This window comes from Bidens hawaiensis, unplaced genomic scaffold (assembly GCF_021521415.1).
Source record: "Bidens hawaiensis isolate Kalapana, Puna unplaced genomic scaffold, B.hawaiensis_p1.1 tig00002977_1, whole genome shotgun sequence".
NCBI lineage: Eukaryota > Viridiplantae > Streptophyta > Magnoliopsida > Asterales > Asteraceae > Bidens > Bidens hawaiensis.
This window is the reverse complement of record NW_027491160.1, coordinates 2,340,673-2,412,761: the sequence shown is the minus strand read 5'-3', so window position 1 is coordinate 2,412,761 and position 72,089 is coordinate 2,340,673. Positions and strand designations below refer to the sequence as shown.

General features: G+C 37.7%; 2 long non-coding RNA genes and 1 pseudogene across 2 annotated transcripts; all 3 read right to left on the bottom strand.

Moving 5' to 3' along the window:
• Positions 1-54,638: 54,638 nt before the first annotated feature.
• LOC143621844 (uncharacterized) lies at positions 54,639-55,295 on the bottom strand. The gene is made up of 3 exons (XR_013151606.1): positions 55,227-55,295; positions 55,054-55,134; positions 54,639-54,953 (listed from the first exon to the last, which is right to left on the bottom strand). It is a non-coding gene; the product is annotated as an uncharacterized LOC143621844 (long non-coding RNA).
• Positions 55,296-65,901: 10,606 nt separating this feature from the next.
• Positions 65,902-66,309, bottom strand: LOC143621843 (uncharacterized). The gene is made up of 3 exons (XR_013151605.1): positions 66,169-66,309; positions 66,011-66,085; positions 65,902-65,925 (listed from the first exon to the last, which is right to left on the bottom strand). It is a non-coding gene; the product is annotated as an uncharacterized LOC143621843 (long non-coding RNA).
• Positions 66,310-66,418: 109 nt separating this feature from the next.
• LOC143621915 (ATP-dependent zinc metalloprotease FTSH 12, chloroplastic pseudogene) lies at positions 66,419-67,002 on the bottom strand (annotated as a pseudogene).
• Positions 67,003-72,089: the final 5,087 nt, after the last annotated feature.

Genomic DNA, 72,089 nt, shown 5'->3' with positions numbered 1-72,089 from the left:
TTTATTTGCTTGAAAGAGAGAAAATGAGAGAAGTGGATGAGAGAAAGAAACTTCTTTATTTCCAAGAGTTGTTTCTCTTTAATGAGAAAAGGTTGGAGTTGGTTGGATAAATGGGTTAACTGACCCTTTTATAGGGTCCCCATTTATCCAAAACTTACAAAATAAACGTACAAACTAAACGTACCGAGTACCACTACACCGACTAAAAGCAAACTAAAACGACATATACAATCCTAAAAATAATATAGAATATTGGCCCTACATCGTTGAATAGAACAGAATTGAAAAGAAAATTATTTGATTGTGAATGCTGCAATGTGCCTTCCCGCGTGCCACTCGGCATGATTGAAACCGTGAAAGCAAAGATATTTCTTTTTCGTGAAAAAGAAAACATTTTGTGTGGCGTTTAAAATTTTAATCATGGCAGACAAAGCGGGGGGGTCTACTAGTACTATGCTACCAACATCCATTTTTTTTTTCTTTTTTTATATACTCTATGCACTTATGTAGTGGTTGGTATGTTGAAATTAGGAGCTGAATGAAATGGAGCATCGTGAGAAAATGATGAAAAAGGTGTTTGGTTGATCCGTAACATGAAATCATTTAATACATAAAGAATCTTATTCTCTCCAAACTCAAAATCATTCATCCGCTACCTTACCTTGTGTTTTTTGGTTTTCTTTATTCCGTCCTTCACAGGGGCGGGCCTAAGTATATGAGTTTGGGTTTGCCCAAACCTAATCTATTTTTAATTTTATATATACGTATAGTTCCGTATCAACGAACAATGATGGAATCATATAGTTCATTTTCAAATTAAAGTATTTTGCCTTCACATGGACAGGCCTAAATATATGAGTTTGGTTTCGGGTTCGCCCGGACCTAAGTATATATTATGATGGAATCACATATTTCATTTTCAAATTAAAGTATTTCACCTCACACAAAACCAAGATAAGACATAAACTTTGACTTTGAGGGTTCTTTTCTATTTCAGGCCAAATGATTTCCATATATAGGTAGGTTAGCAAGCGCAATGAACCACCACAACTCTTCTTGAAACATCATGACATTTAGCGGTGCCATTTTACAACATCTTTCGTAATGAGGAACATAATGAATTTTGATCCACTTTGGTACTTATGACAAAAGTTGATTCTAATCGACGACTTCGTTTTTCTGAAAACCAAAGTTAGTTATGATTATCAACTTTGTCCTTCAAACTTTTACCTCTGAAGTTTCACAAATTAATATTTTTGGCAAAAAACTTTTAGGCTTTCGAATTTGCCCATAAAGCTTTTACACTTTTATGAATTGCACGTTCTCAATTTTGGCTCCAAAACTTTTAGACGCAAAAACTTTTCCACTTTTAACCCCAACGATTTTCAACTTTCAAATTTGGCCACAAATATTTTTTAACAGTGTCGTAATGAACTAAACTGATACCAACAGAGTTACTGCCACAGCGTGGCAGTTTAAAGCAACTATAGAGAGAGGGTTTTGATTGTTTTGGGTTTCCATGCGAGGTACCGACGAAGACGTTAGGGTTCCTTCTCGAATCAATTTCGAGTTACCGCAAGGTGCAAGGTCTCTAACTTGTTTAATATGACCTCATTACTTTATTATTAAAAAAAAAAAACCCCCCCTTTTGTAACCATAATATATAAAAGTGGGTGTGAAAGGTTGAACTTCTCTTGCCTACATCATGGTTATTTGGCTACGATATATTACCACCTTACACGTGACCATTTCACATAACCTTAGTAAAATGGTTAAATGTGACACTATTTTTTTTTTGAACGGTAATATAATCTACACCTGGTAATACTACACCTGTTGTTCACTAGAATCATTACGGAACTTGATCCCTCATACTCAAAGAAAGAAAACACCTTAACACATAAAGATATTAATGGGCCAAACGTATTCACTATTTATAAATGAAGGTCATGGGCGCGCCATCCATGGCCATGTAAGAACCTTCCGGGGCACCAAATGGCGTTGAACACCATTACCCAGGGGTGTTAAGGGCGCCATGGAGGGGGGGGGGGGGGGTTAACAGGTTGGTGGGCACTAAAGAGGTGAAGAAGTTGAGACCAATAAAAATGAGTCAAATGATCATGCATCTTCATAACCTTCCACAACTAAACGTGATGGCATATATTTTAGTTAGTAATTCACTTTACTCTTCGACCTAAACATATTACCCTTTGAATTAGGTCTTAATTTTAGTTCCAAGTTTCACGAGTAAAACAATCAACGAATATAATTTACACTCTAACTATTGAACTACAATAAACTAAAAGGCTGATGATATTAACAATATGTGGCTCCAGTTTATCGACACTGCTTTATGTGGTGTGGTGTCCTTCCAACTGTGTAAAGGTCACTTGACTCTTGGTACTTTGGTAGGCATCATTCTTAATGCTTGATTTTTTTTGAACGGCCAACAAACATAGAATGACTAGGTATTTCGTACGAGGTGACTCATTGGTAAAATACCATCATCAGCTAGCCCAACCCAGCCGCACCGGAGCCCTTAAGCGCCTCCAAGTTATCTCCAGTTCCGGAGAAAACCCACCGCCCGAAGGCCCACTAGTGGTAAAACCCGGATGCCCTCAGTATTGAATTGAAAATCACAAAGATCTCAGTCTTCCTTCATTGAGCCACCAATATCCCTCCAAAGTGTTGTAAGGGGGAATTGAACTTGAGTCTCCATTGAGAAACCCAAGCTCCCTACCACTACACCACATTGGATGGATAACTCAATGCGCGATTTAATCATTGGAAATCAAGACCGCTCAATCTCATGTACGGTCGTACGGTACTTGTGGATCATTGGCTTCTTTCCGATCAAAGTATTTTTAGTTGACTTTTTCTTAAGGCTATCCGCTACGGTGGGGGGCTTCAAAGCCCCTCTACGGTGCCACGTCATCGCTTTGTAGAAAACGTGGCTTCGAAGCCCGCCTCGCTATGGTTTAATACCCCTTGGGCTAGAGGTGCACAAATCGGGTTCAAATGGAAAACCCGAACCGGTTCCAAACCGGTTTTTTCACACCGGGTTGTAAAATGGCACCGGTTCCAATCAAGAAACGGTTCGGTTCCCGACCCGAACCGATGCCCAGATATGCGAACTTTTAAGAACCGGGTAGGGTATGAACCGGAACCGGTTTTTACGTAAAAACCGGTTCCACCGGTTTTTTTTGAAATTTTAAATATTAGAGCCGTTAGGAACCGGTTCCAACGGCTATATAGCCGTTTTTGACCGTTGGAACCGGTTTTTTAACTATAAATAGGTTATTTTCTTACTATAAATAGCAAGGTTTGTTTGTTTACTTGTTAAACCACTTCCAAAACTATAAAACACACTCCAAACCACAATTAACCTTAAACCGACAACAAATGGCAACCAATGATGACGTTGTTATGGTGATCGAAACAACAAGATGCCCCGATGTTTGGGTTCATTACGATTTGTGTCTCATGACCGACTCACATGAGTTGGCACGTTGCAAATATTGCTCGAAGTTTCTTAAAGCAGGGTCCAACTCGACATTACGAAAACATACGAATAAGTATTGTCGAGAGAAAAGAAGATTGGAAGCTAAAAAAACGGAAGTGGGAGAGTCGTCCGGCTCTACAACCCAAAAATAAGTATTCCCGGATTAAAACGACAGACTTTGTTTTTTATGTTTTAGTTGTTATGTTTAGTTGGATGGTCGGGTAAAGGAACGGGTTTGCTAAAGGAGTAGTATTTTAGTTTGTTTTTGAGTTTGGTGGTGAAACAAGTAATGGAAACAAGTTATATATAGGTTTAGGCATCAAAAACCGGTTCCAACGGCTATATTACCGTTGGAACCGGTTCCAACGGATCTATTGTCTCAAAAACCGGTTCCAACGGCTATATTACCGTTAGAACCGGTTCCAACGGCTAATTGGTGTCTAAAAAACCGGTTCCAACGGCTATATTACCGTTGGAACCGGTTCCAACGACTAGTTTGACTTTTGTTTGACCCTTCAAAAAAAACCCGTCGGAACCGGTTTTTCCGGGTACGAACCGAACCGGTTCCAATTAAGAACCGGGTAGGAACCGGGTTGGAACTGGTACTGACATACAAATAGGAGAACCGGGTACGATTTTCGGGTACAAAAATACCCAAACCGGGTATTGTTCCAACCGGGTTGGAACTGGAACCGGTTCCGGTTCGGTTCCACCAGTTAGGTTCCGGAACCGGTTTTTTTGTGCACGTCTACCTTGGGCGCCCCCAATATATATATATATACACACACATATATACTAGCTTTAGAATACGTGTAACGTACGGGATACTTCAAATAATTACAATTCAATATTTTTTATTTTATTTTATTTTTTTATGTTGTAAAGAGGATAAAACTAAGAATTTATAAACTTAGAAAAAATATTTGGGTTCATACACTACCTAGTTGTAATTTCCAACAATACCCTCAATGTTATGATTATAAAATCTAGTGTAACCCTATACATCATGAAAAATTACCAAGAACCCAAGTCAATGTATGTGTTTGTAGCTTTCATCAAACTAGAACAGCAAAGTTGTATTTAACTATTTATTATAGCAATTTCATAATCTGCATTGATAACCACTGTCCTATGATTCTTATCTTCATGACTAACTTTCAAATCTTTCCTCATTTCCAACATAAACCAGCATTTGCTCTTGATTTCTATTTTTTATTGTTTAATATACACAGCTCCTGTAGAAAAAAAAATCAGTGTATAAGAACCTTACAAGACCTGTCACAAAGATCAAATGTAGCCGTCACAATACAAGTGTTAACTAAAATTGGGAGCAGTCAATCAAGTTGAAAGTAGTCATCAAAAGCTTGATGCATACAACATTAAAACCAACGAAATTGTTTTTACTTCAAGATTAGAACTCATAATTGTAAAAATATTCATAATCATAAGTAGCACATTATTAATTTATAAAGAACTAAAAAATATGTACAAAAAAGTGTTTGCAACTCCCTTTACTGACATGTTCTGGCCCACAGTAAAAATGACCCATTTTTAACACATTACCCAGCTTGCTCAACCCCTCATATTGACACCTCCTATGGAGTATTGAAGTAATATGATCTAACAAACTAAATTGAATTATTTATTTAGCAAGAAGAGTGAAAAGCTTACTTCTGGAGTTCCAACCATCAATTGGGCAGGGATTAACACCTCAGCAAACTCATGAAATTAGTACCAAACTTCACAGCCAACTGCACGCACAGAACCTTAAAACTTGTTCCCTTCAAGATCCAACGAAGAATATCATTAGAGTAAAAGAAGAAAAGAAAATGATCCAACACACACCTTCCCAAATTACCCAAACTATAAATGACCCGTTTCAAACATAATCCATTTGACTCGCTTATCTTTTCACCTTTAGGCGTTTTGTATAATAGTTAATGATGATTATAATTACATGTAAATATATTAAATAATGTACATTACATTGCTTTTGTAATCAATTTTTTATTGGATCAATTATTTACAAAACAAACTTGGAAAATGGACAAAAAGGTGTTTGCATGTCAATCCTTTTGAATCAAAATAAATGAGTGTGACTCATTTTAACTCAAATTTGTTTTAAGCCATTAATCAATCTGTTTGAACCGCCTATCTTGCCACATTTAATTTTTCTACAAATTATGATTATTGTCATAAAATGCAAAACAAAAATATAGCTGCAAACTTTAAAGCATACTTTGGCTTCTTTCAATACTTCGGACTTCTCTAAATATTATCCAAATTTCCACACTCATTTTATGAAGCATAATTAAGATCACTTATGCAATATGTAATGCAAACTAACCTTTAATAAAATAATATGTATGTCACTTAAGCCACATTCGGTGTCAACAGAGGAGTTTCAAAGTCCTCACTTTAATATTCAAAAGAGGCAAAGGTCAACGATTTACACAATTTATCACATACCTTTCAAGTTAATTCATTATAGAATAACTTGATACCAAAAAGAGCCACATAAATTAAAATCGATCAAATAAATATTATACAAAATCTAAACAGCCCATGTTAACAAAATAAAAATAAAAAAAATTAGGGCATCAGGCTAACGGAATTTTGGTTAGAAACAAAGTCATAAAAACACACTCAAAATCATGAAAATAATAGATTTGGTACCTGAATACTTTGAATATATTAAGAACTGAGAAGCCCTTTGTGAGAACTGAACCGATTAGAAACACATAATCAATCGATTAGAAAATAAAAGTAGGAAAACAAAATGGATTAGGGTTTGTTCTAAGAATCTAGTAACACCTGATAATGATAATCAACTGACAGAGATGCAATTAGGTTTAGAGAAACGTTTTAGGTGATTGATTAATATTCAAATAGAATGCATAATCGAATGGTTCATCATTATAAACTGGAATATCAAGAAATCCTAACGGCGGCGATTAAAGTATTGCGGTATCAAAACACGATTGAGATAATTAGGTTGTTAGATTATAAAGATCCAACAATCAAGGTTGTGGATCAAGTCGGGTTATTGAACCCGCCAGAGATTGTTGTCTTGCCATGTGTCCTCAACTATTTTACTTTATTATAATAGTTATAATAGGTAGATATATGTATGTGTGTGTGAGTGATGAAGAAAGAGATGGCCCACCATAACTCCTTCCGCGCTGGTCTTCCTTTTGTCTCTTCTCCCCTCCGTTCCCCCACCGACGGCGCTCCGCGACGGTGCTCCCGCCCTCCGCGCCCTCTGAATAGCGCCCATAGCGGGCAGTCTAAGAAATTCTTCTCTAATTAGACCAGACCAACTACCACTCTTAGGGATGTAATTGAGCCAAACGCTCAGCGAATAGTTTGTGAAACGTGTGGCAGAAAGTCATTTACGTTCACTCGTTTAATAAATGAATGAACACGAACATGAAATTTTGTTCGTTTAGTTAAATGAACGAAAATGAACAAAGATTGCGTTCGTTAATTTGTGATCGTGAATGTTCGTATGTTTTCATTTGTGTTGTTTATGTTCGGTAGTTTATATTAGCAGTTAAATGTTTGTTTCATATTTTTATATTTTATCTGTAATATTTAACATAACATTTAAATTTTATAATTTTATTGTTTATGTTCAGTTCGTTTCGTTAATGGTTTGTTTATAAAGTCCTCCTTCAACTAGCAAATCTAACTTGTGCTTCGTTGGCATTACTAGAATAAAACCGTCGATTGGGGGATAATTATGATTTTGATTATTTTTATCTCAAGCACTTTACATTATATTTAACTAGGTTATAAACCCGTGTACCACACGGGCTGTGTACAAAAAAGCTGAACTTAATAGCATTAGTTATGTTTAACACATATTGGCAAAAGTAAATCATCAAATAATAGGATTGAATAATACGCATTTAAATATTTGGATATATAGATAAAAACTGTTTGATAACACGGGAAGTGAACTCGCTGATGACTTATGAGAGCTACAACCAATTCTCTTAGTAATTTAAGAATTCTTTTGCAAACATTATACACACCACAATATCAAAATGAAAAACCAAAGTCAAAAGTGGTGACTTAGTTGGTGTTTGTTTTTTCTGAGAAGCTCTTCCTGTCCTCTTTTGTCTGCGCCGTGCAGACCACGCGCACACGTTTAGGCTTGTAGACTGTTTGTTTTTCGGAAGACATTTCATTAAAAAATGTATGTGCACCCTCTTCTTCGCGTACATGGACCAACCACTTCTTACATCATCTGGCCTCTTCTCATCTTTTATTTCATTCATCCCCTTCTCAAAACCTAGAAACATACAGCCCCTTCTTCCACCTCCGATTCCGCTGGCCAACACACAGCTCCACGCCGCCGCCGCCGCAGAACACCTAAGCCGACCACTGCTGCTCCTCCGCCTCCCCTGCTCGATGGCGGACCAGGGAGAGGGTGGCCAAATGTAATACTCAGCAGTGCACGTTAGTGTATAATGGTCAATACTCAGCCAGTGCCCATCGCGGGTAATTAATAGGTAGAATAGTTTAGATGGAGAGAAGAGAGTTGTGAAAGTGGTCAAATGAAGAAGATGAGTCTATTGATAATGTAAAACCTAATATTTTATTATTTTGTTGTTTCCTCGTGAATTGTTACCGCTTTACTAATTTTTTTGGTAGTTTGGTAATAGTATGCTGACTTTATTAAAGGGCTAAGTCCAAAACTATTTGATATTTGACAAGAGATAACAGCGTACATCAAACTCAATTTATCAATTTAATATTTTATATTAGATACTTTATACTAAATTAACAAATGTTTGGGTTATTATTTACATTTTGATGTTTGAGGAGTTTTTTATTTAAATTTCAGCTTGTTTAAAAATTTTAGTTTATTTTAGCAGCTGCAGACGTTAAAAAACAAATAGTCTTTTTCTTACAGACTGCAGAGGTTTGGTCCACCTCTTCTGCTATAGATGCCTGCAGATGTGGTCCACAAACTGCAGACATTTTACCTCTTAAAAAACAAACAACACCTTACACGTAGTAAACGATGAATCTATCCACCTTGAAATACTTGAGCAATAAAATGAGTGATTGCACATGATTGTCAAAATTCCACTTATATTTTCAATCTTTATAAACAAAATAAAACGAAAAGAATATAAATTAATTCATTAAACTTCATAGAAATACACACACACACATATATATATATATATATATATATATATATATATATATATATATATATATCGTGGATAGATCTCAACGCATATGTTTTTTATTAATGCATAAAGTAATTCGTTAAATTTGGCAAAAGGAAAGCAATTCCTTATCATTCTGAAATATTTCCATGTCTTGTGGTTTTAAAGTCACCCGCATCCGAAATTGATTTTGTAACGAGGGAATCCACACATGCTCGTACACCAAAAGTTTCTGTTCAGAAATGCATCTAAATCTTCCTTCCCTAAACTTGACAGAAATGAGTTATAGTTTTGAGAAGCCTATTGCAGACACGGGACTTGTTCAAGTTCCATCTTCACTTTCTGTAACACTGAAACCACCGTACTTAATGAAGTTTCACTTTTATGTCGGGTCATGAACGACATAACAAGAATAGAATGATTTGGAAAAGATGATAAACAGTCACAATATTAGAAGAAGAGTATAATCAAACACATTTTGTCTATTACAATAAGACATATATATACAAGAACTGAAAGCTAATTCTAGGAATACATTTAATTATAAATATATGCAAGACATAACTTACGGAGAGAATTTTTCCATCTTTGACTAGACATGATTCTTGGTTGGATTGACTCTTGGGATTATATTGACTACTAATCTGCCTAATCAAAGATGGAGAAATTCTCTCCATAAATTCCGTCTTGCATATATTTGTAATTAAATGTATTCCTAGAATTAGCTTTCAGTTCTTCTATATATATATGTCTTATTGTAATATACAAAGTGTGTTTCATTATACTCTTCTTCTAATATTGTGATTGTTTATCATCTTTTCTAAATCATTCTATTCTTGTCATGACATAGGTGTGACAAAATTTCCAAAGGTAGTTTGGGGTAGCTTTGGAACAAATTTATTATGTAAATCCACTTGAATAGAAACTGCTTAAAAGATCTAGAAATGGCTGCCGCCACTGTGGTTTTGTAAATCAGAGAAGTCAATACTTGGAACCGTAGCTTCAGCCATCGTGAGGACCTTGTTTTTGAAGTCACTTAACTTTGAGTTGGGGAACACGAATTTTCGGGTGACATGACTAGCAATCCCTGGATTCAAAACATTGACTAAAATGAGGGTTAAGTGCCATTACTTCTTTGTGATCACTGGAACCATAACATGTAACTGAAGCCCCATGTCTTGCAAATGAGCCAAGAGTGCATGCATCACCATTTCTGCATGACATAGACAGTGCCACACCTATTCCACCACAGGCAAAGTGATTAAGTTGAACCCCTACAAGACTGGTGTTTTTAGGAGTTGTTCCACACCATGCCATCAACACAAAGTTGGCGAATAGTGTCGTCTTCTTTACAATCAACGTAAGGTGTTGCCAGTGTGGTGGTCTGCCTGAAAGCGGACAATATTTTGTTAAGCTCTTTGACAATGATTTCTTCATCTCTCGGGCTTTATCATTAGGCGTTAAACTACAACTTTTGTTTTTAGGTAGAAAAGAATTAGCGGCATATATAGGTGTGTGGGAGACATTGATCAAGCTGGGAAAGATTATACTTCCGATGATGAGATGGGGTTGGAGATGAGTGCTTGATTATTTTTTGTGAAATGAGGGTGTGGAGTTGCCTTCTTTCGAGTTGTAGGATCTTCCCGATCATCGTCATTAATTTTTAGGGAAATGATTATGATGTTTTTAATCTTGAAGCTGCAAATGATATGCACATATACACATAAATAAATGTATGGACCATACCCTAAAAAGTTGGATAATATTAAAAGTGGCCATCTTTGGATAATATTAAAAGTAGCCATCTTTGCGGTCACAAACGGAAAACGTCATAATAGTAACCAAGCTTTTTCTCTATTCCATTATAGTTGCCCAAACTTTTTCGTCCATCTAAATTCACTCAACTTTGATATACGATTCTAATGTTGTGCAATTACAAGGTTAACATGTTACGTTAATGACAAGCTTTTTCTTTAACTCTTAGTACATATATTGAAATGCCATGGCCATTTCGGTTACGATTTTACACTTATAATATGCAAGTATTAAGTTAATATATACAACTATAAACTATAAAACCTATTTGATAAAAAATAAACAAAAAAAACGAATTCAACCTTATACTACAGCAATAGTCACTTCAATATTAGACAAATTAACAATGCCTAAATTATATAAATTTTAACTATAAACAAAATTACACACACCTTTCCTCACCCTAAGAAATTTAGATGATGTTTCAGTAATTGCTATCTGTTCGTCTTCAGCTTTCGATTTTGATTTCCATTACAGATGTTCTTCTAGGGTTTTTCTTCCTTTTTATAACTCGGATTCGCAATTGGCGGTTTCTGGATGAGTAATAAACGATCAACTATAGTGGATGGACAGAGAAAAGGGACCTCTGTGCATGGCTTGTTTACTTATTATTTTGGTGACAGTTTGCTATAAGAGAAAAAGGATTCCCGAAAATGTAGAGGTCCACCAGAGTAAGGGAACCACAAGTGTGAAAAATAAAGCGTGCATTGATGCCGTAATGTCCTGTGGATTGTAATTCGCACCTCTGATATTCAATAAAATTTACATCATAATGCCAACAAAATAAACATGTTGCAACAATACGTTTGGAATTTTTTAAAACAAAGATTTTAAAAGTTGAGGATAACAAAAAAAATGATAAAGTTGACAAATATACGCATAAAGATAAGGGGGGCAAAACTAAGAAATATTATTTAGGTGTTGTATGTTTTTTAAGAGGTAAAATGCCTGTAGTTTACGGACCATATCTGCAGGCATCTGCAGCAGAAGAGGTAGACCGAACCTCTGCAGTCTGCAACAAGAAGACTGTTTGTTTTTTAACGTCTGCAGACTGCTACAATAAACGGAAAATTAAATAAACTGATTTTTTTAAACTTTATTCAACAACAAAGTAGTAATAATTGTACAATTTTAACAATAATCAAACAACAAACATTCATAAACTTTCTACAAACTTTAATCAACAACAAACTAGTAATAATTGTACAATTTTAATAAAATATCAAACAACACATTCATAAATCTAAACATTCTACAAACTTTATTCAACAACAAACTAGTAATAACAGAACAATTACAATAACGGTGAATAGACTATCAAATCTTGAAGAAATAAATATGCCAAGGTAGATGGTGGTGGAGGTGGCAGCTAGGGCTGGAGTTGGCGGAGCAGCATGCGATGGCGGTGATGTGGGGAGAAAGGAAGGCAACGGCGGTCGGCTGGGGTAGGTGGAGGAGCAGTGGTTGTCGACTGGGTTAGTTGGAGGAGCAGCGGTGGCGACGGCTAGGGAGGTGGCAGAGGATTAGCGGCGGCTAGGGGAGGTGGCTGGGTTTGGTGGAGGAGAGGAGAGGAGATGAGATTGGGGTTTGAGGAGAGGAGAGGATAGGAGTCTGATGAATAATATGTTTGAGAAGAGGTTAAAGAGGCAAGAAGTGGTTGGACCATGTCTGCCCCAAGAAGTGGGTGCGCAGACGTTTTTTTAATGAAACGTCTTCGGAAAAACAAACAGTCTGTAGAGGACATTTTCTGCACGTGGTCTGCACGGCGCATACAAAAGATGTTAGGAAGATCTTTTTAGAAAAAACAAACACCACCGTAGATAACCAAAGGTTGAGAAGACAAATGTGTAAATATTCCTTAATTAGGTGGATGATGTTACATAAAAGACAATTTTCCTCACTACATTTACATTATGTATTGTACCATAGACATTACAATTTGTAATAACTTAACTTTTGCAGCATCTTAAAATACCCGTCTGAAAATGTTTATATATATATATATATATATATATATATATATATATCGGGAAAGGATCAAGAGAGAGCACCTTCTTAGAGAGAATTGGAGAGCTAATAAAGAAATAATTTTAATTTAATTAAAAAAATATTTGTAAATTGTTTTTTCATTCATCCTTCTTATGTTGTTATTCTTTGCCATAAAAAATCTAAAATAAAAAAATATAAAAAAAATTCATTGTGGTGCACATAAGCAACACATCGATTTTTTATTAATGCATATGTGCAATAGTGTGTATTTTGATATACAAAAAAGTATTGAATAACATATATACAATTGTTTGTATTGTGTATGTGCAATAGTGTTATATTATAAATAAAAATAAAAAAATTAATATAGTGCATATGTGCATTAGTATTGTATCACATACATGCGATAGTGTGTATTGCATATAATTATTAATGTGGTATTTGCATTAGCATATATTCAATAGTGTGTATTGTATAATGCAATTGTGTTGTATTTTATGCAATAAAACACTATTGTATATATGCAATACACATTAGTGCACATATACACTGCATCGACAGTTTTTTTTGGAACACTATCATCTTTTTAGAATGAGGAAAGAAAAAAAATCTCAAAATATTGTTAAAAAAAAAAAAATAATCCTTATTAGTTCTCTAGGTCTTTTTTTAAGAGGAGTTCTCTCTAGATACTACCCATATAATATATATAGCATAGATTAGGGATTAGCTTGGTAACAGTACCAAATATACCGATACCGGAAATCACCAAAATGGCTATTGGGTAGCGGTACCGAAAGTGCTCAATACGGTCCGATACCGAAAACAAATTTCCGTAAAAAATGGTACTCCTGAAACCTCAAAATGTTTGCACCGAATTGGTTCCGACGATACTTGATTTGGTATGTATCAGTACTTGATACCATTTTCTCATCCCTAGTATATAGATGATTATAGGTTTTGGTTGCATAATTAGTCATAAAATTATAAATCACTATAATGTTTTGTTTGTAATTCAGGCTTCAAACTAAAAATAAAGTCAACATGATAACCCCGTGTACCGTGACTAAGACCATCACCGATAAAAGGTGTTTTGGATGCCCACATGACATATTGCCCATCAAAATCTCTTCTCTATCCTCTCTGACTTTTGATCCAATAAGTGAGCCATTTAGTTCTAATAGTACTTCATCTAGTTCAGTAGGTGGTGTAGAAGAAAGTAGGTTGTTGGAGAATGACATGAGTTGTGATAAAAATGGTGTTTTAGATTCACTTTTTGAGTGTGGTGTGAATTCAAAACAATCCAATGCCAACTCTGCTTGTTATGATAATAATTATGTTTCCATGCAAAATACATTAAACTCATGTGTGAATGTTGATGTTGATTTTGGCTATGTTGATGTTGGCATCGTTCACGATATTTTGGATGAAAATGTTGATATTATTTTAGATGATGATCGTGTTAATTTGTCAAATGATTCTTATGTTCAAAATAGTGTAAATTTGAGTGAGCCTGTTGATATGAACGCACCAAGTTGTTCATCATCAAGTTGTGAGACTAAGGAAGATACATTTAAAAACAAAATATTTGAAAATGATGTAACGTCCGTTAATTTGCGATAAAAAGGTTTAACCTTGTAGTGTTGTGTACGCCTTCCGGGCTTGACCCGGCAATCTCCCGAGAGCTCCTTGCCACCCTCGTAAATGTATCTTACTTAACTTTCTTACAAGTTCACCCATTGTTAAAGTAGAGGGACTAGGATGTATTATCGTTATTATATTATACAAAAAAAAAAATAAACCTAAACCCTAACCCAACCCCTTACATCGATCGGCGCCCCCTCCCCTTCTCTTCTCGATTTCCGTGCAAGACCAGCCCGTTTTCGGCCATCCAAACTTCAATTCCAGGTCGGTTCTATCTTAGTATAACTTTTTTTCACCATTAAACCCTTTGTTGAACACGTTAGGTTGAGTTTTGATTATAACAATTTCTGACAGATTCGTACTCGTTTATTGCTCGGTCTGTAACTCGATGAAAATATATTGTTTTTGATCGATTCTTGTTTCTATGATGTTCTAATTTGAGTCTAGTTTCCAAAAAGGTATAATACGTAATTTTTGGACGAGATTTGAATACTTTTTATGATTTTATAAGATTGAGTGTCAAAGCTGATGCGGGATGACGGATTCTGGTCTGTCTTCCCGACAAGTCTAAATTGGTTGGTTCCACTTCTGGAAGTTAATATTTTGAGTTAGGAACCAAACCAATTGGAATTGTTTAATTTGGCTAGGTAATGAATTTTATAAAAATAAAACCATTTTGTTGCGCACTGAAATAGCTACACATACCTTTCTGTGTTGGAGGAATTTTTATGATTTTTGTGTCCACTAGAAAAAATATAATAAAAATATTTTTATAAACTTAAGATATTTATGCAACTCTGGTAAAAATTTAATAATTTAATTCCATGGTTTTCCTATGTAATAAAATACATCTTTGCATGCTAAAATCTGCATGTTATATTCGTTATTGATTGATAAGTTCGCTTTAGGCTCAACCGGTGGCTGCCCTTTCTTGCATCTTTCGGGGCTATTATAATTGAAGTTCGTGCTCCGTCATCTTCTTAGGTATGTCTAGTGTAATATACTCTAGTATCATGAGTTTTGGCATTCGTTAGATTGGTCAACTGTTGATGAAGTGAAAACTAGGTTTCGGTTGTCTAGTTTGTCAATTGTTGCGTCTAGCGCATTGTTTGAGGGAATTAACAACCAATTCGGATGTTGTAGCCTCGGTATGATTTGTTGGCTGTGAAAAACTATATTTTTTATGTTATTGGGGCTGAATTGGTTGTCGGTTACTCAAACGGGTCGGTACGGCGCAAATTCGCGTTTATTGGTAATTTGTGCATCGTGCTTGCGAATTACCGACCCACCCAACTCGTGTAGCGTCGTGTGGACTTGTTAGCTGTGATTTTACTAAATTTGGTCCACATGGGGCTGAGTCGGTATCTAAGTGCATAAACAACCCGTTAACGCGCGTATTCGATAAAGTCAACAACTTTCGGGGATAAATTGGGAACCCTTTGTCCCCGGGATTAACTAAGGGTGGTTTTGGTAAATACATGGCCTCGGGGGCTGATGTAATTGAATTTGGTAATGTCAAGGCTTTAGGTCAATCAAATCATGTTTGAACGTCTCGTAGGATAAACGAGTCGGTACGTTTAGTTAGTAATCTTTGTGTGCAATCCGACAGGCTTGTAAACTGTGGACTGGCTTTGAAGTTCTCAAACTCTTTGGTGTTTGTGTGGCTCGTTTCAGGTGAGTTCATGATGCCCCTTTTAAATCTTTTTTACGTTTTGGGCTAGCGTACACACTGTAATACAATTTTACACGATTTTACTCATTACAACTATTTGGATGGTATTACATAGCTTTACTTGTATTTGTGCATTTATAAAACTATGAGTGGACTATATTCTATGCCTTAGGATATTTTAGATTCGTTATGGTCATATATTCCTTAAGGTTATATACCTGATTATGGTCTAGACTCGATGATGTTAATAGGCTTGATAGTAATTGAATACGAGTAGACCTATTTACTTAGTTCATATATTGGACTGATTATTATATATTACCTTATGGCCCATAGGCTTACTTGTAATTTGGAATGTCTTGGGATGATATATATATATATATATGTATGTATGTATGTATGTATGTATGTATGTATGTATGTATGTATGTATGGAGGTATGTATGTATGTATGTATGAGTATGTGTTACTTTATAGCCTACGGTTGTGTGATGATATTTAGTTCCTCGTGACTAAGAATGATGTGAGTAGACTTATTGATGTGTGTGTGCATGGTGATCACGGCCGGGTCAAATATATTACTCGGGTTTTCAAATCCCGTGGTGGAGAGGCCCGTGTGGCGTGATCATCATTTTGGCGGGTCAAATATATTACTCGGGTTTTAAAATCCCATGGTGAAGAGGCCCGTTGTATGTTGAGCCGTGATTGGGTCAAATATATTACTCGGGTTGTACCCGTGGTGGAGAGGCCCGTATCACGTGTTTGGATGTGTAAGCTGTGACCGAGTCAAATATATTACTCGGGTTTGACCCGTGGTGGAGAGGCTCGTGTCGCATGCTTAGGTCTTACTGTGTCCGGGTCAAATATATACTCGAGTCTTGACTCGTGGTGGAGAGGCCCATGTACTTGTGTTCGACGATGAATGTATTATTTGGTGAATTATATTAATTATTTTGTTATTATCCTCTCTATTGTTTAGAATTATAAGTTTTGAAATAAAGTATGAAATATTATTTATGAAAACCTGATATCACTCAGTTCTAGTTGACTTTGTGTGTATGTTAGTTTGACTTTCAGGTTAAGGATTGGAGGTTATCGCTTGGACGTGCTGGAGACTACTCGGAAGGTTGAAGGAATTTCTGGTCGAGGATTTCAAATAAAACGGATATTTTATTTACATTTGATTTTGGACACTTGTACCCGTGTTTGGGATTTTTAATACTTAAACTTTTTCCGCTGTTATTTACTCTGATCTGGTTTTAAATACAAAGAATTGTTTGGTTTTAAATTTTTGTGAAATTGTGGATGTGATGACCAACTGTAGGATTCCCGGATCTCGGGCTCTTACAAATGAAAATCAGACTAGTACTTCTAGTAAGTATGTTCCTTCACGTTGCAAAAATTCATTTTCTCAAACAACTAATCAAAGAAAGAATCCCCAGTCTTACAACTTTGCTGATGGTAACTACTACGGTCATAGAAAGCAACCAAACATTGAGTCTTATTACACATATGCTTTTGATGATAGTGGTAAAAAATTTAATGCAAATCACAATCATTATTCATTCTTCCACAGATCACCCATGCTATCCACATTCTTATAGTTATGATGAGTATTATGGGCGTTATGGAAATATTGAAACATATTATGCAAATGTTTTTGATGACATAGGTTTCAATTCAGACAAGAGATATGACACTGGGTATCACTTCTCAAATCCATTTTCTTCTCCACAGTTCAGTAAGTCATACAATGCTGATAACTATTGCAGTTATTGCAAGAGAAAGTGTTGTTTTGTTTGTGGTCATGTTTCTCACCTTGCACGACATTTCAAGCATTGGTCCAAGCAACAAATTGGTATTCAAAGGCGGCTTAGTCAGTCCCCAAAAGGAGCTTTAAGTAGCCTAGATTCAAGGACTGATCAAGCTGATAGTGAACCTAGTGAAGTGGATGTGAGAGCCAAAGTTAATAAAGTTAAACGTAAAAAGAAACCTTTTTGGAAAACTAAGAATGATAAAATCAAAAGGGATCCTAAGACTGTAAAGTCTGAGGATTTACCAAAAACAGTTTTTTAAAACAAGAAAAGAAAAGTTCAAAATTGCTAAAACCAAGGAACAAGTTTTTGCTTGGATTCCTAAGGAATAATATTCATTAAGTGAGGCTTCACCAAGAAATAAGTTGTTTTCAGGAAATAAAATCAAGTTTGGTTAGTTAATGGTTGACCTTCCCGGGACAAAATTGTCCCGGGAACCCATGTCTAACTAAGCGCTTAGTGCATGCAAGGTCAATCAAGGAAGACTATCATAGTATTTAGTACTTAGATAGTGGTTGCACCATGCATATGATGGGAGATGAAACCTTGCTATTTGACGCTAAACCATTCGATGGCGGATTCAAGTCTTTCATAAGCCACACGGGAGGACAAACTTCAAGGAAGGGAAATGTTTCATATGATACTTTATGCTTCAGCAATGCCAGCCTTGTTCAAATGGCTTAACCATAACTTGTTGAGCCTTTCTCAAACTCACCACGACCAGCTAATTCTCTCAAGTGATGGATCCAACATTAGCTGATGGGTTTCGGTTTGAATCTCTTTAACTTTGTTAAACAATGTGATAAGGCATACTTAAGATAGTCCACTTGACAACAGGTTTGCTGACCTTTTCACTAAAGCCAACGATCATGCTCGATTCGAATTTCTGGTCGAATCGCTCGGCATGATCAATTTTGATTAAAACAAATGATTATATCTTTTTTTTATGTAAAATTTGTAAATACTCTCATATATGTCACAAATTTAGAGGGAGAAAATGAGTTTCTAGAACTCTCTAAGGATTTTATTTTATCTTTTTAAGAAAATAAAAAATTGCCTCAAAAAGAGGGTTCTCCTGTTAAGGGGGAGTTTGTAAATCTAAAATTTTTGAGATATTTATCCGACCTTTGGAAAATAATAAAAAATTGCCCCTTATGTTCCTAGCACATGAAACAGTAGATCAAAAGCCAACAAGATCATTGATTGATATGTAGATAGGCTTGACAAATGAGTAAGTGTCAGTATGATATAAACTAAAACACCCGCCTATGCTAGTGGTTTTACGTTTTTGAAGCGGTTGCAGTCACCAATCAAAGTCATATCAATGAAGGCAAAAATTTCATTAATCAGTCATACACGAGCCCGCTTGTAACATCTCGAATGTTTTGCATTTGTATTCGTTTATGTTTAACCCGATCCAAGATTCTATTTGGATCTTTCGTTATCATTAAAACATGCGTATAGTTAGTAATTATTAGTGGTAAATTCATTTTATATTAATATTTCTCTAAACATGTCAAACAACTTTTAAAATCGCTTAAAACGGCTAAAAATCGCGTTTATGGAAGTATAGGGACTAATTTTGTCAAATCCTTCATATTTTTGACTAAATTAACGAAACTTAAGCTCCAATAAATGTTATAATAAACCCCAATTTGTTTTCTTGTTGTCCAAGCCGAATTTGTTTAGTTATTATACCCGATTTTCTCATTTATAGCTTATTTCATTTCATAACAGAGTGGATTACTTCATAAACAAGTTATAATCCATTATACTTAATAAAAACATATCTCTAAGCCCTAAAAACTACTGATTTCCAGCCATCCTCCCCATATCTCACTAAGTTCCCCTTCTCCTATCAATATAATAAAGATTGTTCAAGTTCTTTCATCCATGGTTTGACTTTGGTGTTCAAGACTCGTTGACTCGTCTTTTCCTATCTCTCCTTTATGTTCCAGGGTAAGTTGTCTTCATGAAAAATGTTGGTTTTTATCTAACTAACAAAATCCCTCAACAAGTTTTACTAATTGGTGGGGTTTTGTCGGTCAATTGCTTTCCGACCCGTTTAAGGGCATAAAAATCAATTTTAATAGTTTTTCAATTATTATACCTTTTGGTCAGAATTAGCTTTCGGGTCAGAAGACTTTTATGTTTATTTTTAAGATTTTGAGTGTACTGATTAAAACCCAACTCCCGACTCACAGTTCAGATTCTGGTCAGTACCAATTCGCTTATTTACTGAAAATCTCATAACCAAGGGCATGCTTTGAAAAAGAAAATTCTTCTTTGACCCTCGAGAGGGTCTGTGAATGAATCTTATTCGTTCTAAGTTTTCTGCTGTTGTACATCAATATGTAGATCAAGATCAAGTCTGCTTGGATGTAGAAACTGAAGTTGCAGATGCTGTAGTGTTTAAAAGAAAAGGAGAACGTGAAAGTTGGTGGTTGAACCTAAAAATGAACTGATCGTGTCTAAAGATCGGTTGAAGAAAAAGGAAATAAATCCGCCAGCTCAAGAAAGTCAACAAAATAAAATTAGATGTCGAGCCTCCCGCATTTATGCTTCCAAAATTTGTTGTTACCGATCGTTCCCAGAAAACAAGATTGAAATTCAAGTCTACAAGAATGGAAAATAAAGAATTGTCCAAAATCCAATCTCGTTCAAGCTCTTGGATCAAGAAAAATACTAAATTTCAAGAAATAAAGACAAAGCAAAGAAATTGATGAAGGGAACTCGACATACTCAATCCTAGAGGGAGATTGTAGGACTAATATTCTATGTTATTATTAGGATTAGGTATGTCTTTCAGTTTGCTTATAGTCGGTTTATTACGTATTTAGTACGCTTATTTTGTATGGTAAAAGCCAATTGGGTAAGCCCACTTGGGCCCATGAAATGAAAACCTAGGAGAAATGAGGACCCTATAAAAGGGTCACTCTCACCCATTTCTCCTAACAATTTCTTATAAAAACTTCATCTTTTTCTCTCTTTGTGTGTTTGCAAACTAAGATCCAAGATCCGAGTGTTGTTAGTGATTTCTGCTAACTAACAACACGGATTGATCCGAGTAAGTTGTGAGATCTATTATATGGTACCTACACCATAGGCTTTCCCTATCCCTAATCTATTTTATAATAAGGGAACCCACAAAAGCTCGTACACCAAATGGATTTGTTTAGGAATGTTTCTAAATCTTCCTTCCCTAAACTTGGCAGAAACAAATTATTGTTTTGAGAAGCCTTTTGCAGAATCAAGACTTGTTCAAGTTCCATATTTGCTTTTTGTATCGCTGACACCAACGTACTTAACGAAGTTTCACTTTTATGTCGGTTCATAACCAACATACAAAAGAGCAAATTTCCCACCATAGTTTGGGGCAGCCTCGGGTCAAATTTATTACGCAGATCCACCGGACTAAATAATAAAGATTATTGAAAAGAAGACGATCTTGAAGTCATTACCTCCACTGTGGCTTTGTAAATTAGATAAATTCATGCTTGGGCCAGTGTAAGATTCTTTATCAACATTGCGTGATTTCGAGGACCTTATTCTTGAGATCATTTAACTTCGAGTTGGGGAACACGAATTTTTGGGTGACAAGATTGGCAAGCATTTGAGTTAAAATTGACGTTTCAGGCAGAAGAGAATCTATAGATGGGGATTGAATAAAATGTAGGTTAATGGGCAGTACTTCTTTGAGATCAATGGAACCATAATGTGCGATTGAAGCCCAATGATTAGCGAACGAGACAAGAGTGCAACCATCACCAATTCTATGTGAAATAGACGGGGCCACTCCTATTCCACCGCATGAATAGTGATTACGTTGAACCCTTACAATACTAGTGCTGTGAGGAGAGTTTTGTCACAGCATGCCATCAGCAAAGAGTTGCTCAATAACAACATCTTCTTCACTTATTTGTTGGCCTTTTGCCAGATGGCAATCGTGTTTAGCTTTCACAAACACAACTCCTTCATCATTACAGTCAATATACGGCGTTGTTGGGGTGTTCTGTGTGCCGCAAACGGATAGTAGCGTGTTACGCACTCTAACAATGATTTATTTATCTCCCCGACCTTTTCATCTATGGATAAACCACAATGTTCGTTGTTTGGGTAGCAAGAATTAGCGGCATATAGATGTGTGGGATGCATTGATCAAGATGGGAAAGATTATAAGTCTGGAGATGAGATGGTGTTGGATATATAATGGTGTGAAGTTGCCTTATTCCGAAACTTAGGATCCCCCCTATCATCATCATTAACTTTTAACGGGGCAATTTTTTTTCCTTTTAATCTTGTTGCTTAAAATGATAAGCATGTATGTGTGTGTCTATATATATAGGTGAGTTTCACGAGTTTCAAGAAAACAGTAACGAGTATTCACCAGTCAACACTTGTAATCATGAAAAACGTATGTATGTATGTAAATGATGTATGTGATGTAATTATGCTAAGCTACAGTGAAGCCTGGACTGTTTGTGCTGCGTGCCTCCATTTCCCACGCTCAATCAACCAATGTGGCCCCTTTCCGCCCACAACATGCCCCGGTAGCTATGTCTAACACTACATAGCTGGTTTGTAAAAATATGGACATGTGCAAACGGGATAATGTCTCAGCAACCGTGCTGGCCCCGCCTGGGTTTGTCAAACCAATAGTACTATTCACAAGCCACCGGCTCGAAGTTAATCACTGTGTTAGTGGGGACTTTCATGTGTTAGCACTTAGATAATTCACATCGTCGCATGTTTCAGGTATGTATATAGATATAAGTAAACATGCTTTTCACCCCAAAAGTTCGTAAAACAGTTTAAAAGTGGGGTCATGAAACTCACAGTTTAGTAGATAATCAGTACTGTATCAGCTCGTGATTTGTTCGGTCTGCTATCAGTAGTTCCTATAATCAATATTATAATAATATTAATATTTTAATATTATTATAATCTCAATGCTAAACTGGGCTGTATAACTAATCTGAGTGTAGCTGGAACGCCCAGAAAGTGGCAATAGGCTTAGGTTGTGATGTTGTTCAATGTCTAATACTTAAAACCGAACTTGGCTCAGATTCCCGTTTTCCCAGCTGGGCCAAGTTGTTCGTTTACGCGTTCAGAAAACAGTTATGGGGAAATAAGCTTGGGTAAATGTATTGGTTAACAAAATGATTAAGTTATAAAGAAGGATCACCTATTAGGGTCCCGGATTAGCCACGGGGCCCGTTTCCGTTTATTCAGTTTGATTTGAGAAGAAACGCGCACAATCCACCCGGATTGTCCAGGTTTCTCGTAGAAAAGTTTATTTTCACTTAATTAGTCCAAAATATGATTTTTGATCACTCTTGGTGTTTTGATATTCCCGCAGATTCGCTAGTCGCAAACTTGCCGATTTTTATAAAAACTGAATTTGTTTAATATTCAGATTAGCATAATTAATTAACCGTTAATCATTAAATTATGAAAATTTAGCCACTTATCAATTATAAAAACATACTATATGTTTGTAAAAATCAAAAATATTTTCACGGATCGCTTAAAAAATTTCAAATAAGTGTTTGGTAAGTCTTTTTCGGCTTAACGGATGATACAATGCTTGGTTTGTAACTATCTTTCGCGTTTAAATCTATAGCGGGTAGTTAAACGAGCATGTTTTCGTTTAACTTGTTTGCTATCAAACTAAGACCATATTTCTAATATTTTAGCTTGTATAGATCGTATATCACTTATAGATGCCCCCCCCCCTGAGATATCTGGGTCATAACCCGACCCGTTCGGTTAATCGTTCGTTTGTTACGCAAAAGGCGTTTATTTGCTTAATCGGTAAATACGTACTGAGGTGCACCTTGTTTTGGCTCAAATGTCACATTCTCCCCCATTAGAAAATTTCGTCCCCGAAATTTGATTATTCAACTTTGTCTTTGTTTGGAAACAGGTGTGGATATTTCTTTTTGAATTCGGATTTCCGTTCCTACGTGAATTCGGGTCCCCTTTGTGAATTCCACCGAACTTTTACTAGAGAAATTTTGTTGTGTCTTAATTGTTTATTTTTCCCTCTAATATTTCCACCGGTTCTTCAACAAAATTTAGTTTTTCGTTCATGTTTAAGTCTTTTAATGGCACGCTTTCGGTTTCGTCAGTAAGACACTTTTTCAGGTTCGAAACATGAAAGACATCGTGAATAGAACTCAACTCCACAGGAAGTTTCAGTCGGTAAGCTACTGGACCTATCTTAGAAATGATTTCATATGGCCCAATGTATCGCGGGGCTAGTTTACCGGTTTTTCCGAATCGAATGACGCCTTTCCACGGGGATACTTTCAGAAAAACTTTGTCGCCTATTTCAAAGGATAACGGCTTTCTACGAACATCAGCGTAGCTTTTCTGTCGATCTCGGGCGATTTTCAATTTGCTTGTGATTTTACGGATTTTGTCAGTGGTTTGGGTATCTCCAACCTCAGTCCAGCACAAGGGTGATCTACATTTCCGTCCGTACAGCGCTTCATACGGTGCCGCTTGAATGCTACTGTGATAGCTGTTATTGTATGAAAATTCAACCAGTGGAAGATGTTGATCCCAGTTTCCACCGAAGTCTAGTACACAAGCGCGAAGTAAATCTTCTAAGGTTTGAATGGTTCGCTCAGATTGACCGTCGGTTTGGGGATGGTAGGCGGTACTTAGGTCAATTCGGGTTCCCAAAGCTTTTTGTACGGCTTGCCAAAAATGAGAGGTAAAATGGCTATCACGATCAGAGATGATTGAAACGGGTACGCCGTGTCGGGATACGATTTCATTGAAGTAGATGTGAGCAAGTTTTTCGGTTGTGTAAGTGGTTCGGATTGGAAGGAAGTGTACGGATTTTGTTAATCGGTCAACTATTACCCATATTGCATCATTTCCTCGGGAAGTTTTAGGGAGGTGTGTTACAAAATCCATGGTAATTTGTTCCCATTTCCATTGTGGTATTTCCGGTTGGTGCAACATTCCCGAAGGTTTTTGATATTCAGCCTTAACCCTCGCACAAGTTAAACATTTACTGACATACGTGGCTATATCCTTCATACCGGGCCACCAATAATACTCCTTCAAGTCCTTGTACATCTTATCTGTTCCTGGGTGAATGGAGTATTTGGACTTATGGGCTTCGTCCATGATCAAGTCACGCAGATTGCTGAAAGTGGGAATCCAAACTCGATTTTTGTAGTATAGAATTTTGTAAGTTCTTTCTTCAAAGTTTTGTTCTGTTCCATGCAAGTTTTCATCTTCCAGGTGATCTCCTTTCAGAGCTTCGTTTTGAGCAATACGAATTTGCTCGATGAGACTGGTTTGGACGATCATTCCAAGTGCTCGGACCCGTAGTGGTTTGATCCTGTCTTTTCTACTCAAAGCATCTGCCACTACATTAGCCTTGCCCGGGTGGTATCGAATCTCACAGTCATAATCGTTCAACAGTTCCATCCATCTTCTTTGCCTCATGTTTAACTCTTTTTGGTCAAAAATATGCTGTAGGCTTTTGTGGTCGGTGTATACTGTACACTTGGTGCCATACAAATAGTGCCTCCAGATCTTGAGCGCAAAAATAACCGCGCCCAGTTCCAAATCATGGGTGGTATAATTCTTCTCGTGCACCTTTAATTGTCGAGAAGCGTATGCTATGACTTTGTTTCTTTGCATAAGTACACATCCCAACCCTTTCCGGGATGCGTCGCAATAAACAACCAGATCATCAGTTCCCTCTGGAAGACTCAGTATCGGGGCTTGGCATAGTTTCTGTTTCAGCAATTGAAAGACAGTTTCTTGATCTTCTCCCAAAACATAAGCACGATCTTTTTGAGTCAAAAGAGTTAAGGGTTGCGCTATGCTGGAAAAATTAGCAATAAAACGCCGATAATACCCAGCTAAACCCAAAAATTGGCGAATTTCTTTTGGTGACTTTGGGGCCTGCCAATTATTGATGGCTTCAATCTTGCTCGGGTCTACATGGATACCATGTCGGTTAACAACGTGCCCTAGAAATTGTACTTCTTGTAGCCAAAATTCACACTTTGACAGCTTGGCATACAACTTTTCCTGCCTCAACAGCTCCAAAATAGTTCGTAAATGCTGCTCGTGGTCCTCCTTGGTTTTCGAATATATCAAAACGTCATCTATAAACACGATAACGAATTTGTTGAGGTACGGTTTACAAACTCGATTCATAAGGTCCATGAAAACTGTTGAAGCATTAGTCAGTCCGAACGACATAACTAAGAATTCGTAGTGGCCATAACGAGTTCGGAACGCCGTTTTAGACACATCTTCCTCTTGAATCTTAACTTGATGGTGACCGGATCGAAGGTCAATTTTCGAGAAATAGTTTGCCCCTTGAAGTTGGTCAAACAAGTCATTTATTCATGGAAGAGGGTATCGGTTTTTGATGGTAACTTTGTTTAATTCCCGGTAATCAATGCACATTCTAAAGCTTCCATCTTTCTTCTTCACAAATAATACTGGTGCTCCCCAAGGAGAATAACTGGGACGAATGAGACCCTTATCTAACAACTCCTGCAATTGGTTGGATAATTCTTGCATTTCAGAGGGTGCTAGCCGGTAAGGTGCCTTAGCAATGGGGGCTGATCCTGGGATTAAGTCAATACGGAATTCAACCTGTCGGTTAGGTGGTAATCCAGGTAAATCATCAGGAAAGACATCGGGGTATTCACGTACAACGGGAATGTCTTCTATGCGTTTCTCATCAGGATTCTTTATAGTCACGTTTGCCAAGAATGCCATACAACCTTGGCGTAAACATTTCAACACTTTAAGATGAGACACAAGAGGTAAAATCGAACCAGACTTCTCTCTTTGTACCAAAATCATTTCACCATTCGAAAAGGGAATTTTAACCGTCTTGTCGTTACACATTATCTCTGCCTTATTCTTGGTTAACCAGTCCATGCCGACAATAACATCAAAACTTCCTAACTCTACCGGGAGTAGGTGAATAAGGAATGGGTGGTCATTAAGAATAATGGAACAGTTTTGGACTATTTGGTTGACAGTCATAGAGTTACCGTTAGCGAGTTCTATAGTATAGGGATTTGTTAGTTCACTAACTGGCATGTTACCCAGGGACACAAAACTAGAGGAAACAAAGCTTCTATCGGCACCAGTATCAAATAACACAGAAGCATATTGATCAGAAACAGCAAATGTACCTGCTACTACGTTCGGGTCTTGTCGTGCTTCTCCAGACCCGATAACAAACGCGCGTCTCCGAGACGCACTTGAAATCGATGCTTGGTTTCGACCGGTGACTGCTCCTCGATTCAGCTTGGGGCAGTCCCTTCTAAAGTGTTCCGTGCTCCCACATTCAAAACAAGCACAGCGATTCACTACAGTTGAGTTTTGCTGAGCTGGTTGCTGACGAATTGGTTGTGGTCTCGGTAGTTGGGGACGACGAGGTTGAGTTGTCTGGGCTGGTCGGTTAACAATCTCCATACCGATTTGGCAATTGGGACCACCATTGTGTCCAGTTCTTCCACACCTTTGACATATTATCGGTCTACACTCGCCCACATGATGAACACTACATTTATCACATTTTGGCCACGGTCCCTTGTACCTGTCTCGTTTCACCTCAGAACTACTCATGACATAATTTTGTATTGTTGGGCGTGCACGTTTATTTGCTGGTCTTCCTTGTGATCCTGATCCATAATTGGTTCGCTTCATACCTGATGATTCCCCGGCCATTCTCAATACTCCGCTTCTTACCAAGTCGAAAGTTACGATGCCGGCTTGAGTCACGGCATTCTCGAACAATGTGTGACCCACAGAGTTCATCAAACTCCTCACTTCTGGGGCTAAACCCCTAATATAACGTTCAACTCGTTTATCTTCAAGAGTTACTAACCATGGTACTAAACGGGCCAATTCATTGAAGCGGTTCGTATATCCCTAATGATCCGCTCCTTTCATCTCCAAACTCCAAAGTTCGTGTTCTAATCTTTGAATTTCGTTCTTTGGGCAGAAATGTTCCAGCATCAGTGTTTTGAGTTCAGCCCATGTCATGCGATTCACCGTGTCTTGACCTTTTATCTGTACCGTAGTGTTCCACCACATTAATGCGTGATCAGTAAAAGTAGAAGCAATATACTTGACAATGTTTTCGGGTGGACAATTACTGATATTGAGGATAGATTCAGTCTTTTCGATCCATTTGATTAACCCGTTTGGCCCTTCAGTGCCCTTGAAATCAATCGGTTTACAGGCCATAAAGTTTTTGATCGAATATTCCCTTCGAAGGGGATTAGGGTTGTTATTGTTATTGTTTGGGTTCGGTGGGGGATTATTTGCATTGGTAGGGGCATTTTTAGGTGGGGGATTGTTATTTGTAACTGTTTCATTGTTGGTTGGGGGAGCATTATTGTTTTGTTGTTGGTTTGTTTGCATATTTGCGTTTACACCGGCAGTTACTTGTGTTACAATTAGCGGAATTACTGCCTGCATTTGCCGAGCAATCATCTCGGCTATTTCTGCCTCAGTCATAGGGTTTGCTTTCTTTGGGGCCAATCTATAATGATAAACAAATATAAGCCAATTAGTACTAATTCCAGTCTACGGCACTGTGTAATAATAATCACAATAAATGTTGTACAGGTAAATCAGATAACATACTGACATTTCACAAATTGTTCTGTACATTGATATCAAAAAGTACATAGGCTTAGCCTGATAAAGGCCAGTGCTTGCATGTATATATTAAAATCTGTCACTAAGTGACAGTTAGACTTAACCCTATAAGGGTCAACGCTTTTAATAATGTACAAAATTGTGCTCCACGTTAACATAACACACTACTATATACATACATGGAGTATCAAAAGATCATGTACACATAATTGTAATATTCCGCATCTATCCATACAGACGATAGGCTAGCCACAAACATAAAAATAACAGCACCGTAATCACCCAGTAACAGTTCCACAGCCGAACTGTCACCCTATCCAAACACCAGTGGTGGTAGGCATCTGACTGCTGCAAGTTTAGTACTATCTGATGTAACGTCGATAAGTACTGGGTCACGTCCCTCCTCTCCTGGTTAATGTTAGCTATGGCTATTGAGTGGTTTATCACACGGTCAGTTAGGACAGCCATCCAAGAGTTGTTTCCTGCGTTTGGGAGGTCAGTGCGAGGGGTAGGTATACTCAATGAACGGGAAGATGAAGTATCTACCCTAGGGGGTGAAGGTCCTCCCCGGTCATGGGTAGATCTGAATGGAATCGAGGTAGGGTCAATTGGGGTTACCCGAATACGAGCAGTCTCGGACTCGCGCAGTAACTGAAGTCGTCGGCGACAGGTGAATGGGTGGAGTGGGTGATCGGGCTACTCTAGCAGGTGAACGATACTGACTGTTAACTTCGTTTTGATCCCTGCGTGGTGACCTGGGTGGATAACTATCACATCTGTAGCCGGACAGATCAGGCACATTCCTGGGTAGCTCTCTACAGATAACTTCTTCTTCCACCTCTTCCTCCTCCTCCTCCGGTTCCTCTTCTGGGTCCTCCTCTTCTGGATCCTCCTCTGATTCTTTCTCGGGATCCTCCTCAACAGAGATTACCGGTTCTTCTTCCGGTACGTAGTCGTTATTCCTTGACATGACTCTGCACAAAGGTTAGTTATAAGAATAATATCTATTGCTATCGCTAACTATTATCGAGGAGATTAATTAATTAAACCAAATTTAATATTAATTATATTAGAATATAATATTAGTTTTATTAAAATTTTAATTATTATTATTATTTAAATCAATATTGAATATAAATGAATATAATATTCATAGTAAAATGTACCGTCATCAACAGTATCGTACGTACACGTATTCATACATCTTGTTCCACATAAACACGTATGAGTGTTACATATATATATATACTTTCACATTACCTTTTATACACATATGTTGCCACTTTTACCTAACCACACGTTCCGCGATTTCTCTCCGAATTCCCTCGTACAAGCAAGTCAGTTATTATGTTCCGGACCACAATAACTCACTTGCCCTACAAGTTCATCCCGACATCCATCAGTATATAATATTAATTTATTATTTAATTATTTTCCCAGAGTTAATCGAGCCTACGGTTATATTTTAGGTACCCTAAGGGATAACCTAATCCTTTATAATCAATGGCTCTGATCCCAAAATTCATATGTGATCAAAATACATCAACTCTGAGTTCCCAGAAAATTTTCATAATTTTTGAAGTATTTTAGCTATTTTTCCCAAAGAAACGTCACGTAGTTGTTATATTAGTTATGATTGAAGGAAGTAGAAAGGAAATATGTAATGAAGTAGTATTGTATGGTATATTATAGGGCACCGGGCCCTAATAATAACCGAGGTATGTAGGGTCTGGACCATTATAATATCCAAGGTATGTAAAACACCGGTTCTTTATAGTATCTGAGGTATGTAGGGTCTGGACCCTTATAATATCCAAGGTATGTAGGACACCGGATTTTTATAGTATCCGAGGTATGTAGGGGCTGGACCCTTATAATATCCAAGGTATGTGGGGACCGGATCTTTATAGTATCTAAGGTATGTAGTCAGTAAGAAGTATGAACGTATGTATATATGTTTGAATAATAGATGAGCAGGTATGCATTAATACGTATCTATGGACGCATATTAGTTGGTGAGTGAATGTAATGTGTGTTAATTAACTAGAACTCACTCAGCGTAGCTGACTTTTAGTATGCACGCAGGCAAGTAGAATGAGACAAGTTGCTTGATGAGGACACGTGGCAATAAGAGGAAGATTGGCATCGATATGAAGAAGACTCTCGTGTCATTTATGTTTTATGTTTAAGACTTATGTTATTCTGGTTAAGACAGGATGTTTATGTTATGTAAGAATGGTTGACTTTATATTCCGCGAAATGTTTTAATTAGCTCTGATTTTCCGAATTATGTGAATGAGTAAATCCAACCAGCGTGAAAGTAGGGCACCCGGGTTGGGGAACCTTACAAAAATAGTCAAAAACACAAAGTAGATGACCTAATAGCAACTTATCGTAATGAAAAACAATAATCAAGGGAATTATGGAATAATAAAACTTAATTAAACAACCTCAAGTACACATACGCATCAATTTAATATAATTAAACATTTTACTGGTTCATAACACCATAACGATAAATAAATCCCAAGTCAAAATCAAACATCAACAAAGGTTCATCACATGCCTAGGTAGTCTATAATGTTTAGCCTAGCACAAAATAGTAATAAAGGAATTCATGGTGAAAAACAAAAGAAACGAAAGATTAAAGGCGATAAAACCCGTGGTCTTTGTTCTTGATCGATATGCACGCCACCATTTGATTCCGAGTCTCCAAATCCTCCAAAAGATTACTTCTAAAGCTCCCAAATTCGTCCCCCCCCCCCTTTTAGGGTATTCAGGTTATGATTAAGGTTGAGTTTTGGGGTGTTTAAATAGGAAAAATCAAGGCCCAAACCTAAAAATCGGAAAATTCTGGAAGCATACTCCCATAGCGCCACGTGGTAGGCTTTGGCCTCCCCACCACATGGCACTCCGGAAAAATGGGAAAGGGGACCGGTCTGGTCTGGTCCGGTTCGTTTCATGATGCGGTTCGGTTCAATTCTGATACTCCGGTTCTCTGTTTTAGCTCATTTTTAGCTCTTTTTAACTACGATAAACCTCTGGAACCTACAGTATTCAAATATGTTAATAATATACAAATTATAATAAAAACCAAACAAGAACTAATAAAATATTATAAAAAAATATACAAGGGAATTATGTATATTAAGCATTATATCAATTATAGTACCTTGTGAGCCGTGAACCAACGGTTCGCAGCCTGGCATTTCCGTCGTAGATTGGGGTGTGACAGATTGGTATAAGAGCCGAATGTTGTAAGATAGGTCGTTAGAAATTCCCTATTAACATGCTTAGGACCCTATACGTGATTACTTGAAAACCTTATGTGTTATGTTCTTATGTGTTTACAGTTTATTTAAATTATTTTTATTTTATTAGTTTAATCTTGCACACACATAAACTTCAAGGCTATGCCTCATTCTCAAAAATATTTTTACTTAATAAATTTAGTAGATTTTTTTTATTTTAGGAAATTCCTTAAGAATTCCCTAGTAACTGGAAGGGGGAGAGAACTGTGGGTTGGGCCTTGGCAAAACGATTCCGAGAATCAAAGGAAAGATATTCCTTTCCTGGAGGATAACCCAACCACAATACTCGATCTTATAGGCCAAAGCGGAACAAATGTCATTTCGACCGGAACTTTAAGTAGCCAACGTGACCGGTTAAACAATTACATTCCTTATATAAAAACCGAATTCACGGTGGTTCGTGGCTAAATTCGGAAAAAACTCCAATATTTATATTATTATTTTTAAAGTGTTTAGTTGGGTGAAAAATACATGTCAACCCATGGGCATTCCAACTATCCATTTCTCAACCCATTTTTGACTTGATATTTGGTTTGAATGTATCGCCGTGGTGATTCACAAGATACTACAACTGCTCATATTTGAAACCGTTAATTCGTTATTTAGTTGGCTCAGTTAAAATGCCATGGAACGCTCATGGGCCGACCAACTCAATTGTTTTGATAACTCGTTAATTTGTTGGACCATTTAAAATGCCATGGAACGCTCATGGGAGTCCCAACTTGAAACATTCGTAAATTTTCGAACCCGAAAATTTGATCATGTTGTTAGTTAATAAAATTCGGTTGTTTAATTTTTTATAAATTTTTCTGTATTTTACATCTATCTCGCTTGTGATTTGTAAGCACATAATAAAAGTCATGACTAATTCGTTCATGCCCGTTAAAGTTGATTTGGTTAGTCCTTGGTTACTTTGGTTGATAGTAGCGTTAGTTCCATTATTGATAGACTACTCTAACACCAGGGGCTATATCTAAACCAGTTACAAATCTGGTCAATAGCATTAATACACTCGATCGTAACAACAAACAACGAATTTACAATCATTTATGCGAGTTAATTCAGAATAAGAAACTGTAACAATTGAAAACCCACCATCGGTTCTTAAATTCACCATTTTAACTCTCGTATGCTTCAAATTGATTAAATTAAAACACCATATTAAGTACACATGGAATTTTGCTCTAAACGCTCTCTGGATTTGATTTTATCAACCGGACCTCCGAACCAATCAAGTTAATTGTTGTGTGATTCTTGTTCATTTCCAGCAACTAATCGATAGCACTCTGTTAATTTCAAATAACAGAGGGATTTCCCCATTCAATTTTGGGAATTCATTTGATTTGGGGCTTAATCTATTTGTGTGTCCAGACGTCATAACAAAACGAACACTGGTCCGGGTGGTTATTGTACATGCGTCTAATATATGATTCTTGTGACCAGGTCCGAACCTGCTTTAACTTAATTCCTATTATTTTTTTTTTCTATATTTGAAAAATAGTTAATGTAATTATAAACTATAAAAATTCAGTTTATTGGTTTAAAAATCAATTTTAAACATGAAAACGAACCAGATTTGCTAAAAACATATGTAAACTTATTTTTCCATAATTGATGAAATCTAAACGGTAAACCATATTAAAATAATTAATCACTTTATTTTTTTTTTAAATAATACACATCTGTTTGTAAATCAAGGATAATAATTAGTTAATCTTAAATATTTATAAACACATTTAAACCAAAACGTTTTGTCACGCACAAGTTGTTAATCATGAACTAAGTAATTATTCATAGAGTGAATGTTATATATTTTTTTCATCCAAAGCAAACTTATTCATATTCGTTGAGTTTCGCGTCGACCGTTAATATAATACAATACTATTCATTTGTTTTGTTACCGTTTTATTCGCTAAAGTAACCGTGTTTAAGATAAATATTACCGAAAGATTCGATGTTCCTTAAATATTAAAAATTCTCATATTAATAATAAATTAGTAATTAAATAATATTAAAATTTCCGTTAAAGCATAAAATATTATTAAAATACTCAAATGCCTTAAATTAAAAAAAGATTATAATAAAATAATATATTCCCCACAAAATTTTAGCAATAAGTAACTTTATTAATCCCGTTAGTTAGCCTTTAAATGTTCGCATTTATTTTTATAGTTCGAGAAGTTCAATCGTTTTGGGTTCTTTAACGCACTTTTGGTTGCTTTGGTTTTGCTATCGCTATCATGCTTTGGGTTTTCATTGCAATGTTTATCTTAAGTTTCAAGGTGAGTTTCACAACCCCTTTTTACTTTTACACGTTTTGGGGTGTAGCACGTCCAAACTTGGTTTTCTTGTGTCAAACTAAAATTTACATGTGTGTCTTGTATGTAATTGTTTGGAATCATATTACTTGTAAACTGTGTGATTATGTGCTAGTTGTTTACTGTTTTTTGTTGGTGGATACACATACATATAGCGGGAGGGTCCGACGGGACGTACCTGTGCCGTCCATTTTAAATGGCGGTATCATTATTCTATACTCCAAGTAGCTCGGCGAACGGGGGTTCCTTAGTAAATTTGACTTATGTTAAGTGAACGGGAATATCATGTATTTATTTTTTGCTTTATGATTGAGACGATACATCTTGACTTGTGAATTTTATACTTTCGTATTATACATATGCAAAACTTTATGAATTCTCACCAACATGTGTTGTTGACAAAATATATTATTTTCAACGTGCTACAGGTTGAATCGACGATGTGCTAAGGACGAAGATCATTAGTATACCTTAGGTTTTTTGAAATCAAGAACTTATTTACTTTTTCGATGAAGTGTTATTGTTTTCTTTTATTTATGAATAATGTATGTACTTGTGATGATATGAAATGAATTAAATATAATTATTGTCGCTTTAATAGCGTTACGAGCTTATGAGTGATCTGTACGTTATACCCGGGCGTATTCCTCTTAAAGCCGGGGTGTTACACAACTCACGAATCAATGCTATGTTATTTTAATTGGGCCATTTAAAATGCCATGTAACGCTCATGAGAGATCTAATTCACATATTTATGTGCATAATTTAGTTGGTTCATTTAAATTGCTATGGAAAGCTCATGGGAGGCCCAACTCATGGGGTATGTTTCATTATTTAATCTGGGTTCTCGAGCTACCATGGAAAGCCCAACCCACTAAAATTTCATTTTGAATTTTAATTTTTAAATCAACTTTGTTTATTTATTTAGATATCTCCAAAAAATGTTCGCATCATGTTAAATTTCGACTCATGCTCAAGTTATGTTAAGTCACTAGCACAATTTATTTGAAATTCATCTCTCAATTATTTTACATCGACTCATGAAATTTGCACAACTTACACTTCAACTTATAAAATTTCATCTTTGGTTATCGTAGAATATCTTCCCTAAGAAATCATCATCGTACTCAACGTCGTTCTTCTGGTTCTCATGATCGCCGTCTAGCTGCTAGAATCACCAAGGAATTTGCTGCTGCTATGCCCACTATAGTAACTCAGATCCAGAGTCTCAATTCGAATGATTCTGCTACTTCGATTGCCCCAAACAACTTCCACTTCAAGAATTTCATTAGTGCTAAACCACCCTAGTACCTAGGAGAGGAGAATGCCACTAAACTTCTCCAATTGTTAGAGAAAATGGAGAACATATTCATCCATTGCGAATGTTCGGACGAAAAATAGACTAAGTTCACCTCAATCGTCTTTGACTAACGAGCTCTCACTTGGTGAAACACTTTCAAAGCAATCCATGAAATCGAGTTGGCTATGGTCATGTCTTGGGATGAACTCTTAGAGGCTATAAAGAATGAATTTTGCCTTGAACATGAATTGCAAAGGCTTGAGACAGAGTTTTGGGAACTCAAGCAAATTGGTGGTGATAACTTTACCTACGCGAACCGTTTCAACGAACTCAGCCTGCTGGTACCTCACCTCGTAACACCTGTGACTCGTGGTATTTGGAATTATATTCGTGGGTTACCAACGATCTTCCGTGATGCTGTGGTTAGTCGTGACCCTCTCTCCATCGGGGAAGTGATTGCCCTTTTGGATGATCATGTTAGGGATGGGACCTTGTACCGAAAAGATTCTAAACCTACCCCAGATAAAACCAAATCCGAGTCCTCAACCGATGCAAAAGTGGAACCCAAATCCGCTCAAAACAACAACTCTCACCACTACCACAAAAATAACAACAAACGCTAATCCAACCATCAAAACTATGCTGTTAACCAATCTAACCATCAACCTCAACAAAACCAAAATGCCCCGAACAAGAGACCCTACACCGGACCTCACCCGTTATGCTCCATTTGTAACCGCCACTATCCGGCTCAATCCACGTGCCGTCTTTGCACCCAATTCAATCGTTACGCTCACCTCACCAGTTATGCTCCATTTGTAACCACCACCATCCAGCGCAAACCGCCCCACAACGGTCTGTGCCGCCTGTTCCTAGACCCGCTACTACCCCATATGCTCTACTCTACCTGGTGCACCTATCACCCGTGCTTGCTACAATTGTGGAGACCCTAATCATCTTCGCTATGTGCCCTCAGCTTACTCCTACTCATCAAGCCCAAGTTATGTCTGCACCCTACTATGCCACCCATGCTCACTAAGCTCAAGTTATACCCGCGCCTTACCCAAGCTTATCAAGTTCAAACCTATCAACCTCAAATCCCTTAAGGTTTTGCACCTCAAGCGTGTGTTCCTCAAGTTCCTCAGCTCATGGCTCCTCCATATGAATCAGTTACCCCGTGCTATTCAAGATCTTCCAACCAATCAAGTTGCTCAAGCATTCCAAAATGTTAATGGGCGTGCTCTAATGATGAATGTTAAGCAAGCTTAGAATTCCAACGATGCGGTGAATGGTACGTTCCTTGTTAATGATCATTTTGCTTCGGTGTTATTTGATACTGGTGCCGATAAGAGTTTTATTTCCATGGATTTTGGGTATATTATTGATAAGCCTCAGGATAAGTTATCTAAGTTTTTTTCCGTAGAAGTAGCGAATGGGAATTCTATTATTATTGATTCATTTATTCGGGACTATGTCATAACTCTTAATAAAGTCAAGTTCCGTATCGATCTTATTCTTATGCAAATGGGTAGTTTCGAAGTCATTGTTGGCATTGATTGGCTCATTCTAAATCGTGCCGAAGTTGTATGTTTCAAGAAATTTCTTCTTATACCTCTCAAAGATGGTCGTATTACCCACTTTTAAGCATAATCTTATGTCATGTTTTAAAGATCAACATTGCCTGTGTAAGAAGGGCGTTGCTTTCTTAGCTCTTATAGTGGAAAAGGATCTGATAAGAAGAAGATTCAATATATCCAGGTTGTGCATGTTTTTTTCGACATCTTTCTAGAAGACGTTTCCGGACCTCCTCCAATTCGTCAAATCAAATTCCGTATTGATCTTATATCTGGAGCAAATCCCGTTGAAAAAGCGCCCTATCGTCTTGCACCTTCTGAAATGCAAGAACTCTTGAATTAATTGCAAGAAATCTCGGATAAAGGTTTTATTCTCCCAAGTTCTTCTCATTAGGGCGAACCTGTACTGTTTGTGAAGAAGAAAGATGGCTCATTTTGCATGTGCATCGATTATAGTGAGCTCAACAAACTCACTGTGAAGAACTATTATCCATCTTTTCGATCAACTTCAAGGAGCCGCATGCTTCTTGGAGATCGATCTCCGTTCGGGTTATCATCAGCTTCGCTTTAATGAAGATGTTATCCCCAAGAACGCATTCCATACTCGATGTGGGCGTTACGAATTCCGTGTTATGCGTTTTGGGCTAACAAATGCACCTGTGGTTTTCAATGATCTTTTGAACTGTGTGTGTAAACCTTACCTGGATGAATTCGTAATTGTTTTCATCGATGATATCTTGATCTACTCAAAAACTGAAAACCATCACAAAGAGCAACTACATGCTATTCTAGACCCACTACGGAAAAAGCAGTTGTATACCAAGTTTTTGTAATGCGATTTTTGGCTTAAAGAAGTTCTCATTTCTTGGGTCATATTGTCAGCGACAAAGGTATCATTGTCGATCCCGCAAAGATTGAAGTCGTCAAGAATTGTAAAACACCGACTTCTCCCACCGAAGTTCGTTCTTTTCTTGGTTTGGCTGGATATTACCGCCGTTTAATTCAGAATTTTTCAAAGATTGTGTTGCCCCTCACCGCTTTAACACACCAGGGTAAACCTTATGTGTGAGGGTCAAAGCAAGAAGAAGCCTTTCAAACCCTAAAGGGCATGCTTTGCAATGCTCCTATTCTTGCTCTTCCCGAAGGTAATGAAGATTTCATCGTTTTCTGTGATGCTTCTAATCATGGTCTCGGTTATGTCCTCATGGAAAGGTATTGATACACTTCAAGACAATTCAAGGTACACGAAAAGAATGATACGACGCACAATCTCAAACTTGGTGCCGTCATATTCGCCTTGAAAATTTGGAGGCACTATCGATCTCTATGGTACCAAATGCGAAGTATATACCGACTATAAGTGTCTCCAACATATCTTCGATCAAAAAGACCTCAATATGAGACAAGTTCGATGGCCAAGTTGCTTAGCGACTATGATTGCGAAATTCACTACCATCCTGGTCAAGCAAATGTCGTGGTCATTGCTCTCAGCCGTAAGAGCAAGTCAATCCGTCCTTCTTACTTGCGTTCTTATTCAAAGTGATCTCGAAAAGCGTTTTCTTGACGCCCAACACAAATCCGTCACCGAAGGCAATATGGATTCACGATCATGAAAATCTTCGCAAATTCATTATGGACGAAGCTACTAAGTCACGTATTATGTGCATCCCGGTATGGATAAAATGTACGTTGATCTTCATTCCATATATTGGTGGCCTAGAATGAAGAAAGGCATTGCTCTTTATGTCTCAAAATGTCTCACGTGTTCTAAAGTAAAAGCCGAGCATCATCGACCCTTTGGTTTACTCGAACAACCTCCCATTTCCGTTTGGAAGTGGGAAGATATTGCTATGCACTTTATTACTGTCACACCCCGACTAGCAATTGCGGAAGCGTAAAACGGGAATGTATCAGACACCTCTGGTATAAACCATATTGTTTGTAAAGAAACATTATAAACTAATTTACAATATATTACATCATTCTAACTTCGTTTGCAAACTAAGTGTTACATATTAAAAACTAGCCCGTTAAACTGCTTTACTCCTTACTAGTACAGTTGCATATATTCACACAACATCGATCACAATCCAAACACGTACCACATAAGCATTTTACTCCAATTTCGGTACACCTGAAAAGCATGTTAAAAAGGGTCAACTACGAATAGTTGGTGAGTTTCACAAGTTTCAACGAAATCAGTTATGCGTAACCACAACAATCATAGTTTGTATGTACGCATGTATGTATGTACGTTTGTATGTATGTTTGTGATGTCATTATGCTAAGTCACGGGTGAAACCTTGACTGTTCGTTCGTACCATGTAGCCTCCACTGCCTACGTCAATCTCATGGCCTTCACTGCCCACGTCATTCCAATAGCCATCACAGACCACGTCATTACCATGGCTTCAAATACCACGCTATTCCCATGGCCTTCACAGATCACGTTATTCCCATGGCCTTCACAGACCACATATTCCTCAATTTGCTATGCCTAACACTACATAGTGTGTTTTTATAAACATATAGTCATGTACAATTTGGTAATGTTTCGGCATTCGTATCGGCTCAACCTAACTTATCAATCAATAATACTATTCACATTCCACCAGCCCGTAGTCAATCAATGTGTTTGTGGGGACTTTTCGTGTATTAACACTTACATGTGTAACAGCCCAGCTACCGCTTCATCATAATGTTGTCCGCTTTGGCCGGGACGTACCACCATCGCCTCACGGATTTGATTTTGGTTGCCCAAGTGGAGACTTCCCAGTAGGTCACCCATCCTGATACTAATCTCACCTGAGCACGCTTAACTGTGGAATGATCCTCTCATCCACTACCATTAAGCGCCCAAAACGCGTTATGATGGGGAAGGTATCCACCTTCTTATAAAGAAGGCTTAGTTCTCCTTCTCAACCGATGTGGGATGTCACAATCCACCCCCCTTAGGGGTCCAGCGTCCTCGCGGGACCTGGCACCACCGGTCCGGCCCTGGCTCTGATACCATCTGTAACATCCGGCCCCTAGCACCACCAATATTGTCCGCTTTGCCCACGAAGAACTCAGGGATTTCTTTTTGGTTGCCTAGGTGGAGACTTCCCAGGAGGTCACCCATCCTGCTACTACTCCCACCTGAGCACGCTTAACTGTGAAGCTCTCCTCTCGTCCACTATCATTAAGCCCAAAACACGTTGGTTATTTAAGAGGCGGGACATTTATTTATGAACCAAGGATCTCTCCTGTGAACGGCCGATGTGGGATTTGCTTAGGGTGTTACAAAAAAACTTGTAACATCCGGCCCCTCGCACCACCAATATTGTCTGCTTTGCCCACGAAGAGCTCACGGATTTGTTTTTGGTTGCCCAGGTGGAGACTTCCCAGGCGGTCACCCATCCTGCTACTCTACTTCCAACTGAGCACGCTTAACTGTGGAGCTCTCCTCTCATCCACTACCATTAAGCCCAAAACGCGTTGGTGATTTAAGAGGCGGGACATTTACTTATGAACCAAGGATATCTCCTGTGAACGGCCGATGTGGGATTTGCCTAGGGTGTTACAAACACCCCCCCCCCCTTTGGACTCATCGTCCTCGATGAGGTTTGCCCCACCATCCAATCCAGGATGTGGGACGCCTAAAGTGTACCTCGCGACAACCCACGGGGACTCACCGTCTCTAATGAGGTTTGCCCCACCATCCTAAACGGCACAAGAGTAGATCTGATACCCCTTGTAAAATCTGGCCCCTCGCACCACCAATATTGTCCGTTTTATCCACGAAGAGCTCACGGATTTGTTTTTGGTTGCCCAGGTGGAGACTTCCTAGGAGGTTACCCATCCTACTACTACTCTTACCGGAGCACGATTAACTGTGGCGCTCTCCTCTCGTCCACTACCATTAAGCTCAAAACGCGTTGGTGATTAAGAGGCAGGACATTTACTTATGAACCAGGGATATCTCTTGTGAACGGCCGATGTGGGATTTGCCTAGGGTGTTACAACATAATACACATCATGAATCGTTTTCAGATAGATAAACGTATATAAACATGTTTTTCACCCCAAAAGTTCGTAAAACAGTTTAAAAAGAAGGGTAATGAAACTCATCTTATAGTAGTGTACTCAGCACAATATAGGTTTGTAGCTTGTATAGCTCGTTACAACTCGATTCCTATAATCGGTATTATATATTTAATATTTTAATTTTAATATAGCCTCCATATTGAATCGGGGTGTATATCTAGTCTAGGTACAGCTGTCATGCCTAGAACATGTCAGTAGTCTTTGATTGTGATGTTGTTCAATGCCTAATGTTCAAAATCGAACTTTGCTCTGTTTCCTCGTTTCACGTGCTGTGCGAAGTTGGTCGTTTACGCGTTTCAAAAATAGGTAAGATCACACAAACTTGAGTAAGCATGTCGGTTGATAAAATGATTCAATTTTTAAAGAAAATCAAAGTTTTGTGTTTGAATTCGCTACAGGGCTCATTTCCGTTTTATGCATTCTGGTTGGGAGAAAACGAGTACAATTCATCCGAATTGTCAGAATTTCTCACAAAATGTTCGGTTGTACTCAATTAACCCAAAAATATGATTACCACTCTTGATGTTCAGAAATTCCAGCGGGTTCGTTAATCCAAATCTGCCGGTTTTTATCAGAATTATATTTGTTTAACTTTCAAATTAGCACAACTAATTATCTGTTCACCGTTAGTTTACGAAAATTTATACACTCACTAATTAATTTTTTTAGATTTATATAAAAATAGTTTTGAAACTATTTACTTATTCATTAATTTATAAAAATTCATTTTATATGCTATTTTTAACATGTAAATTGTCCGTTTATACCAAACGATTTCCAAAAATTCCGATAAATTTTCAGAGTGATCCAGATGACTTCTAAAATTCCATGTAAAATTTCCAGAACTCAAAAATTTTGCTAAATTACCTTTTTAAGCCATAAACAATCATTAAAACCCGAATACGCGCGAATCCAGAAATAATAGCTAGGTTTTCCAATTGGCCCCAAAATTTATATGTGACCTAACGATGCATTGCTTAAGTTCCACAAAATTTTATAACTTTTCAAGCAGTGTAACTATTTTTCCCAAATAAACCCTAACAAACGATAATAAAATCTCCAAATGTTCTCAGATTATCGAAAAATTCCCAAATTTGGACAGGGACTCACTTATATGATCCTTGATGTCTCTTCAAAATTTCAAAGGCTAAAAACAAGCACGTCACAATCTAATCCTAAGCAACCCTTAAACGAGTGTTTTAGGTGGTACATTTGCGTTTTTCAATTGATTAATCCCTTTTCCCGCCTTTCCGGGTTCTTGGCTATCTATCTAGTGTATCTACAGGCCATGTATTACAAAACCAAGCATAGAACATCGATCATCCAGCATTGAAACAAAGGGTTTTGGTTAGGGTTTCAAACCGAGTTTTTGAACCGTAAAAACGCAATTTAAACCTACAAATCTGTGTTTTCGGCCAAAAAAGTGTTTCATTATGATTTCTAACCATATCAGGATCAAAAGATGTTTTTGGATCATTTTGAAAGTTTTTACATGTTTAATCATGGTTTTTACTAATCAAACTATAATCTTATGTATTTAGATATGTTGAATCAAGCCAAAAATCATCAAAATCAAGTGTTTACCTTTGATGTTTTGCTGGAAAAGAGAGGTTAAAAGCTGGTCCAAAAGCTACTTGAGATATTTTGGTAAAAGAAATCAAGGTTGGAGGCATAAATGTGAAAAATCACAAGGGGGGTGGTTGGGGGGGGGGGGGTTCCCTCTATGGCGGCCGCCAACTGGGGGGGGGGGGGCCTTGGGCCCCAAATATGACTATTTACCTTGTTTTGCATGCCATAAGCAAAATCCCGAGCCCAAATTAATTTCAGGTTCGATTTTTGGCAAGAACAATAGATCGGGTTCGACAAACAGCGTGAAAACGAGTGTTTTCGGCCAAATTTTTGAAATTAAGAAAAACATACCATTTTATTGTAAAAATCTAAAATATTTTCATGAGTTGCTTAAACATCTCAAATAAGTGTTTTGTAAGTCTTTTTATGATACAATGCTTGTTTTGGAACTAGCTTTTGTATTTAAAGTCACAGCGTATTGTTAAACGAGAATCTTTTTGTTTAACTGGTTTGCTATGTACTATGACCATAATTTTAATATGTCAATATACGTATATCACTTATAGATGGCCCTCGGGATACTGGGTCATAACCAGTCTCGTTTGTTTATTCTTTTGTTCGTTACATGATAAACGGTCAATCGTTTATTCGATATGTAAATACTAAGGTATACCTGGTTTTGTCACAAATGTATAATTACCAAGCTCCCTTCGACCCGAAAACAACATGATAGTATTTGGGTGATCGTTGATCGGTTGACTAAATCTGCTCATTTCATACCCATCAAAGAAACGTATTCGATTGATCAGTTGGCACGAATTTATGTGGAAAAGATTGTTTGCCATCATGGAACTCCTTTAACCATTATCTTCGATCAAGATGGTCGCTTTACTTCTCATTTATGGAGGTCACTTCAGTAAGCTTTGGGAACTCGTTCGGATCTCAGTGCTGCCTATCATCCGAAATTCGATGGTCAGTCCGAGCGTACGACTCAAACTCCAGAAGACATGCTTCGCTCTTGTGTCCTATTTTTGGGGGCAATTGGGATTCTCATTTACCGCTCATTTAGTTCTCGTATAATAATAGTTTTCATTCTAGTATTGGAATGACACCTTTCCAAGCTCCCTATAGTCGCAAATGTCGTTCTCCAATTTGTTGGAACGAAGTCAGGGAATCTCAAATTACCTGTCCGGAATTGGTTCAAGAAATGACCTACTGCATTGCTCAAATTCATAAAATCTTATCGCCGCTCGTAGTCGTCAAAAGAGTTATGTGGATAAAAGAAGGAAACCCCTAGAATTCACTATTGGTGATCGAGTTTTTCTTAAATTGTCTCCATGGAAAGGAGTGGTTAGATTTGAAAAGAAAGGAAAGTTATCTACTCATTTTGTTGGTCCTTTTGAAATCCTTGATAGAGTTGGTCTCGTTGCTTATAGACCCACAATTCCTCTCGAACTCTCAAACGTTCATCCGGTGTTTCATGTGTCGCATCTTAAGAAATGTCTTGCCGAGGATAATCTACAAATACCTCTCGATGAAGTTCGTATCGATGAGGCCGTGCATTTTGTTGAAAAAACCCGTTGAGATCATGAACCACACGGACAAAGTCACCAAACGAAGTTGAATATCGTTGGTTAAGGTTCGTTGGGAATCTAAACAAGGCGCATAGTTTACTTGGGAATGTAAAGATCAAATGAAGACAAAGTATCTCATCTTTTCGCTACAGCTAATTCTATAATTTCGGGAAGAAATTCCCAAAAGTAGGGGATACTGTAACATTTTGGAATTTTCGTATTCGTATTTGTTTACCGACTCAGGAATGTACTTCGGATCTTTTGTATCAATAAAAACATGCATTTATTAATATTTAATTGTGTTTAACTTGGTGTATAATTTCATACCTTCAATCATGCCAAATAGCCCTTAGAAACTCTCAAAATCGCTTAAAATGGCTAAAAATGCAATTTTGAAACCTCAGAGACTAAAACTGCCAAAAATCAAAATTCTGGTGAAGCTCTCCCTTCACATAGCGCGAAGCAACGATTCACTTAGAGCGAAGCAGTGCTGAACAGCAGATTTCTTTTTTGATTCTCGTTTAATGCTAAATCCTTCCTTAAACAACCTTAATCACTAAAATTAAGGCCCAAGAAATGTAATTTGATGTGTAAACTTGTCCACATTCATTTCTTTTTAGCAATTCGAAATAATTTGATTGATTTGTGTCGCTTTGGTAATATTTCTTTTATTCGTTTTCCTAAATGAGTTGGTTTTTGATTTGTAAGTCTTACCTCTGCATAACTAAAACACATCCTAAACCCTATTCTCCTCTGTATTCTCTCTGCCTCCACCGAAATTCTTAACCACCATTGGAGATTCAAATGTTTTCATCATAAAAAAACAAGCTACCGGATGACTTTCACGTTTTCCGACCTTAGACTCAGTTTTCCTTATCATTCTAGGTACCCTATTTTATTTTGTATAAGTCTCAGGTCTGTTTGGGTTAGATCACTCACCGCGTTAACTTTGCTCGTTTATTATTTCTCTCAGTTTATTCGCTTAATCGTCAAGGTGAAAAATCATTTCCCTCATTTTAGTACTAATTTTGACAACCATTTTTGGGGACTTTTGCGTACCTACATATATTTTATATTATATATACAATTAGCAAACTTGAATATTGTGTGCCGATCAGTTAAATACAAATTGCTTATTTGCTTATTTGTTAACTTTATCACATACGGAGAGGTCCATCATAATCACATTATAGTATGATCATGCGACTGTTATAGTAGCCAAAGCTCGATTTGCTAGGCAATGGTCAACTGACACCAACTAAACTTTATGTATTTGTGAATTTTTGGAATTAATAACTAAATTAGATATTGTCATATTTAAATTGTATGATAGTACCTTGTAAGGTGTGAATCAACGGTTTGCACCCGGCATTTCTGTCGTAGGTTGGGGTGTGACACCCATGAGGCCAGGTGTGACAGCCATTGACTCAAATGATGTGCCCAAATATTTTTATCAGGCTATAAAAGATGACCACTATGACATTTGTCAATTTCGGGTTATTTTATATTTGTATTCTTAATGTAAACCCGACCCGTTTTGTATCCCGAACCTTTCGATATTATCAAAATGATGAATTGTATGTTAAATATTTGTTTTATAGTTGTTGGATAAAAAAACACCCTTTTCGGTTCTTAAAATTCCCCGAAAACGCTCAAAACGAACTCCAGGGACTAAAACTACCAAAATGGAGACTTGAAGGACCCATTTGTAGTTTGTGCTTTCTTGGGTCTATAACCAACCCATTTTCATGAAACACCCTTTATGAAAGACCCATTCAACTTACCCTATATATACACACCCATCTTCTTCATTTGTGCTTGCTCATTTCTTCATTTCTCTCTCAAATTCTTGAATTCTAAGGTTGTTCTTCACAAGCTAATCTTTCATTTTAACTAACTTCTCAATACTTAAAGCTTGATGCTACAACATATATATAATATACACTCCTTGTTTACCTTCGGTCTTTCATTTCTCCGGTCTCGGCCTGTAGAAATGTCGGGCTAGTAAGGCAAGGTTACATGGAGGACTTTGTAGTCCTTGTTTATATATTTAACAAATCTAACCATATAACTTGTTATACTTGCTTAACTTCTACATATTTTAGTTTATTGCTCATATTTGTCAAGTTCCATGGTATTGGGTATGTGGTGACTAGCCTCGGTTTCATCCCGAGTTGAGAACCGAACCAAAAACCGAACTTTTGTTTAAAAGCATTATTGTTAACTCTTGAATGTAAAACTTGAGTATTATTATTTATAAGTTATTTTACAAGTTCCATGGTAATTGGGTATGTGGTAACCATCCTCGGTCTTATTCCGAGTCCAGGACCGAACCAAAAACCGAACTTTTGTTTAAAAGCTTTATTGTTAACTTTTTGAATGTAAAACTTGAGTATTATTATTTATAAGTTATTTTACAAGTTCCATGGTAATTGGGTATGTGGTAACCATCCTCGGTCTTATTCCAAGTCAAGGACCGAACCAAAAACCAAACTAAACCGAGTTCACTCGCTTAAGACACACAAGTGTGTTTTTAGCCACCAAAACTCATATTTTTCTTCAAGATTATATTTTAAATCAATTTTAGTTAATTTCTAAACGTACTTGGCATGTCGGTAACCAACTTGATCTTATAACAAGTTCGAACCGATAAGGTCGTATACTCTCTTAACGAACGTTAAGGTTCTTCACAATAGAACTACATACTTGGTTAAGTCTATTTTGATTTTTATTGAGTTATCTCATAACATTTATTATTTTGGGAAGTTAACTGTGAGCTTGGTCAATTATCAAGTCTCGAACTGACAAACCCGAACACTCGTTTAAACCTCGTTTTGGTATTCTTATAAGCAAAGGTTTTGCAATATCGCATTTTAACCCACATTATTACTTAACATAGGTTGAGTAAAAAAAGAAAAAAACTAATGAATAGAATACCGAGACCCGGTTTTGAGTAAACTTATTTTACAAAACTCGTTTATTTAATTTCTCAAATATTTACATTTTAAATCCTAAACTTTATTTATTTACTTTATTTGTCATGTATTTTATTTTAAACCCTTCCAAGACTACCTACTAACACAAGACCCGTTTAATATAGGTCTTGCTCGTTAAACCGATCTCTCCGATTATTCACGACACTATCTTTCAAGTTACTTGTTAATGTGAGTACTTTTTCATCCCCCGTTCTCCATCTTTCGTTTTGGGGGTGGCATTGCATACTTATTCAAATTCAAATGATTTATACTTGAGTCTTAAACCACAACACGTATTGTATATGCTTACTTAAATAAATGCTCGATTTGGTGTTATATGCTTTATATGATCATGTGCAAATTCTTGAATGTTAAGGCGGGTAGCCTCTTGAATGCTAAGGCGGGTAGCCTCATCAAAGTATGATCATACGTTAATTCCGAGTACATATGGTATCCCCATATAGAAAGGTGTCGTCAATGTATTCTTATTGACGATTTCATTATTGTCGTCAATGTATTCTTATTGACGGTTCGTCAATGTATTCTTATTGACGGTTTTATTTTCTAAATTGTTGCTATTATTTATTGTTTTCATATACTGGTTGTGGATTTCATACTATATACTTATTGTCCAAAACTATGAAAATTGCTCACCAACCTTCGTGTTGACAAACTCTATTTTATGCAATGTTACAGGTTTGATGTTAGCTTGATTGGATTACTTGAAGAAACTTATTATCTTGGCTTTAGGATATTAGAAAATAAAAGAACAAGTTATTTGTTTATCCATCTATTTGGCATTTTGTATGAACAATTGTTGTGTTATTTATGATGATATGGATTTAAATGTGTTGTTTAAATATTGTAACTTTATAATGTCATTGTGCAATGAGCAATCATGTCGCGCCTCGACGTCTCTGCCTTCATTGGTCGGGGTGTGACAACCACTAAATAGAAGCTACGAAAAAAAATACGGGCACTTGAAGAAAATGGCACATGGACTCTTGAAGAATTACCCGAAGGGAAGCACGTTATTGATTCGAAGTGGGTGTATAAAGTTAAAACACAAGCCAAACGGGGAGGTTGAAAGGTTCAATGTGATTCTCGTTGCTAAAGGATTCACTCAAATAGAGGGAATTGATTATCACGACACTTTTGCTCTGGTGGCAAAACTAGTCACTGTTCGAACATTGTTAGATGTCGCAGCAAAAAAGGGATTGGATCATCCACCGACTCGATGTCAACAATGCTTTCCTGCATGGCGATTTGCATGAAAGAGTTTATATGAAAATTCCCCAAGGTTTTTCCAAAGAAAAGGAGACGAGGGTTTGCCGGCTAAGAAAATCCTTATATTGTTTAAAACAGGCGTTTCGGAATTGGTACCAAAAATTTACCCAAGCCCTTCTCTACCTTGGTTACAAACAATCCAAAGCCAATCATTCTCTTTTTACTCGAAAAGGGGGTAACCTTATTATAGCGGCCCTCATATATGTCGATGACGTCATTATGGTGGGCAATGATTCCAAGGGAATAAAAAACACAAAGGACAAGCTGGAAAAACTTTTCAGCATCAAAGACCTTGGAAATCTCAAGTATTTCCTTGGGATTGAAGTGGATCGCACTCCCGAATGTCTTGTTTAAGCCAATGAAAAATATATTGGACATACTTGATGATTATGGTTTGCAAGGGTGTCGCCCTTGCTCTATCCCAGTTAATCACAAGTTAATCAAGGAATAGGACGCACGGAAGGTTGATGCCAACCGACATAGACATATTGTTGGAAGACTTCTATACTTACAAGCCACGCGCCCCGATATTGCCTATACCGTAAATATGTTAAGTCAGTTTGTTTTCGATCCAAGACAACTGATGGTTGGGTAAAAGTTAGTTAGTTTTATATATTAAATAGTTAATTTTAGTTAAATAATCGAATGAACATTGGTACTTCAAGCATTGTTTACATGTTTTCAGGACATTGGAAGCTATGGAGCTTAACGAGGATATGTACGGGCTTGGAATGAAGATCGAGGAGTGAGAGATTGGACGTGCATGCATCACAGGGCAATCAAGAAAAGAAAATAATTAAATCTGAAGTTTTGCATCTTCGCGATACGCGAAGATGCTGGGAAGAACAACTTCGCGATATGCGAAGTTGCAAGAAATCAGGCCCGACTATTTTGTCCTTCGCGATACGCGAAGAAGCAAGCCAGGACATCTTCGCAATACGCGAAGATGCTTAAGTCGGCCAAAAATTTAGGTTTGCCTTATATAAATCCCTTAACCTCCCCATTCGGCTAATTACGACTTCCAGAGGCAAAAGAGGCTTCTTAGGACGATTTCCTACCATTCCAAGGCTTCCGGTTCATCTCGGGTTTGCATGTTCATTAAGATAAGTTATTTAATCGATATGTTGATGCTTGGCTAAGTTCTTTGTTCATTCTAGGGTAGGTTTTTGTGTATTTTAACTTCTGACCAGATTCGTATGCTTAATGTTTATGAGCTTGATTGAGTTATTGCTTTGATCTTGCTTAATTATTGATTGATTATTAAACAATTTGTGTTTGGGATTATTAATTAATACATCAATTGTTTGGTTTTGTTCATCAACATTTAGGGTTTATGCTCTTGTGTCATTGAACTAGTTATCATCAAATCTTGTCTCTTAATTGGTTTTAACAAACATAAGTTGGTAATTAGGTAAACCGAGTTCAATTGTGTCATCAATTTGGTTAGGGTATCGTTTGACTTCACAATCAAACTACCAGGTTTAGTAATTACTGCGTCATCAAGTGAATCAGGGATTAAGTTGAATGTCACATTAACCGAACCTAGAATGAATGCTTTTTATTAATATTGTTTACAAAGTTTTTTAAGTAATAATTAGTTTTAATTAATATTTTTCTAAAAACAAATCGCTTGACATCGTCTGTCCGACTTAGTTTAATAATTAAATTAGTAGTATTATAATTAGCACTTTCCTTGAGTTCCTGTGAAGACGACCTTACTTACCCGTACTTATTATAGGTATTTAAGTCTTTAAAATCAATTGTTTGAGTAGACCACGACAGCCTACGTCAACAACCTCATATGGATGCCATACACAAATTGCTTTGCTATCTTAAAGTCTCACCAAGTAAATGTGTTCTTTTCCCTAAATCGGAGAGCGTTAATCTCACGTCCTATTGTGACTTGGATTGGCTTGGTTGTCAATACACTCGTTGGTCTTGAACCGGATGCTTACTCCTCCTTGAAGGAGCAGCCATTTCATGGAAAACCAAGAAACAATCTGCCGTTTCTTGATCATTTGCTGAAGAAGAATATCGGTCCATTGCCTCAACTGTTAGCGAAGTTTTATGGGTTCGGTGGCTTTTGAAGATTTAGGGCTTCTTCAAACTAGACCAACACCATTGTTTTGTGACAATCAAGCCGCTCGTCATATTGCCAATAATCCCGTCTTCCATGAGCGAATTAAGCATGTTGTAATTGACTGCTATTTTGTTCGGGAAAGAGTCGAATTGCATGAGATTCAACCCGCCAATATTGACACCAAAACGTAGATTCCAGACCTTATAACAAAAAGGTTAGGAGCAGCTCAACTTCAGTTTCTCTTCAGATAAGTTGGGCGCCAAAGACTTGCATGTTTCTACTTGAAGGAGAGTGATGAAATTATTCTTATTAGGTTTCATATGTTTATGTTTGGAAGCGTTCCATGTTTATCACCTTGCTCCTAGTACTTTGTTCAAGGTGATTGTATTGAAAATATTTATTCCATAATATATAAAATACAACAAATGTATTCTCCAAACCATCGTTCTTTAGAAATCTTTCCTCTTTAAGTTATATGAACAAGTTTTGCCTTCTTTTAATTGTTTCTTTCAATGTTTTAAAAACCGTTATTTTACTTGTAACGGATTTGGTTAAAAAATTATACAGCCGGTTGAACCGGAAGGGTTGAATAGTTTACCATGTAATTACATATAAATACAACTTCAACTTAAAAAACAACCCAAAAGTACATTAATAAACATCACACTAAACAATGATCGAGTCAAATGAAAAGTTTGTACTTTATATACCAATTTGATCAACGGCAAAAGGTGTAAAGAAACCAACCTTGGATTTGCATGATAGAAAACTGGTTGTTTTACGAATCGTCATTTACGTCTTACTCGTTTCAATTTTATCTACTAGGTTAAAAGTTATCTTTAAAAATATCGTCACAAAAAAATATTAAAAATCTCTTGGGTTTAAAACCGGTATTTATAAAAAGAACCAGTGATACGATGCTCTAGCAAATTGTCTAAAAATATCGGACTCTAGATACTGGTTGTCTTACCAAAATTCGATATAATCGGTTTAACTGGTCGATACGTACCGGTTTTTAAAAAATTGGTTTATTTACTTCTATTTCTAATTAGTATTCTTGGAACAGTAAACCATTACGTTTCTCCTTATGTTATTATTATTAAATCTCCATCCATTAGTAAACAAACCCCCACAAAATGGATATATTTTATGGACAATTGGTCTTTATATATTCTTTTACATAAAGCACCAATCAAGATGGAAACATGAACTTTTAAAAAGACAAATTTTGAGGTAGCTTTGAATTAATTATTGGTTTTTTCATAGCATTATTAAAATCTGAATTATTGGTTTCATTATTATATTAATATATTAATTAAGGGGCTCTATTGACTTTGTAGTTTGTCCACCCACTGTCGTCGAAAACAAGACTCGCTCGTCTTCTCACTTTTTTCAAACTGATATAATTCTAGTTTATTATTGTTGCAACTAGGTTAAACACATGTATAACATGAGTTGGTTAAAATATATGATGTAAACTATACAATATAAAATAGTTTAGTTTAAATAGTTTGATAAATGAGTAGGATCAATCAAAATATTTAAATCCTTGAATCGTGAAATCAACCTTCAAGAAGTAGTATTAGCGATTTGTGAGGTTTATAACCTAAATCAAAATTAGCATACCTCTGATAAGTTGAAAAAAGAATCTGCTGAACACAATCAATGAAATACGAAAAATAAGATGAACGTGAATTGCAGTGTGTACGACACGAGCTGCACCATTTTAATTATATGAGCTATGACTTTATAAAGCAAAATAACATATTACATTATATAGGAACCAAATTAAGTTACATTTTGTCTCTAAACACATCCTTATGCACAACATTTTATCTAATAATTGATATTTTTATACCATCTCTACCATTTACCCTTGATAATGCAAGTTAACATCAACAGAAACCATCCTTGCAAGTTTTATCGAAAGACTCTATAATTGAAAAGTAAAAAAATTAAATAATTTAGTTAATTTGTGAAAGATTATAAATATTTAAAACCAATTACGGTATTTGTAAATTGAAATATAAAGAAAATATTATGAACCAATGCTTTGCCATTTTAGTGAACTGAATTTTGTTGATCAATAGTATAGAAATATGTGAATTATAAAAAAAATTAATAATATAATAGCTACTATGGTTTGTAAGAATAATTATGGAGAGTAAATACAATAACTTTGCAGATTTCGGTTGATGGTGTTCATAAATTTTTCTGAAGCATCATCATGTACATTCTTTTGGCCGATTTGGATGAGTTCCTACGATAGTTGTCATTATAAATGTTAATTGACCAAATTCACACAATACGGTCAAACTTTTATACCTCGGGTCGGGTGAATGGACGCCTGATATTTTGTTATCCGGTATAACTCACTTATAGTTTCTAGTAAACGCAACCCTCCCGACTAAACTGAAATGATGTTAAAATATTAGTAAATAAAAAGTTTTAAATCAAAATAAAAGGATAATAAAGCTTACCATTCTCTTAAGATATTGATGTACTTGTCTTCATCATTTTTGTCGCGTATAAGAAGCCCGAGAAACAAATAGATAAACATGAATGAATAGATGACAATTAAGTGTACAAAATATTAAGGGTGCCAACCAATTAAATGGTCATTATATTAACTGATAAAGGATTTTATGGTAGGGAAATAAATATTTATTATCGTTTTAATTAGAAAATTAGGAGTTTAAAAGTTGAACAAATATGATGCCACTTGGCACAAAAATAGGCCAGCTAAGTGCCATGTGACACAACTGTTTTGTTTATTAGGATTAGGATTTTGCCTTATTGAATACAAAGTTAGCCAGTTAGAGATGTTTAATTAACCGAATTTCAAATATTCGAATTATTCAAAATTTGAAATTTTAAATCCGGATACGTATTTGATTCATATTCCAAAACAGATTCAACAAATTCGATTTGATGAGAATTCAAAGTAGTCAATTCAAAATTCGATACGATTCGAGTTTGAAGTTTAAATTCGAATAGATTCGAATTGAATTAAGTCGAAAGATAATCTATTTTAATTTTAGTTTTAAGACCACTATAAAAGCAATATTTTAGCAAAATAAAAAAATAAAAATAAAAAAATACAAGTCTATAACACAAATGAACTTCAAAGTTACAACATTGTGAAATTCAGTGGTAACGTACGTTTAAATGAATTAATAATCAAAATGATGAATTTGTAATTTTTAGTCTATGGAACTTAACTAGCCTCCTTAATTTATCTTTTCATGAATTTGTATATTTATATATAAAAATAAAATGTATAATTTGAATTTGAATTTTGAATTGAATTTAAAATCATAAATTCATATTCGATTTTAAATTCGATTACTAAATCAAATTTGAATGACTAAAAACTGGATTCGAAACTTCAAATTCGAATGCGATTCAAATCGAATTTCAAGTTACTCAAGTCCGATTCGAAACTGAACACCCGACCCAAAGAACGACGAAAAACTTGAAATTTTCCAAAGACAATGATTGCATAATATTAATTAAATATTAATATAATATATTATCATATTAATTTATTTATTATTGGTTTTATTAAGAGTGATTATTCAGGATATTAGGGGGTGTTTGGTACAGAGAATGGAATTATAGAGAAATGGAATTGCAGAGAAAGGGAATTGGTCTGGAGAATGAGAATTGACTGTTCTGTTTGGTAGTACAGAGATTTCAGTAGAGAAATATAGCTGAGAATCATTTCTCTTGTTTGGTACATAGAAAATAAACAGAGAATTATATCAACTTTATCATTAGCACAAGTATTTTTTTCATAACAAATATTTATTAAAAATAAAAAACAGTCAGATGAGAGTGGTGGTGACATTACTTGAACAATAGGTACGTTTACTATGTGTCATGAAGCAGTCAAGTATCTGAAAAAAGGAGGACCTGGAAGAAGCTCAGATGAGAGTGGTGGAATAATATTGAATATCAGTGCTACTCTGCATTACACAGCTGGTTGGTACCAAATTCATGTAGCTACTGCTAAGGTTATACAAAAAGATTCTAAATTTAAGTAAACATTATGTTTATATACATTCATGTATGTATGTTTCTTTAATGTGTAATATTATAGGCTGCAGTAGATGCTATTACAAGGAATCTGGCATTGGAATGGGGTACTGATTATGACATACGAGTCAACGGGATTGCGCCTGGGCCGATAAATGACACTGCTGGCATGAGAAAACTCGGGTCAGATGAAATAAAAGCCGAGACCAGGGCGAAAAGAGGAAGTGAAAACGCTTTCTAGAATTGTGGAAAAACGTTCTCGAGCTGCACCCACCGGGGTACCTTCTAGCAAACTCTAGCCTACCGGAAATCTGATTAATATGCATATTTGGTGATAACAACTTTTGGTATTGATGTAATTTTCTTGAAAACATTTGTGATCATTCTAGCTGTTTATCGGTCAAAAATACAATAAATATAAGAAAACAAAAAATAGAAAAGCATGTTCCTTTGGTGATACAAATTTGACTTTTTGTTGGTCAACATCTATGAAGAGGTGCAGGGTAAACATCGAGTGGTTGGTATCTCAAACGGTCATTGTGAGGTATCGGTCCTTCCTGTAAAAACAAACAAACCAAACCAAACCCGTCAACTACATTTCACAAACTACTGAATTGATATTAGTAATATTTTAACTTAAAAATATATAACACGTACGTCATCTGGATTTATTTGGAAGGGCTTAACGAAATCTTCAAACATCTGTGGTGATAATCCGCTTATCTTATCTTTAACTTCCTGAAATCATCCAATCAAACTTTAAAATGTAAACATGACCTAATTTCAACTAATCTGTTAATGATATGTAAAATGTAACATGTAAAACTTACCAGCCCGGTAATTCTTGAGTTCTTTAGTAGTTCATTTGTAATCAAATCCAGTATGTGCCTATTATCCATCAGTCCCTTCATTGCAAGCTGTAACACCCCGACCAAAGGCGGATTATACATCGGGGCGCCACATATTGTTTCATTACTCGTGACACTATTGGGTGTCAATATTTAATAAACACATTCATTCGCGCACGCGCAAAGCAAACACATAATATAAATCAACATAAATCAATATATTATAAATCAAAATATTCGAACAGCAATAACTTGTCTTGATACATTTTAATCTAGGTCCAAAAGTAAAAACGTCCTATGTGTCCACAAGCTCCAAAACGGCTACTGCAAACCTGAACATGTGTTAAAATAAACGTCAAACACTTGCGTGTTGGTGAGAAATCAAGTTTAATACAATACATAGATAGCAATAAATCTGCGCGCAACATGTGTATGTCTGGTGTTTAACAAGGGTGCAATCAGATTGTGATCAAGCCTAGATAGATCATAGCTCATAGTTCATAGTTCAATCCGTGCTCCCAATTGAGCACAAAAACGAGAAAACATCTGTGCAAGTGTAAACAAAGAAAACCGTAAACGATAGGTCTCCCGTGTTCATCTAATGGATCCATGAAAACTGCGGAATAGGCCGAACAAAGCGGTTAATGATACACTCATACAAATAAACAGCCAAGTAAACGTCCTCAACACATGGGATACTGCGCGACTAAAGCTCATAAACAAGTTTAAGACTCTAAGTTTGTATGAACACATGAACATCCCAAAACATTAAAAGCAAAAAGGGATTAGGTACGAGATTACTCACTTGATAAAGATGCGATGATAGATAAAGCAAGAACCAACTTTAAACAAGCACAAGTTAACCTATAAACAAGATTATTGTTTTAATGATTTGTTTTAAGTCTTGATTATAAGTTAGCATAATTAATAAGTTATTATATATAATATATTACCGGAAAACAGGGCAGAGGAGAGGAGAAAACGGAGGCAAGAGAGGAGGGAGGCGGCAGAAGAACAACGGCAGAGAGCAAAAAGGGAGGAAGAGAATAAGTGTAGTGTGTGAAGTGTTAAGAAAATAGTACTATATATAGGCAAACCCTAGGGGACACAAACCCTAGAAAAGATCTCCAAAAGTAAAAGAAAAGATATCAACAGTAAAAAGTTCTGAAAAGTAAAGATATCAAAAGATATGGTAGCAGGGAAAAAGAGAAAAAGGCTGACAGGATTCAGAAAAAGGCATGGGAGAGGACAGATAAAGTTACTGGTCAAGCATGGCAAAAGCAGATTCTCAAAAGATTATGTCAGTCACTTTATCTGTCAACCAATGGGGTTGGTGCGCATGCTGCGCCGAAAGTAACTTTTCAGACATAAAGCAGATTAGGTCAACAGCTCAAAAGATAAGACAACACAAAAGCAAACGGCGAGAATAAACAGAAGATACAAGGGTTAAGCGCGAGAAGGCTAAGGCGCGAAGGCAGACACAGAAGGTCAAGAGAGCGCGAGCGCGAAGGCAGACAGAACTATCCTTAACGCGTCGCGGAAAGAACTACCATTTCTAAGCGCGCCGCGGGAAGAGTCACATTTCTTAGCGCGCCGCGGGAGGAACTAAAATTCCTAGCGCGCCGCGGGAAGAACTATAATTCTTCGCGCGTCGAGGGATGAACTACGATTCTTAGCGCGCTGCGAGAAGAACTACAAATCCTTAGCGCGTCGCGGGAAGAACTTCCGTTCTTAGCGCGCTGCGAGAAGAATTACAATTCTTAGCGCGCTGCGAGAAGAGTTCGTCTCGCGTATTGCTGAAACAGGTGGTCTTCACGCAGGATTCCTTGTAAGGGAGTCTGGCGCGTGGAGCTGCGCAGACAACCTTAGGCGGGAAGGAACAAAGGACAAGCAAAGAGTTAGAAGAAAAAGAGGGAAACAAGGCGTAAGGGCGGGACGGCGACAAGAGGGAAAAGAAGACGGAAAGAGAGAAGGAGAGGGACGGGACGGCGGAGAGAAAGAGAGAGAAAGAGGCGGGAAGGAAAATATATATTATTATTAAAAGTAAAATATAAGTATAAATAAATATTAAATCATAAAAGAAAGAGATCGGGTCAGAGAAACGGGTACCTGGGTCGGGTCGGATCGGGTCAGATGTCACAGTCTCCCCTACTTTAAGAAATTTCGTCTCGAAATTTATCTCGAAGTAGGTTGCGCAGAGAACAGGTGCGGGTACTTGATCTTCATTTGATCTTCCCTTTCCCATGTAAACTCGGCTCCGCGCTTGGACTCCCAGCGAACTTTCACGATAGGGATACGACTGCGCTTGGTTTGCTTAACCTCGCGATCCATAATCTCAACAGGCTTCTCAACGAAATGCATAGTTTCATCAACTTGAACTTCATCAAGTGGTATGTGAAGGTTCTCGTCGGCTAAACACTTCTTGAGATTGGATACATGGAACGTTGGATGCACATTACTGAGCGCGGGCGGCAGGTCAAGTCTGTAGGCAACTTTTCCCACACGCGCGAGAATCTTGAATGGACCAACATAACGAGGAGCAAGCTTACCTTTCTTCCCAAAGCGGACAACACCTTTCCAAGGCGACACTTTGAGGAGAACAAGATCACCAACTTGAAATTCGAGAGGCTTCCGCCTACGATCTGCGTAACTCTTCTGTCGGCTTCTGGCAGTCAGCAGATGATCACGGATCTTGGCGATTTTATCGGTTGTCTCTTGAACAAGTTCGGGTCCTGTGATTTGAGTTTCTCCCACTTCGCTCCAACAAATCGGGGAGCGGCACTTACGACCGTAAAGTGCTTCAAATGGGGCCATACCGATACTGGAATGATAGCTGTTATTATAAGAGAACTCGATCAAAGGCAGGTGCGAATCCCAATTACCTCCAAAATCAAGAACACAAGATCGGAGCATATCCTCAAGAGTCTGAATAGTTCGCTCAGACTGACCGTCAGTCTGAGGATGATATGCCGTACTCATGTCCAAGCGAGTTCCTAGCGCAGATTGGAGAGATTTCCAAAAGCGAGATATAAAACGGCCATCGCGATCGGATACGATGCTCAAAGGAGTACCATGGCGGCAGACAATTTCCTTGACATAAAGCTGCGCGAGATGCTCAACACGGTAGTTTTCACGAATGGGCAGAAAGTGAGCAGACTTAGTCAAACGATCCACTATTACCCAAATGCTATCATGTTTGCTTGCTGTCAAAGGTAACTTGGTAATAAAGTCCATCGCTACACATTCCCATTTCCACGTAGGAATTTCTGGTTGTTCGAGCAAACCAGATGGGCGTTGGTGTTCAGCTTTTACTTTAGAACAAGTCAGGCATCTAGCTACGAACACAGCAATATCCTTTTTCATACCGGGCCACCAATAAGTAATGCGCAAATCCTTGTACATCTTATCGGCGCCGGGATGAACGGAATATCGAGATTTGTGCGCTTCACTCAGGATATCAGCGCGAAGATTCTCATCAAAGGGAACCCAGATGCGATTGAGATAGCAGAGAATTCCACTCAGATTAGGGACAAAATGCGCTTCCGCGCCACACGCTAACTCGGCGCGAAGGTTACCATTACTGATGGATGCGCGCTGCGCGTCACGAATACGCGATTCAAGGTTGCTTTGGATCGGCGCAAAGTGAAGATGCGTGCGCGGCAAAATACAGTTAAGTTGGCAGGGTTTTCGGCTGAGCGCATCGGCTACCACATTAGCCTTACCAGGATGATACCGGATCTCACAATCGTAATCGCTGATGAGTTCGTTCCATCGGCGTTGCCTCATGTTAAGTTCCTTTTGATCAAAGATATGCTGAAGGCTTTTATGGTCAGTGTAGAGGATACACTTAGTACCATAAAGGTAGTGTCTCCAGATCTTCAAGGCAAAAACAACTGCACCTAGTTCGAGGTCGTGAGTTGTATAATTCTTTTCATGAACCTTAAGTTGCCTTGATGCGTAAGCGATAACCTTGCCTCGTTGCATAAGAACACAACCGAGACCTTGGTTGGATGCATCGCAATACACGACAAAATCATCATTACCCTCAGGTAGCGCAAGAACAGGAGCTTCACACAACAAACGCTTGAGCGTTAGAAAGGCTTCTTCTTGCTTCGAGCCCCAAATATATGGTTTACCTTTGTGCGTTAGAGCTGTTAAAGGCAAAGCGATCTTCGAGAAGTTCGAAATGAAGCGCCGGTAATAACCAGCTAAGCCCAGAAAGGAACGGATCTCAGAAGGAGAGGATGGCGTAATCCAGTTCTTGATTGCTTCAATTTTGGATGGGTCGACATGAATACCCATCTTGTTTACAACATGACCAAGAAACTGTACTTCATCAGACCAGAATTCACACTTGGAAAGCTTAGCATAGAGTTGCTCAGCTCTAAGCTTTTGCAACACCAACCGAAGATGTTGCTCGTGCTCGGCCTTGGTCTTAGAATACACCAGAACATCATCGATATACACAATCACGAATTTATCCAAGAAAGGCCTACACACCCGATTCATTAGATCCATGAAAACGGCGGGTGCGTTGGTTAGACCGAAGGACATGACCAAGAATTCAAAATGGCCATAACGAGTTCGAAAAGCAGTCTTCGGAACATCTTCATCGCGGATGCGCAACTGGTGATAGCCAGAGCGGAGATCAATCTTCGAGAAACAAGAGGCACCTTGGAGTTGATCAAAGAGGTCGTCAATACGCGGTAAGGGATACCGGTTTTTAATGGTGAGTTTGTTCAACTCGCGGTAATCAATACACATGCGAAACGATCCATCTTTCTTTTTAACGAACAACACCGGAGCACCCCAGGGCGAAGAGCTAGGGCGGATGAATCCTTTAGCAGTCAACTCTTGAAGTTGGCTTGCCAATTCTTGCATCTCAGCGGGCGCAAGACGGTAAGGAGATTTAGCAACGGGGGAAGCACCAGGGACAAGATCAATACGGAACTCGACTTCACAAGCGGGAGGGATACCAGGAAGATCATCAGGAAAAACTTCAGGGAAATTACGCACAACAGGGATATCGCGAAGCTTCTTCTCTTCAGCAGGTTTAACCACATGGGCTAAGAATGCAACACACTTCTTCCGCATGAGTCATTGGGCTTCGGCGCAAGACATAAGTTTAAGACCACTGGAGGGTTTTTCGCCGTAGATGTGAAGATCACCATTTTCTCGAGGTATGCGAATCATCTTCTTGGCGCAAATAACTTCGGCGCGATTATGCGTAAGCCAGTCCATACCAATGATGACATCAAAGCTTCCAAGAGGCATGGGGATGAGGTCGATCAGAAAATCGTTTTCGTTAAGGTTAAGCGTACAATCTTTAATCACTGAGTTTATTAAAACAGTTTCACCATTAGCCAATTCAACTGAAAAATCTTCTTTTAAATCGTTGCGCGGTCGCGCAAGCTTCTGCTCGAAGGCGCGAGAAATAAAACTTCGATCGGCGCCAGTATCAAAAAGTACAGAAGCATAAAATCCGTTAAGCAAAAATGTACCATTAACTACGTCATTATTCGCTTGCGCTTGGTGCGCGGTTATGTTAAAAGCTCGTCCACGCGTCACTTGGTTCGAAATCTGGTTCACCGGATTCGCTTGTGTGATTTGCACTTGTAGTCTCGGGCACGCGTTCCGGAAATGACTGGGATCACCGCAGTTATAACACGACCTGGGTCGTGGGTTTTGGTAGATTGATTGTGGGTTCTGCGGGTAGACTGGTGGTGTTGGCGCAATTGGGTTGGCGGGAGGGACTCTACAGTATTCGGTTGAGTGACCAATGCGGCCACATCGGTTACATTGTCGACACGGGGTCTGAGTTGGGTGGTGAAGTCTACAGGTTGGGCAAAGGGGTTGGTTTCCTGTGTAAGGTTTCTTAGTTGGTGGGGCAGGGAGTGCTGGATTGGTTAGGGCATAGTTGTGAACTACAGGGGGAGTTGGGTAGGCTGACAGTGGGTTAGGCGCGTAAACTGGAGGTTGATAAATGGGTTGTTGGGTAATGGGCGGGTTGGTAAGCGCATAGGCTTTGCGCCTGCGCTTGAGGTTGTTACGGTTTGAGGGTTCTGGTTTGGTTTCCGTTGGTTCAGGGGCAGTCTTGGTGGGTTTGGTTTTCTCAGTTCCCCGCAGGAACAAAGTTCCTGCTCTGACATGGTTGTCGCTGAGCACAGCGGCCAACTCGATGGCGTCAGAGAGGGTTACTGGGTTTCTGGCCCATACAGAATCTTGAATTTCCATGGGGAGACCCCCAAGGAATTTCTCTATGGCTCGGCGGGAAGGGGTAACAAGGTGAGGGACAAGCAAACTTAGTTCATGGAAGCGCGTTGCGTACTCGCGCGCTTCACCACTGTACTGCTTAAGATTCCAAAATTCCTCCTCCAGGCGCTTAACTTCGTTGGGAGGGCAGAATTCTCGCGTAAGAATTTCCTTGAATTCCTCCCATGTCATGCTAGAAGCAGCCTCTGCGCCACGCGCATGAGCTACTCCATTCCACCATGTAAGCGCTCTGGATTCCGGGACACTGGAAGCATATAGGGTTCGTCTGTCTGAGGGGCATTGGGTGTGAAGGAAAGTGTTTTCTATTTTCTCAAGCCACTGGAGCATCACGGTGGCTCCTTCAAGACCTGTGAACTTTGGAGGGTTACCCGCGTTAAAGGACTTAATGTTATAACTGGAGGTATTGTTTTGGCTCAAGGCTTGGGCTATTGCGGCGGCCATTTCCTGGGAACGTTGCTGTCTACGCATGCGCGAGGCTTCTCTTCTCTGAAATCGGCGAGATAGCGGAGGCATTCTATAAAAATTTTAATTTTAGTTAATATCTTGGTTTTAGCGCAAAGTTTTAATCTTATAAAGCTTGGTTTCGCGGAGTCAGTTACTGTCAAAAGTTAAAGTAAAATAAATGACCCTAAATGCAGACTTAATAAAGGTAACAAATTCGAATCAAGAATCGACAATTCATGTATCACCATGACTTTCCGAATTCCCAATTTAAAATATACGAGCAAACGAGTATTGGAGATTGACGATTCATGTATCACCATGACTTTTCAATCTTCAATATAAAATATACAAGAAAATGAGTATTGGAGGTTGACAATTCATGTATCACCATGACTTTTCAAGTCTCCAACCTCATAACATAATCGTAAATGGAAATTGAAAATCAACTATTCATGTATCACCATGACTTTTCGGATTTTCAAATCCCACAAACGAATATGTAAGTAAAATCAATAAAAATCGAAATTCAACAAAAATCGAAATATCGCGAAATAAAACATAAAATCATATACTGCGCAAGCGCGAGCATATTCACAAATAACGAGTAATTAACAATAAGCGCGCAAACATGAGATTTCTCTCATGCGCGAGAAGGGACTCTTAGGTATTCTAGGCCGTTACGTCTAACCACCTATCCTAAAGTCAACGGGCTCTGATACCAATCTGTAACACCCCGACCAAAGGCGGATTATACATCGGGGCGCCACATATTGTTTCATTACTCGTGACACTATTGGGTGTCAATATTTAATAAACACATTCATTCGCGCACGCGCAAAGCAAACACATAATATAAATCAACATAAATCAATATATTATAAATCAAAATATTCGAACAGCAATAACTTGTCTTGATACATTTTAATCTAGGTCCAAAAGTAAAAACGTCCTATGTGTCCACAAGCTCCAAAACGGCTACTGCAAACCTGAACATGTGTTAAAATAAACGTCAAACACTTGCGTGTTGGTGAGAAATCAAGTTTAATACAATACATAGATAGCAATAAATCTGCGCGCAACATGTGTATGTCTGGTGTTTAACAAGGGTGCAATCAGATTGTGATCAAGCCTAGATAGATCATAGCTCATAGTTCATAGTTCAATCCGTGCTCCCAATTGAGCACAAAAACGAGAAAACATCTGTGCAAGTGTAAACAAAGAAAACCGTAAACGATAGGTCTCCCGTGTTCATCTAATGGATCCATGAAAACTGCGGAATAGGCCGAACAAAGCGGTTAATGATACACTCATACAAATAAACAGCCAAGTAAACGTCCTCAACACATGGGATACTGCGCGACTAAAGCTCATAAACAAGTTTAAGACTCTAAGTTTGTATGAACACATGAACATCCCAAAACATTAAAAGCAAAAAGGGATTAGGTACGAGATTACTCACTTGATAAAGATGCGATGATAGATAAAGCAAGAACCAACTTTAAACAAGCACAAGTTAACCTATAAACAAGATTATTGTTTTAATGATTTGTTTTAAGTCTTGATTATAAGTTAGCATAATTAATAAGTTATTATATATAATATATTACCGGAAAACAGGGCAGAGGAGAGGAGAAAACGGAGGCAAGAGAGGAGGGAGGCGGCAGAAGAACAACGGCAGAGAGCAAAAAGGGAGGAAGAGAATAAGTGTAGTGTGTGAAGTGTTAAGAAAATAGTACTATATATAGGCAAACCCTAGGGGACACAAACCCTAGAAAAGATTTCTCTCATGCGCGAGAAGGGACTCTTAGGTATTCTAGGCCGTTACGTCTAACCACCTATCCTAAAGTCAACGGGCTCTGATACCAATCTGTAACACCCCGACCAAAGGCGGATTATACATCGGGGCGCCACATATTGTTTCATTACTCGTGACACTATTGGGTGTCAATATTTAATAAACACATTCATTCGCGCACGCGCAAAGCAAACACATAATATAAATCAACATAAATCAATATATTATAAATCAAAATATTCGAACAGCAATAACTTGTCTTGATACATTTTAATCTAGGTCCAAAAGTAAAAACGTCCTATGTGTCCACAAGCTCCAAAACGGCTACTGCAAACCTGAACATGTGTTAAAATAAACGTCAAACACTTGCGTGTTGGTGAGAAATCAAGTTTAATACAATACATAGATAGCAATAAATCTGCGCGCAACATGTGTATGTCTGGTGTTTAACAAGGGTGCAATCAGATTGTGATCAAGCCTAGATAGATCATAGCTCATAGTTCATAGTTCAATCCGTGCTCCCAATTGAGCACAAAAACGAGAAAACATCTGTGCAAGTGTAAACAAAGAAAACCGTAAACGATAGGTCTCCCGTGTTCATCTAATGGATCCATGAAAACTGCGGAATAGGCCGAACAAAGCGGTTAATGATACACTCATACAAATAAACAGCCAAGTAAACGTCCTCAACACATGGGATACTGCGCGACTAAAGCTCATAAACAAGTTTAAGACTCTAAGTTTGTATGAACACATGAACATCCCAAAACATTAAAAGCAAAAAGGGATTAGGTACGAGATTACTCACTTGATAAAGATGCGATGATAGATAAAGCAAGAACCAACTTTAAACAAGCACAAGTTAACCTATAAACAAGATTATTGTTTTAATGATTTGTTTTAAGTCTTGATTATAAGTTAGCATAATTAATAAGTTATTATATATAATATATTACCGGAAAACAGGGCAGAGGAGAGGAGAAAACGGAGGCAAGAGAGGAGGGAGGCGGCAGAAGAACAACGGCAGAGAGCAAAAAGGGAGGAAGAGAATAAGTGTAGTGTGTGAAGTGTTAAGAAAATAGTACTATATATAGGCAAACCCTAGGGGACACAAACCCTAGAAAAGATCTCCAAAAGTAAAAGAAAAGATATCAACAGTAAAAAGTTCTTAAAAGTAAAGATATCAAAAGATATGGTAGCAGGGAAAAAGAGAAAAAGGCTGACAGGATTCAGAAAAAGGCATGGGAGAGGACAGATAAAGTTACTGGTCAAGCATGGCAAAAGCAGATTCTCAAAAGATTATGTCAGTCACTTTATCTGTCAACCAATGGGGTTGGTGCGCATGCTGCGCCGAAAGTAACTTTTCAGACATAAAGCAGATTAGGTCAACAGCTCAAAAGATAAGACAACACAAAAGCAAACGGCGAGAATAAACAGAAGATACAAGGGTTAAGCGCGAGAAGGCTAAGGCGCGAAGGCAGACACAGAAGGTCAAGAGAGCGCGAGCGCGAAGGCAGACAGAACTATCCTTAACGCGTCGCGGAAAGAACTACCATTTCTAAGCGCGCCGCGGGAAGAGTCACATTTCTTAGCGCGCCGCGGGAGGAACTAAAATTCCTAGCGCGCCGCGGGAAGAACTATAATTCTTCGCGCGTCGAGGGATGAACTACGATTCTTAGCGCGCTGCGAGAAGAACTACAAATCCTTAGCGCGTCGCGGGAAGAACTTCCGTTCTTAGCGCGCTGCGAGAAGAATTACAATTCTTAGCGCGCTGCGAGAAGAGTTCGTCTCGCGTATTGCTGAAACAGGTGGTCTTCACGCAGGATTCCTTGTAAGGGAGTCTGGCGCGTGGAGCTGCGCAGACAACCTTAGGCGGGAAGGAACAAAGGACAAGCAAAGAGTTAGAAGAAAAAGAGGGAAACAAGGCGTAAGGGCGGGACGGCGACAAGAGGGAAAAGAAGACGGAAAGAGAGAAGGAGAGGGACGGGACGGCGGAGAGAAAGAGAGAGAAAGAGGCGGGAAGGAAAATATATATTATTATTAAAAGTAAAATATAAGTATAAATAAATATTAAATCATAAAAGAAAGAGATCGGGTCAGAGAAACGGGTACCTGGGTCGGGTCGGATCGGGTCAGATGTCACACAAGCTCTTCAGTCTCTTCGATATACTGGAACCCACATCAGAATAACATTAGGTAACAAATATAAGTCGAGTATATTAACGAATTATATTAAATAAAAAGTTATGCGTACTCTTGTCAATTCACGAGTGAAGAGCTCTGAAACTTCTACTGTCATATCAGCAGGAATTACATGCGGGTCATCCCACTGAAATATAATTCCAAAGCAGATGAATTAATCAACGATAAGAATAGATTAAAGGCGATGATAAATAATTAAATATTATATACCCTATATTTTATAAGTTCTCCATCAGTACTATCTGCTCTATTGGCCAATCCGACTCGGTGTGTCAATGTTGCATACGCTAATCTTGCATTTCTAGGGCTTATCACCATTTCTCGAGCAATCTAACAGATAATAATCAATCACATGTTAAAACCAATGTGATTATTAATTTGAAAGCAAAATAAAACAAGTGAAAACATATACACCTTTGAGATCTTTTCTAGATCATCAGCTCCACCATCCGTTATATCATCACCATAAAACACGTTCGGCACATCGTCCACCATGTGCAACCACCATTTGCATCATCATGTACCCAAATGTTGTGTAACCTTGGTCCACCATATCTTCTCTAGGGTAAAAAATAGATATTGCAGTTTCCTGCTCAAATATGTTAGATATTAACAAACATAAAAATATAAAATTTAAACGAACACTTTAAAAGTCAAAATTCCGATATTATAACCATACCTTACCACCGGGTAATAACTGAGAAAACGCGTGCCAATCGTATCGAGGAAATAAATGTGCTAACAAAATATGACCGGCTTCATGTACTGCCAACAGCCTCTTCTTTTCAATAGATACCTTTCACGTTTTAACAACATGATTAATGACTATACTACCCTTACAAAGATGTAAGATTCTCAAATGTCAAGAGGGCAAAAAGGGCATACTCTTTCTTCACATTTTTGTTGCTCTTCCTCTGTCAAAAGCACACCCATTCCCTCAAGCAACTGCTTATCTAACACATCAACAATATCTTGCTGGTATATTTTTGTATGTCCTTTTCTCACCTTCATAAATTTTATCATTTAACCAATTAATTCATATGAACAATATTAAGTAAATTATATAAAAAGTAACACTTATAGCCATTATTCCAGCTTCATTGACAAGATTTCTTATATCTGTCTATTATCTGTCTATTAATAAACGGAGCTCGAACCGTCACGAATATCCTTTGACACGAAACAACCGTCACCAACAGATAAATTGCCAACGCACCTACTCTTGTGGGATCCCAATTATTAACATCCTGCAAAAAGACGACATATTTCCCAAATGTGGGTAACCCCGAACACCAATAAACTCATTTAAGCACAATGTTATAAATACCCCGACTAGGCGCCGATTAATCCCAATTTGTCCAAAATCGGTCAAAATTGAAAATTTTACACAAATTTAAATATATATTCCAATCCGATCAATCTTGACTAATATCTATTAATCCTGATTAATCACTAGTCCCTATCCCACCGCCCGACTAGCGCCTAGCGATTTCTACAACACTGTTTAAGCACAATTTAGGATTACAACTACCTTCCAACGCTCCCATTCATTCCAATTCTTGAATTCAGCTTGAGACTTCAATACAGAATCTTGAAACTCACCCATAAACCCATAAACCTTAGAACTTGCATCTTTCAAATCAACCCCAGTTTCTTTCTTCAACGAATCCCCTAAATAATTAACCAAACCCTCTGAATTGTTGAACATGGCCGCTAGCCACCATGAGGGTTTAACAAACAGCAAACAAGACCCACAGCCGTCAGTCACGGGGCTTTACATCAGAAACCCTAACCAGGCCACCACACCACCGTCACCTAGGGTTCAGAAATTGAACCCGACAACAGTAGGCAAACAGGGGCGACAAACGACCATCACATCGCACATAGAGGGAGAGAAAAAGAGCATTTCTGATTATGATTAAGGTTTTGTGGGAAAGCGGTGGGTACACACAGATGGAAGAAAAACCAACTTGATACAGCAAGCACAGACAAACTACACAGAACTCAACATCTCAAAACCCAGTTCGTACGATTAATAATAATAAAGTGAAAATGAAGCTGATATATATAGATTGAATGCTTATGGATCTATTAATCGGAAATTTGAACCATACCTTGTTTTGGGTTGCGGTGCTCTGAAGGAGGAAGCTGGTGATAGAAGTGAAAAGGAAGAGAATGGAAGTGAGAAATGAAACCCTAGAGAAATGATTTCTCCGCTTTTTTTAGAGAAAAGAAATCAGGGAAATGGAAATGGTTTATTTCCATTTCTCACCTCTTTCTTTCGTAAACAAACAAGAGAATTGTTTCCATTTCTATTTCTCACCCCCCAATTCTCTGTACCAAACACCCCCTTAGTTTAATCTGGCACATAGGTTTCTTCATTGTGTAAAAGTGAGAAATTTTTTGGCTGCCAAACACTTTGTGCGCTCATTCTCGTTTATAAGAAGAAAATCACCCTCTTGATATTTGTCTCACAGCTACGGGATTTCACTCGGAATCATTTCTGGTGGTGCTTTTAAATCCTTGAAGGTAATCTTTTTTTTTTTCCTTTTCTCTTTGAGCTTTGTAAAGTTAATTGACTTTTGGGCAGATCTTTTTTGTAGATCTAATCGAGTTCAAACTCAGGTGTCATAGCAAAGTCCCAAACTATGTCAAATGTTAGGTTATTAATTGGCAGATCTTTTACATTTTGTTAGAATTTCATTTATTTTGCAGGAAAACTTTTATATTTAAATACAGTACAACTGGAAAAACAAAATTAAATGAAAGCAAATACTATACGAGTTACAACTGAAAAATAAAGTACAAAGAAACGGGTAAAAGCAGAATCTTTAAAATAGATTTTGCGTCTCTTCTGAAAAGTGCCTCCTATAATACAATAGAAAAAAAAAACAATAGTTCTACCAGATCAAAGATTGAATCATAATCCAGAAAATATAACTCATAACCTAATAACAATACTCTCATAGCAAGCCCTAACTAGCTCGGTTTTTGATATATTAATAGAGTTAACCCAACTTTACCAGCAAGAAAACTAGATACTCATAATTGTCCTTTAATGGACTAAACCTCCTCCCTTAGACGATTAGGTAGAGCCCGCCATGGGCGTAGTCGGAAAATATCAAGCCTTCATTCACGCCCTAATTTCTGAGCCATTATTAAGAATGTCTTGAGCTCTAAGCAGTTTGATTAGGGTTCAGAGAGGATGTCATCATGGTATAAATCGCGCTCCAAATCTTTGGTATTGCGCAAAAATAAGCGTTTAGACATCTGAAAGCGACACCTACAAATCTTTGAGCTCTTGTTTTTTGGCGGGACATTGAAGCAATCTACCATCAAACGTGCATTCATGCCCAAACTACCTCGTTCAATATATTCTCTTTTCGAGCCCGTGGGTGGAGGAGAACGAAGAGATTGCATAAATTCCGCCACGAGCATAATCGCACTCGTAACCACCTCTTCCTCCATGTCGCCATCGGCATTCCAAAAAAACTGGTCATATAAATCTGAAGAAGACGGAGATTCCATATAGAGTTTTGTACATTCTTTTTGGTAGAATTTGAGTAGATAGTTATATAAAAAAATGTGAGTTTCGATTGAGGATTAAATGGATTATATAGGAAAAAAGTTGATATTTTTTTCAAATTTTGGACTGTTTGGTAACGGTCATTGACCACTCAACACACGACCTTGTTGTGTATACAACGAGCCAAGCCAAAATAGACTCGAAAACAAAGGGAGGTTGGTGTTCATTGCATTGTGAATCTCGTTTTCCTCCCAAAACGCGCCCACCACTTGTAGTATGACACTGAAAACAAAAACAATTGCAATCTAGCAGGACAACATATTATAATGACAATTCATTGTCTCTTTTTAATTTAGAGTAAATTGAATGGTTTTCTACATTTCAATCTACTAGACGGGTACTCGCGCAATGCACGGGGTGATTGAACATAGACCCTAGCAATTACGTAACAATTATTGGTGTTCATGGTTCGGTTAGAGACTTTAAAATCGTTTAAACCGGTTATTGGTTATGTTTCAGGGTTGGGTTTTTTCCTTAACTTTCGATTTCAATTTAAACGGTTTAGTTCGATTTTCAACGACAAAAAAATCCTCACTAAGATTTGGTACATAGGTTTAACTTAAAAACCGTCAAAACCTGACCATAAACACCCATACATAACATGTCATTTTTTTATTGAAAAGAATTACCACAAATATCATGCTCAAATTAAAGAGAATAAAATGTTTATTTTTATGATGCAGCTTTTAGGAAAAAAATATTAACATATGAAAGCGCTTTTTAAATATCGTTAAAAAAGTTGGTTTAAAGTTAAAATGAAAAATAGCATATGGTTAAAATGGTTAAAGAGGAAGTGTCAAACTTAGTAAGTGTTCTTTGATTGACAAAAGTTCACGTGGGTTTTATGATTTAAAGACCATCTTGTCTTCTTCAACATGTATTATAGGATGTATCATGTGTTATATATTTTATAAAACTCTTAAAAAATAAAATATATTAATATACCCATAACTCCTATATTATACATAGTATAGTATATAGATAATAGACATTTGGCTATTTTGTACTGATGGTGTTACAATTAGACTCGACTGAAACATGCATGATGACAAATAAATATTTTTAATGGTGTTTAAAAATATACATATAATAAACATTTCACCTTTTTTTACGCAATATTAACTTAAAACCGGGCCATTTGCAATACCCATGTGCAAGGGTATGGCTTTTCGTGTCTTTGTTTGGGCCTCACGTGACACCCTTGAACTAATCTCCCACGTGACTTGATTTGCCTAGTGTCCCCTCAGACACTGAATGGACGACTAGTCGCACTTAATCGCTTCTTGGCAAACCATGCGGATAAGTCGTTTCCTTTCGTGTCAACATTGAGAAACTGCTTGAAGAAAACGCACTTCCGCTGGACACCAGAAGCGGAAGCAGCTTTTCAGGAGATTCGGTCACGCCTGATCGAACTCCCAACACTTACAGCACCACAAGCGGGAGAGGAGTTAATCCTATACCTTTCCGCAACAGATAGAGCAACCGGGGCAGTCCTGCTAGTAGAACGAAAGGACATCCAGATGCCAATCTATTATGTTAGCTGTGTACTAACAGACGTAGAAACCCGGTACTCTACCCTCGAAAAATTAGTCTTAGCACTTATACACGCTTCACGCAGGTTAAGACGATATTTCCAGGGCCACCCAATCACCATTCTCACCAACTTCAAACTCTCAAACGTTCTAGGCAAACCCGAATTATCGGGACGTCTAGCCAAATGGGCAATTGAATTGGGAGAATATGCAATTAAGTACAAGCCAAGACCAGCCATAAAAGGCCAGGTCCTGGCCGATTTTATTGCAGAAGTCCCCGCTTCGCGGGAGAAAGAGTGCCAGGAGGAGGCTCAACCTTCCCCAGCACAGGACGTCAATGATGTCTGGCGACTCTACACTGATGGAGCAGCCAGTATCGAGGGTTCAGGCGCAGGGTTAAAATTAACCAACCCAGCAGGCCAAGAATATACTTACGCTATTCGGTTGGATTTTCCAAGTACGAATAATGAAGCCGAATATGAAGCATTCTTGGCCGGTTTGAGAATTGCGCGTAAGATGGGAGTGAAAAACTTGGAAGCCCACGTGGATTCCATGCTGGTAGCCAACCAGATAAATGGGACGTACACGGCTGTGAACGACACAATGGCCCTGTACCTCGCCCAGGCAAAAATCCTTATGCGTGATTTTAATGATTGTAAAGTCATACACGTCAAGCGCAGCGAAAACAAATCTGCGGATGCGTTAAGCAAGCTTGCATCACTAGCCTTCACCCACTTGGGAAAGGACATCCGCATTGAACTCCTCGAAGCACCATCAGTCCCGCACAAGGAAATTTGTGTCATCCAAACCGGTACAGAAACGTGGATGACACCAATAATAAATTACCTTGCAGCAGGAACACTACCAGAATCAAAAACACAGGCAAGAAAACTACGCTGTAAAGCACTGAATTATCAACTCATCAATGACAACCTTTACAGACGTAACTTTCTTGGCCCACTTTTAAGATGCGTGAACAACCAAGATGCTGACTACCTCTTAAGGGAAGTACA